Genomic DNA, 72,089 nt, shown 5'->3' with positions numbered 1-72,089 from the left:
CCCTTATCTGTGATCTTGGGAGAACTAATGAAGTTTCCAGTGGAGTTAATGGGGATACAGAATTGTGATGGTGTGAAATGTGTGTAATTATACCCCTATTATCTTATAATTTTGTAAATCAATATTAAATCACTGATAATTTTTTTAAAATTCTCCCTGGATATTGATTACCTTTTTAAAATATGAAGAGAAGATTAAAGAGAAAAAAAAGATAATTAACCAAATCTCAAACTGATTCCTTCTAAGAGCTTATACACTCTCAATTAAGATCCCACACATGGAAGAACCATTATCTGAGAAATGGCACAGTGCCTTCTACATTGTAAATTCTCAATAAATATTAATAAGTAATAGTAATAAAAATTGTGACTAAGGAGATAGCTTAGTAGAGTTCAGGACCCACGTATGATACCTGGCACTACTGCATATGGCAGAAAGATGTTCCAGTCTCTGTCTTTGTTCCTCTTTCCCTAAAGTATGTAAACATTTAAATAATAATAGCAGTAATAACCAGTAAGGAAGGAAATGAAGAAGTTGCTAAATTTTCAGCTCATGACTTATATCAGGAATGACACTAAATTCTCCCAATCACTTTTGGAGATGCATAGATCATCCATAATCTGCAAATAAGAAAATTGAAGTATAGAGATATAAATAACAGAAAGGTATGTTCTCAATGTCCCACTCACTACCTTGTCTATTCAACTACCAGCCTCTGTGCTATCTTCCCATTACTATGGATGAAAATCCATTTCCTCGGGTAAGATAACTCTTTCCTACTCAAGGAAATCACTGTAGCAATGTATTCTTATTTTCCATCACCACCAAATATTTCTCTTATACTGTATCATTTGCAGCACTTTTTGTTATTTGTCTTCATGTACTTATAAGGTACTTTCAACTGATACATACTACTGTAACTACTTCTCATTTTGTGTAACCTTATATAGCACACACCTCATAGGAGTTGTCATAAATCATGGTCTAAATTCCCCTTTATCTTGAATTTGTTCCAATAGGGTGTTTACTGCCACTATACTACCAAACTACTTTTGTCAACTTCACTGACAATCTCCATATTATCATGTCAATCCTCATAATTTCCTGACCTACTAACATCATTTAACACATGTAGTTACTCTTCTTTGCTTTGCTACAGTCTTCAGTAGGATGCCAAAATGTCACTCTTCTCTCTATTTCATTTACTTCCCCTTCTAAGCCTTCCATATTGATAGCACACTTCCTTTAGTTATTTAAAGAGATTGTGCTAAGAAAGATAAGAAGCCCAGAGTCATATGTCAGATAGCACAGGCTAGAGACCTAAAAGTATAACTTAATATAAATGACATTAGGCAAATTACTTGTCTTCCTGTAATATACTACTCTATAAAGTAAGTTTTATTATTTGAACTTGTGAGGTTGTCCTTCATATTAAATGTGTTCATATAGGAGCAGACTCATGGTATATAGTAAGCACTACATGAGCATTAACTGTTTTATTACTCACTTCTTGATATTGAGTGTCTAAAAGACTCAGTCCTTGGAAACTCTTCTTCTCTGGATGACCTCTTTCTCTCACTGCTATTGGTCAAGTCTACATTACAGACTTCTACATGGCAGACCCAATGGCCTAATTAGTATCTTAAATACTCAGCGGGAATTTCAAACTGATAAATCAAAAACCTAGCTCCTGTGAGTCTTAACTGACCCCCCCACAATTTTCTTCATCTCAGTTAATTGTATCCCTCCAGTGACTCAGCTAAAAAAAATGTAATTATTTTTCACTTTTCTTTATTTCATACTTAATATGCCATCTACCAGCAAATCCTGATGGCACTACATTTACTTATTTTTTGGTTTTTATTTAATCATGATTTACAAAATTATAATATAATGGGAGTACATTTCCACACCAATCCCAACATCAAAGTTCTGTGACTACTTTTAAACAATCTACTATCCCTCATTTTCTCCAAAGATAATCATCTGGTCCAAGCCATCATAATTTTTTATGCAGGTCGTCTCGGTGACCTCATTAAGTGTCCTAGAGGCTTTCATCCCTTCCTTCCTAAAATATCTGTGAATGTTCTTTTAAAACTTCCAACCAAGGCTTATTGCTTTTCTGCTCAAAAGTCTCTGACAGTTTCCTGTTGGTATGCTTCTAAATTCTACTTCCAAGACCCCTTCTGTTTCATTGGTTTAATCCCCCCTGCTTAACATTGTGTTCTATTTATATAACCACTGTTAACTAAGCACCACCCTGCCTCCAGGGCATTGGTTTAATCCTCACTGTTTTGCACGCTTTTCCCTTCTCCCCACTCCCTATCCTAAGTACATCCTCTTCGGACCTGACTCTTCTGCCTCAGGATAGATAAGAACAAGACTGTGATTAGAGACAGTTTAGATTGTGCTGCATTCCACATGAATAAAGACTGAACTGCATGCCACTCAGCCATGAGTCCCTGGTCATCTCTCTCTCCCGCTGGCGAAGCTAGCCTGACAGTTTCCCATCTCATTTATATACAAGAAAGTATTGTTTCATTATATTTTACAAGATCCTAAAAGACCCCTCCCTGTTATTTCTTTTTTCTTCCTTTCTTTTCTGTTTCTCTTTCTTTCTTTCTTTTTTTGTCACCAAGGTTATTCCTAGGCCTTGGTTCTGGCAATACAAATTTTCTCTCATTTCCCATTTTTTCTTTTCTACTTTCTAGAGAAATTGAGAGGGAAGGAGGAGATAGAGAAAGAAAAAGACACCTGCAAACCTGTTTCACTGCTCATGAAAATCGTTCTGACAGATGTGTAGCAAGGCCTTGAACTCAGATCCTTGCACATGGTAATGTGTATGTTAAACTAGGTGTGCCACCACCAGCCTCTAAGATCCTTGTTGTTATACCTTAATCAGCTTCAGTCACAGTGATCTAAGTAGTTCTCTTGCTGCTCTTTGAACATACCACGAAGTCTCTAGGAATTTAGAATTTGTCATTCTCTGTGACTGGAGTATGTAACTCTCTGGTTCATTTATTTACTCCTTCAACCTTCTTTCCACTGGTACTTTCTCAGTGGCAACTTCACCAATGATACTACGTAAAGTATCTATCATCCTAACACTACATCGCTCCAGTTGTATTGTTCTCCATGAAATGAATCACCATTTAGTACTCTGTATGTTTATAGTTCATTTCTAATAGAGTCAGAAAAACAAAGAAGAAAATAGAGAGAGGAATGGAGACCACAGCACCAAATTTTCTTTCAGTGCAGTGGAAGCCAGACCCAAACCTGGGCCATGCACATGGTGAAGCATCAAACTATCCAAGCGATCTGTTTTTCCAGCCTTATATTTCCTATTCTGTGTATGTGTGGTTTCTGGCTTAAAATTTCCCCATATGATAATCTAAGTATAATGAAAGGTGTTTACCCTTGTCACATTGGAGCTTCAAACCTATAAGATTCAAGTCTACTCAGTTGGCTTTTGAGAGCTACTCTCTTCCCTAATCCAGCTTTCTAGTCCAATTTCCAGCTATGACACTATCTCCCCAGATAATAACCTGAATCTACCTGCATATTAGATGTCAGGTGCAAGCAAAAACTAGTAAAGTCATGGGCCCCTTGGAATATACTTAAAATAGACCTACTAGCTTTCTCCAAAATGGAGATCCTAAATTTTTATCTGCAATAGTCTTGCCTTTAGATTCATGATTAGTCAAAAATTAGTTCTGCATTATATCTTAACTCTTTTTCAGTCACCAGGTTCCAGATGCTACCATGATGCCATCCTGACTTCCCTGGGCAGATGACCCCACCATGTGTCTTGGAGCCCCACCTCCACAGTCCTTTCTCCACTAGGGAAAGAAAGAGACAGGCTGGGAGTATGGATCGACCTGTCAATGCCCATGTTCAGCAGAGAAGCAATTACAGAAGCCAGATCTTCCACCTTCTGCACCCAGCAATGATCCTGGATCCATACTCCCAGAGGGATAAAGAATAGGGAAGCTATCAAGGGAGGGGATTGGATATGGAGCTCTGGGGTGGGCATTGTGTGGAAATGTACCCCTCTTATCCTATAGTCTTATCAATATTTCAATTTTATGAATAAAATTTAAAATAATAAAGATAGAAACGGAGAGGGAGAAGTAGAGTAAAACAGAGGTAGAGACACCTCACCACTTGCATGATGCTCCCCTCTGGTGCTGGGAGTTTGAATCTCAGTCCTCAAGTTTGATAAAGTGTACACTTTACCAGGTGCACTTTACTATCCTCTGACCCTTTAAAAGAATTTACATTCTTTTCCCTGCTGCTGCTCACAGTGCCTTCTGTAGAATCTGTACCAGGTAAGTATTGATTAAATACTTATTGCATTTGTGGATAAATTAGAGTATAAAATCTATTTTTTCCTCCTCCAGGGTTATCACTCAGGCTCAGTGCCAGCACTATGAATCCACACTGCTGGCAGCCATTTTTCTTTTCAGGTTTTTTTTTTTTTTTTTTAATAGGACAGAGATAAGTTGAGAGTGAAGGGGGGAGATATGGAGGGAGAGAGAAAGATAGACACCTGAAGACCTGTTTCACCACTCATGAAGCATCCCTCCTGCAAGTGGGGAGTGGGGGCTCAAACCTGAATCCTTGCATACTTAACCAGGTGCACCACTGCCCATCCCCTGAGTGTTAAGTCTTTAAAGTTCCAGAGTTAAGGCATAGTGGAGCTGGACTGATGCATATCTTTCTGTTTTCATAGCCCTTATTCTTCCCATCATACACATCTCTACAAAAATGCTATACAAACCATTCTAAACTTCCAGCCCACTAAAGAAGTGTTCTCCTTTTTAGTGAGTAGTGAATCTTATGCTACATTTCTGTGACTTCAGGCTGCATGTCTGTCATTGCTTACAAATATTTCTATCAGCAAAGTACACTGAGCTGCAAGTCTATTTCACCAAGGGGAAGAACAGTCATTTTATCCCTCTGAATAGATTTGTTGAAATGACCATTCTGGCTAAAATGAAAATGTTCCTTATGTCAGATGTCCTTGACTGTCTGTTCAAAGATAAGACGCAGTCTCTACTGCTTTCAGATTTTCTTTGTGCACCACATTATTTGAGAAAAGGTAAACAATACCCTGTAATAATGAATTTTTGAAACATGTTTCATAAGTGGTGGTTGAGTACCATTGGAGACCAAAGTATCTATGAGTTATTTTCAACTATATGTGGGAAAATGTTTATAATTTTTCAATTGTTACCTTGAGGATATCTTAATATAGTTGAATTTATCCATCTCTTAGGACATGCTGCCTTCATGGGGCCTTAATTAGAAAGTCGACATAATAATTTGTTGATTTTCAGTCACTGGGTGACTAGAAGCCAGGACTGATATACAATGTTCAGATAAGGGGTTCATGAGCTAAGATTAGGTCTAGATCTGCCAATGTTACCCTTTCCTTACGCTCACTTGATGCTTGCAAATCCCCTTCCATTTGAACTTCTTTTACTGGAGACTCAATGGTTTATTTCATCAAGGAATCCCGAATGCTACGATGGCTCATGTGGTGGTGGAGATAAAAACCCAAGGCTAGTGTGCAAGTCCTGGATTTTACCACCTCCTTAGTCACTCTAGTTGAGCCTCTTTAGAGCATGGACTTACCTTCAGCTTTATATGCACTATTCCTCGCTCAGATTGTGGTAACCGTAAGTGCCTTCAAAGCCTTGCACAGGTTTCCCATGATAAGCTCCATACAGAGTTTGTGCTTTACCAGTTGCATATGTTCGTTCACCCACTAGCTATCACTGCAGAATGGCAAGGCACCTGTGCAGCAATGATGCTAAGTCACTGTGATGGAACACATCGCCAATGCAGACAGGTAGCATTTATGTGGATACATGATACTAAATCCTAGGCCCTCACATATTTTATGGTGATGAGATAAGCAGAAGCAGTTTCTGTCATTATTAAAGATAGAAATTTCAGGATCCATGTTGGGAGTTTAAAAGTCTTTGTAAACCTTATAAGAATTTTCATAATTTAGAAAAAGAAACATTGCATGACCACTGGTAGGAACACATTATTCATAAAGAATCTACATGTACTGCATAGACTCCCACATTGATACCTCTCAATAGTCTTTGAAGTGAAAATATTCTTTCAGTTAATTACAGTTTCCATAATATATGTCAGATCGCTCACTTTTATTATAGTGCAGTATTATATTGGACCATTTCAGATACTCAGTCTATTTCTGTGGGATAAGTAAAAGCATGCATGAAAGTATGTTTTCATCTCCATGATTAAATAAGGATCATTTTCTCTGTCTCTCTAAGAAAGGGAATCATTAAACAAAGTGGAGACCACTTGCTGATGCATTTGGGGCAGGAGCAGCCCTTAGCTCTCAGGTTTCAGGGCTGCTATGTGGTGCCTCCAATTTCACTAGGATGTCACGTTCTTGGTAATAGCATCCGCTGTGCTTCTCAAGAACACCCAGTGACACAGAGCCTCTGCTTCTCTCAGCGACTGCAAAGAACAGAGGGGCCACAGCTGGGAGAGATAGAACAAGCCCATATTTCATAACAATTACACTGGATTATCTGGAAAGATGGCAAGGAAAACTATTATCAAGTTGGTGGAAAAAGATTTATGGTTTGGCAGCTCAGAGGTGTGACAGGTTTCTCCTCTGATGAAAAATTACTTTTTCAGAGGTGAGAAAAGGTCAGGCACCCTGCTAAGCAGATGGGAATCCATCAGGTTTACTTTGGGACAAGTCTTAGTCTCAATCTGAAAAAATGTGGCCTCAATTCCTAAGACAAATAATTTCTTGTTTTGCAAAGAGAACATCACAGGATTTGCAGAGTTTACCATATTCCCTTCTCCCTCAAAATAAATAAATAAATAAATAAATAAAATACTGCCTCTCTCCTATATATTTGTCCTAGAGTCTTAAATCAGTGGGTTATCTACTTAAAGAAGAGTAAAGAATATGTCATATGTTAAGCTGTACATATTATTTCACAGTCACCCCACTTTTCTCCAGAAAGCAAGCAGATGTAGTGACAAGGTGTTGGAGGCATCACATGAGTTAAAGTTTATGAATTCTTATGCTGGATATTCTGTAGAATTTTGGAACTGAGAACTAAAGACTAATAGTGTGGATTGACATTGCTTCTCTACTAGCTGCTAAACAATAGATATGCCATTCTTTCTGCATGTGTCATTTTATTTAATTTTTATAATGACCCCATAAAAAGAACTTTATCTTTTACTGTATGGAATAGAAAACTGAGACTTGGCTTCCAGAAACTAAAACCAGGACTAGGCCTCAAGTTTCTAGACTCCTTAACTGGTGGCCTTGTACTGATTTCCATATAACTCTCATCAGCATAGTGTATTGTGGGGAATTTGGGCATACATTAAAAAAATGTAGGCAGGGGTTGCTGGGAAGTGGTGCACCTGGTTGAATGCACACTTTACCATGTGCGAAAATCTAGGTTCAAGCCTCCAGTCCATCTGCATGGGGAATGCTTCATGAGTGGTGAAACAGTACTGTGGATTTCTCTCTTGCTCTCTATCCCTCCTCCTTTCAATTGCTTTCTGACATATCAAATGAAAGATAGATAAATAAATATTTTTATATATAGGCAGACTGAAGACAAAAAAGTACCAAAGTAAAATCAATAGAAAGTGTCATAAATATCATTCTGCCAGTAGTTCAACTCCAAATCATTGAGGGTGTTTAACCAAGATGGAGATTAAAATAATTTAGGGAGATTATCAATCAGCAAAGCTATTTCTTCATATCTTTATATTAAAATACCTCTCAAGTGTTGTTTATACTCATTGCTTCCAAATCCTCTCCTATCATCCTTTCTACTACCCTTTCCAGTCTTGTTTTAGTTTCTACAACTCCAGTGAAATGATTATTGTCAATGTCACAAATGACATTCAAATACTGACTGTCAGTCTTCATTTAACTTATCAACAGCTTTAGTGATTGCATAATATTCACTTTCAGGATTTCACTTTGTTTTGTTTCACCTCTTACCTCATGAACCACCCTTTTTTCTCTTTGCTAAATCAATCCCGTTTCTGATCAAATGCTTATATTGGAGTTTTCTAGTTCTCTTTTCACTGTTCATGCCCATGCCTTTGGCAAATCCACTCAATCTTAGACTGTCAAATGCCAACTGAACCCTCTTAAGTGCACTTTTGATATCAGTATAAATGCCTTACATGAATACCAGTCCAAACACTTATCTCCATATAAATGTTGACCATGTGTTTCAACTTAACACAGCTTAAACTCATTGTATGATCCAACCTCATCCCCATTACCAAGCTTACTGCCTTTTGAGTCATCACCAGCCCAAATTTGCCAGATTTACAGTCATTTTAGCCTTCTCATTTCTTTCCTGTCCCACACCTAGTTCATCATTTATAGTGTGAGTCACTTATCTCTACAATATACACTTATTTCGATAGTCCCATCCCTTTTGCTACCTGCAGTGCCACACATGGTCTAAATGCCTTCCTTGTCTCTTGCCTAGATTGTGAACAAGCCTCCTAATTGGGTTCTCTGGTTCTGCTTTAACAGTTATGTAGCATGAGGGAGGTGAATGAGAACCAAAGAAAAGGAAAAGGAAAGGCAGATTGGAACCCTTGGAGAAAAACTGAATGACACTTAGTAGTTTTGCTGAATATATTATCAATAGTCACCCTAAATGTGAATTATCTGAACACACCAATCAGAAGGAGCATTGTCTGTCTATATAATCAGGACACTTGTATTCATATTAAGACAAACAGGATTGTGATGAAAGCCTGAAGTGAGGTATTAAAAGTCAATGACACAGAGAAAAAGAACAGGAACTGCTAAATTGGATAAAGAAGTAGTGGTAGAGCAGAGATGGGGCCATAATGGTCAAAGAAAGAGGACCTGTATTTTCTTCTAGAAGCAACAACAGCAAAGCCATATCAATGCATAGAAATAAATTGAATCTCAAATAAGCTTCCAGGAGAACAAAAGTATTACGATGAGATCTCTTATAATATGGAACTTATCTGGGGATTTCTGGCATATGCAATAACAGGGACTGAATCTGGAACCTTAGACATTCCAGTTCTGTGATTTCTCTCTGAGATATCTCCCTGCCCCCTAATATAGCAATTATTCTAAGCTTTGGGGCTGTCTGATTAAAACTACTCATCTCAGCCATTAAAACTTTAAGTTTTTTATTTATAAAAAGGAGACATTGACAAAACCATAGGATAAGAGGTGTAAAACTTCAAACAATTTCCCCCACCAGAACTCTGTATCCCATCCCCTCCCCTGATAGCTTTCCTATTTTTTAACCCTCTGGGAGTATAAATCCAAGGTCCTTGTGGCATGCAGAAGGTGGAAGGTCTGGCTTCTGTAATTGCTTCCCTGCTGAAAATGGACATTGACAGGTCAATCTATATTCCCATCCTGTCTCTCTCTTTCCCTACTGGGGAAGGGCTCTGGGAATCAGAGCTCCAGGACACATTGGTGGGGTTGTCTGCTCAGGGAAGTCTGGTAGGCATCATGCTAGCATCTGGAACCTGGTGGCTGAAAAGAGAGTTAACATACAAAGCCAAACAAACTGTTGACCAATCATGGACCTAAAGGCTGGAATAGTGCAGATGAATAGTTAGGGGGTCCTCCATTTTGTAGATAACTAGTAGGCATATTTCAGTTAAATTCCAAAAGGCCTGTGGCTATACTAGTTTTTTTTCCCCCTTTTTCTTTTTACCCCTGAGTCTGAAATTTGATATGCTGGTGGATCCAAGTTATTGTCTGGGGATATGATGTCATGGCTGGAAAAAGGACTAGAAAACTGGATCAGGGAAGAGAGTAGCTCCTTAATATGGGAAAGTGGTATAAATATTGTTGACTATAAACTCCACTGATCTGATGTAATCTGGGGCCCATAATCAGCTTAGGAGCCTATGTGACCTCTGCATCCTTCTAGATCTGAGCTCACATTCTGTGGTCATGAGTAGGAGCATTCCATGCTGCCCCAATATTGACCCCCATTTTTCTCAGGTGTAGCATAGAGTATGTTGTCCATCCTCTGAAGGGATGGACACTCTCTACCACTGTTGATCCAAGTTGAGGGCAAGGTCCTATGGGGGTCCACAAAGGGGTTGTTGTGTTGTTCCTGATAGAAATGACCAGTAACAATGGAGAGAGGGATTTATTTGAGGTCTAGGCCCATCAGGTCTGTTTGGGAATCTCAGGATTCCCCGATTAGGGCCTTAACCGATGGAATGGCCTGATAGTGACTAAAGAGTCATTGTAAATGTATGCCAGTCTCTTGCCCTTATTCAGCTTTTGCAGTCCTTGCTTTGATAAAGTTAGCTTAGTTGGTTTGATAAAGAGTGAGTGAGAGACCTGTAATAGGAAGTAGGAAAGGAGGGTATCTAAGTCTAAGTAGATACTACTTCATTATGAACTTGATACTGACTCACTACAGAGTATTGTGTATTTTTGCTTTCAGGTAAATATTTTGCCCTAATTTATGGATACATGGGAACATATGCTCTATCTTACGGGACCTGATCTATATCTAGGTTTTGGGACTTTGTTAGGAAGTGAACCTCCTGGAATGGAATTAGAGAATACCATGAAAGGAAAGGTCTTACCAGAATAATGAGGGTGAAGGGTTGACATTCCATGCCTGACGTCTCAGGACACAGTCTGAAGCATGCTGAGATGGTACTCATTGCATTGATTAGGTTGGGATCGGCAGTTGCAATATCAGCCATTAAAATTTACAAGCGTTCGTAAACTACAAATTAATAGGCATGGCTGTGTTCTCAAGTGTGTCTTGACTCACAAAACAGATTAGGCTAGACTAAGACCACCAGTTCCACCTTGCCAACTCCTACACTGGAAAGCTATGTAGATCCCCAATGTACTTGGTTTTCTATATGGATAAAATGAAAGTTGAGAGGTAAATAATATAGTAAGCAAAACCATAAAAACAAGAAATCCACTCAGTCAATATTTTACTTTGGAAAGCACTGCAGTATTCTTTAGACTGCTGATTTCATTTCCTAATTATGTTTTGCTCATTATCTTTCCTAATTATGGGATTACACTCTGAAAAAAAATCCCACCTGGGGCTCAGGTGGAGGCATGGGTTAATGCTGAGAGCGAAGTGAGTGAAGTTGAAATTGTATTCAAATTAGTTACAGATAAATGAAAAAAAGACTGTCAATAACCTGCCAGGGGGTAATGAGAGCTACCCCAATGACTGGTTGTGCATTTATTAAATTTGAAAATGGCATCTGTTGTCTTAATTTACCTGGCTCTGGAATGCCTGTGTTCAAACATGGAAAACTACAATGTCAGGAAGGCGTCCAATAGTCCTGAGAGGAGGTTTTCTTTGCTAGTAGCTTTGAGAGCAGCAGAACAAGCATTGGTGGAAAGGATTTACATTTACTGAGGATCCTTAACATATTAGGCACATTGTCAGCTGCTTTACAGGTAGCAGTGATTACAGTTAATATTCATCAAGTACTTGTTCATATTGTCTTACAGAATTTTTATCATTTAAGACCCTTAGTGACCCCCACACGTTAAGTACTATTTTATTTTTTTATACAGAGAGAGGGGTTAAGGAACTTTCTCAAATTTATACTCAGTACAGGAAGTCTGACTCAACAATGCACATTTTACAGCAGGTCATTAGATACCACTCCACTGTTGTCTTCTCCTAGGAGGTATTATCAGCTGCTTCTTATCAGAGAGAACACCTGTGAGTCTATTACAGCTGCATAGTTAGGAGTTACCCTTAGACCCTGGTCTGACTTCAAAGTCACTATTTTTTCACTCCATATCCTCTGTCGGTCAGTGGAGATAGAGCTGGTCATCCTATCTTCCTTTCAGGACTGGTAGAAAGCTCAGAGAAAAACCTTATATATGGTTAAATGTACATGGTGTGAAGTTCAAGGACCGGCATAGGGATCAGGGTTCAAGCTCCTGTCTCCCCACTTTCAGAGGGGTTGCTTCACAGGTCTGCAGGTGTCTATCTTTTTCTCACACTCGCTTGTCTTCCCCTCCTCCCTTCATTTCCCTATGCAACAGCAACAACAGCAATAACAACAATAATGATAAACAACAAGGGCAACAAAAGGGGAAAAATAGCCTCCAGGAGCAGTGGATTCATAGTGCTGGCACTGAGCCCCAGCAATAACCCTGGAGGCAAAACAAAACCAACAAACAAAAACCCTTATATACAGAGAAAAGGGGGGAGACTTAAAATGAGAAAAACAAAAACACTATATAAACACATGAACTTTGAATATAATAAATATGAATTCAGGTCATTTGCCGGCCGGGTGACTTTGGGAAAAGTCCCTGAATCTCTCTGAGTCTCTAGGTGGTTTTGCTGTAGAGTTATTCTAGTAAAAACAAAAATATCTGTAATAAAAAATTAAAAAAAATTAATTCAATTGACAACAGAACTAAGGTAATTTGAAAGGAAAACAATAAGGTTGGAGGACAAAGGAAGGGTGTGTATGAAAACAAAAAGTGATGGATTTTGTCCATATAAGTTTAAATGATAAAGAGAAAAAAAAAACCCAAATACTCATGAGTTGATAGAAAAATGAAAGAATAAGTAATAATGATTTATCAAAAAGTGGAAACATTATAGTTTTTATTGTCAAATTTCACTTTTCTTTGAAAATAGGAAGTTATGGCCGTATTCACAAAAGCTTCCAAAGTGCCAGATTTTTATTGCGGTGTTAAACCATCTAGGAAATGTTTGATTCTAATGAAACATCACTTCTAGAAATTGGGCTGAAATTGCTGACATGAAAATAAAGTTATACATATCCAAAATAATAATAATAATAATAGTAATAATAATACCACACCTCCAGTAGACAAACTACTTATTGACCTTGACACTCAGAAGTTAAAATTGCACTAATCCTTTTTAATTTTATGCTTGTTAGAGATGAGAATAATGTAAATTTTTGTGAATAATGGACTAAAGATAATGGATGTCATAAATAAGAATAAAAAAGAATAAAAGCTCAGAGAATGAAAGATATAATAAAGTTCATGCCCCCTGGTTGGGTGGCTCCTTTTTTCTTGGCCAGATGTATCTATAGCATTGATCATAATACGATGTTGGCAGACTCTATCAGAATTGAAAAAAAATTTTTTTCCTGGGCTTTATTAAGCAACCTATTTACATTTACTTAGTATATAACCATAAGGACTTATTATACAGTTTTTGTAGCATGAAGGAGCAAATGACAAACTTGTTTTTCCAATACTAGAAACAAAAGGAGAGACAGGGAATCAGGAGGTAGCGTCAACCCGGCTTTGACCTAGCACAGTTATGATTGGGCCCTCCTCAATCGCTATCGACATGGCCGGGCCCGCTATGTTCCACTGCTGGGGAACCAGAGACCGAACTGCCCCTACGGCTACAGACAGACTATGACCCACATAGTCAACGACTGCCACCTCTCCAGATTCAAAGGAGGTCTCGAAACTTTACATCAGGCTCAACCTGACGCTGTTAACTGGCTAAGGAAGAAGGACAAACGCTAGAAGAAGGAGGAGGTAGCGCAGCGGGTTAAGCACACGTGGTGCAAAGCGCAAGGACCAGTCAGTATCCTGGTTTAAGCCCTCAGCTCCCCACCTACAGGAGAGTCGCTTCACAGGTGGTGAAGCAGGCCTGCAGGTGTCTCTCTGTCTCTCTTCCTCTCTATCTCCCTCTTCTCTCTCAATTTCTCTCTGTCTCTATCCAACAACAAATAAATAAATAAAGTTTAAAAAAAAGGAGACTGTAGACCCAGGTTATCACCTCCTATTCAGCTGAAAGCTTACCCAGACATGAAGGAAAAGACTGGGGATGGCTGCTGATGTTTGCAGTCCTTATTCAAAGTCAGAGACCCTGTCCTGCAGAGACTGTTCATATGTCTCCAGGCAGATCATTTCATTGGAATTTATAGCCCTATTCATTTCTGTGGAAACAAGGTGGTAGTTTGTTTCCCATGCCAGCTCTCACATGACTGAAATTAGGACTAATGCATCATTAGGACTAATGGTAGAATTTCAGCCTTTGTTTCCCTGGGGAATGTAGTTCATAACATGTAGCAGAACAGAATCATGAAGGCCTGGGGAAGAACTGAATCAACAACTGTAGCAATATCAGACACTCAGTGCAGTGCTTTGGGTAAGCAGGAAAATTAGAGGGTTAGAGAGCTCAAGATGATAATTAAGAGAGTGCTTAATAAATGTGAGGTACTTTTATTATTACTGTTTTAATAGCAATGGTGATGAGGACTGTGACTTCAAATTTCCACTGTTATCCAGAGGCTATGTGTCACCCTGTATGTTCTAAGAAAGGAAGAGTGGAGCAGTAACATGGGGTAGTCTTATCCCTCTTGAAGAGTTTGGAATATTTCCCTCTATATAAACCCTTTTCATCATTTTATTTTATTTTCCACTATTTATTTATTTGTATTTTATGGGTTCAAGAGAAACTGAAAAAGAACAGGAGAGAGAAAGGAAGAGATCGGACACCTGTATCACTGCTTTACCACTGGTGAAGCTTCTGCCCTCCAAGTGGGGACTGAGGACTTGAACCTGTATCCTTGTGCACGGTAACGTGTGCACTCAGTTATACCACTGCCTGGTTCCTTAATTCCTTTTTTTTTAGAGCACCATTTTGTAGAAATCAGAACTTTTATTCAATGTAAACTATTAGCACAACTATATTGATGACCTTCACTAAGCACTGACATTATACCAGACTTTGCAATGTGCACTTTTTGTTTTGGTTACTTACAACAACTCTGAAAGGGTAATACTACCACTTCCACTTTACCAGTGAGAAAATTTAAATCACATCAGGTTTGCTATCTGGCCCAAGTAAGGCCTCTTACGTGGTAAACGGTTGAGGCAGCATTGAGCTCTGGTCATTTGATTCCTGTATCTGCCTCTTTTTTTTTTTTTTCTATTACAACACTCTGTTTCCTTAGTCCTTTTATATTATATTTTCTTTTTAGATGAGTCAAGTGGGAGAATCATTTTTTCAGTGCTGAACATAGAAACTGCATAGATGTACTGAAACTTGGTTCTGTCTCTAGCCAATTAGCAGTGTCATCATATGGCCTCTCATACAATATGCTCTGTCAAAGATCTTGAGGAAAGGATTGCAACATGAGTGTGCTTTTTGATAGTCCCTGGTGAAATATGTGGCCTTGGATAGTGTTTCTGGATAATTCTTTAGGCCATTGTTCTATATCCACTTCCTTTACCAGCTGTCAAGGTAGTTCATATCAAATTATTCTTAATGGGAAGATCCATTTCCATCTCCACTTTATACTCCCTCCCTATACACACATGCATGTTTTCACACTGTGGTATTTTATTAATTAGTCCTCAGAGTTCCCCTTATAAAGGTGAAAAAAAAAAAGAACCACACATAGTTAAACAAAAGCAGTTTATAATAAAACTCATGGTTGCATCGCCCCTAGTCTTTGCAAAGTACACTACTTGGTTTTGAAAACTCAGAGTATAACTTAATAAATTGACAAAGTAGATGTCTCATTTTCTCCTATCCCAGAGTCTTGCAGTTGCTAAAATTATTTCCTATATACAAAGAATAGTAGATGTGTTGCGTCTTTTTCTAAAATTATTTCCTATATACAAAGGATAGTAGATATGTTGTGTCTTTTTCTTGCTAAAAACACTTTCATATCCAAGTCTAGTTAAATACCTACTATTCTAGCAGTGCACATATTTATCTTGTTCTTCTGTAGAGAAAGCATGTTTTGTTCAGAGTGATTGCCATCTTAGGTTCAGTTGCTGTAATTCTATTTTTTCCTTTTTTATTTGGGGGATTAATGGTTTACAGTGCATACAGTTATTGGTACCTGTGTATAATTCCTCAGTTTTCTGTAAAACACAGTTACCCCCCCTCTTCCAGGCCGGATCCTCCTTCACTATCATGAGGAACTGAAAGCTCCCCCGACCTTCCCCTCCCCCATCCTCATCCTCAGTCCTTTATTTTGGTGCAATGCACTAAACTTAGTCCAAGTTCTACTTTTTATTTCTCCTTTTTTATTTATCAACTTCTGTGCATAAGTGAGATTATCTTATATTCACCCTTCTCTTTCTTGCTGATCTCATTTAACATGACTCCTTCAAGCTCTATCCAAGATGAGGTGAAGAAGATGAATTCATTATTCTTAATAGTTGAGTAGTGGGGAGTCAGGTTAAGTGCAGCGGGTTAAGCGCAGGTGGCACAAAGCACAAGGACCGGCCTAAGGATCCCGGTTCGAGCCCCTGGCTCCCCACCTGCAGGGGAGTCACTTCACAAGTGGTGAAGCAGGTCTGCAGGTGTCTAACTTTCTCTCCTCCTCTCTGTCTTCCCCTCCTCTCTCCATTTCTCTCTGTCCTATCCAACAACAATGACATCATCAACAACAATAAAAAAGATAGTTGAGTAGTATTCCTTTGTGTATATATAACACAACTTATTCAGCTACTCTTCTGTTGTTGGACATCTGGGTTGCATTCAAGTTTTGGCTATTACAATGGACTACTATGAAAATAGGTATTTTGGGGGTGGGTGTGTTTACTTTTTTAGGCTATATCCCTAGAAGAGGAATGCAGGGTCATAGAGTTGGTCTGTGTCTAGCCTTGATAGTGAAGGAGAATCTGTCCTGGGGAGGATGGGGGTGATAGGGGTTGGACTAATTTACATTCCAGCCAGCAGTACAGGAGGGTTCCTTTTCCCCCACAACCTCTTTAGCATTTGTTCTTGCTACTTTTTCTGATGTATGACATTCTCACATTCCTTGCCTGTTTGCTATAGGAAGAATTTCCAATATTACATAAAATAGTAACAGTGATAGTGGGCATCCCTGTCTAGTATCTGATTTTAGTGGGAATGTTTCTAGTTCATCACAGTTTTGTCCTCATGTGCATTCACCATTTCTGATGAAACATTTTGTTTTATTTTGATACTTATTGTTACAGATGAGCCATCATTACTATATTACTATTGACTGGAAAAATAATTTAGTAGTAAAACTCAGGACTTACATTCAGAAAATTCTCTGTTAAATGCTGGGGCTGCATATGCCAACCTTTGTGGTTTCTCTCTCATAAAAAAAGAAAAATCAGGGAGTTGGGTGGTAGCGCAGCAGGTTAAGCGCATGTGGCGCAATGCTCAAGGACTGCCATAAGAATCCCAGTTCGAGCCCCGAGCTCCCAATCTGCAGGGGAGTCGCTTCACAGGTGTTGAAGCAGGTCTGTAGGTGTCTGTCTTTCTCTCTCCCTCTCTGTCTTCCCCTCCTCTCTGCATTTCTCTCTGTCTTATCCAACAATGACGAAATCAATAACAACAATAACAACAACAACACAAAGTCAACAAGGGCAAAAGAGGGAAAATAAATAAATATTTAAATAAAAGGACAAATCAGAGCAGGTTGTGGTGTACCTGGTATAGCAAACACATTACCATTCTCAGAGACCTAAGTTCAAGCCCTTGATCCCCACCTGCAGAAAAAAATCTTCAAGAGTGTTCAAGCAATGTAGCATGTGTCTCTCTCTTCCCCTCTCTCTCAATTTGTTTCTATCAAAAATAAAGAAAAAAGTCAATACATCTTTAAAATATGGGCTGGCAAGATAGCATAATGGTTATGAAAAAGATTTTAATACCTGAGATTCTGATGTCCCAAGTTCATTCTCCTCACCACCATAAGCCAGAGCTGAGTAGGACACTAGTCTCTCTCTCTTTCTCATTGAAATAAAATTTTAAAAATGTATATTACTATTAACAAAAGTTTGTAATTTACCTTGTAAATCACTATGTTGTGCTTTTAAAAATTCTTTATTATATTAATTTATTTATTGGGTAAATATGGCCAGAAATCAAGAAAGAAGGGGTGATAGAGAGGGAGAGAGACAGGCACCTGCAACACTTCACCACTCCCAAAGCTTTCCCCTGGTAGTACTTTTATTGTGTGAACATTTTAGTTAGGTAAACACTACTAAACTGATGACTTCATTCTATTTTTATATTTACTAAGTGTTGGTAAACAACCTCTTGGTGGTTTTTTCCTGCTAAACGGTGTTCAGATGAGCAGCCTCCCCTCTGCCTTACCATTCAGAAATGAACACTTGATTTTTCTCCCTCCAGTCATGTGGTGATGAACTATTCAGAAACCTTTACATGTCCCAGGTGTAGAAATGTAGGAAGTCATTGTTTCTGTAGCAAAATCAACTAAAAGGAGGACTTAACATCTTTTATAACAAATCCAAGAATCGGCTTTAAGTCCACAAAGCCTCAGGTAAAGAACATATAGTTTACCGAAGATTTGCAGAAAAACAAAGATGAGGTGAGCACTTAACCCCTGCTTGACCTCCTCTCAAAGTTCTCTCACAGCATCTCTAGCTTGGTCTCTTTCCCTGTCCAATATCTCAAACATCTATATCCCTTTTCAAGTGTAAAGTGATCTAGCTCTCTAGACTCCTCAGCTGGTCTCTCCTTCATCTTCTTATTGGACCTGCAAATAAAGGATGCTCTTAATATTATCTCCTCCTTATGTTTGAGTGCCTGTGTTCACATCAGTTGTGGTTTTTGTTAGCTTTATGCTTAAGTTTACATTCTTGTCATGAAATTTTCCTAAAATAGTTATATTTTCATTATTATTATTTTAGGTAGAGTCACAGAGGCAAAGAAAGAGGGCTAATGAAAAGAAAAAGACCACAACACCAAAGTTTTTATTTATTTTTTAAAATTTTATTTATTTCTCCCTTTTGTTGCCCTTGTTATTTTTGTTATTATTGTTGTTGTTGTTCATGTTGTCGTTGCTGGATAGAACAGAGAGAAATGGAGAGAGGAGGGAAAGACAGAGAGAGGGAGAGAAAGATAGATACCTGCAAACTTGCTTCACTGCCTGTGAAATGACTCCCCTGCAGGTGGGGATCCTGGGGCTCAAACTGGAATCCTTAAGCCAGCCCTTGCTCTTTGTGCCACTTGTGCTTAACCCCCTGCACTACCACCTGACTCCCAACACTAAACCTTCTTTCCAAACCTAGCTTGAACACACAGTAAAGCAGTGCACTAATAAAGTGAGCTATTTTCCAATCCACTAAAATATTTTAAATGCAACAACCATACTATTAGATAGAATAATAATACTAAACATATATTTTATTTATGTGTTTTTTTGTTTATATTAACTTATTTTTCCAGAGTAGTGCTAAGGCCCTGCTTATTGTGCTAGGAACTGAACTTGGGACCTCTGAAGGTTGTTTTGCAGAAGGATTATGATATCTCCCCAGCCCTATAACTTTTATTTGTTATTTTGTTCATGCATTAAAATGAATTAGTATAGATTTTCCTTAATCAACCCAATGAGGAGAATACTAATTTCACCCTGTGTGTGATTTCTGTTTATTATATCTTAAACAGCTCTATTACTGTAATTTGCATACAATGTTTTATTTATTCATCAGAAGAACTCTTTGATATAAAATTTGATTCTGCAAGAAGGAAACCTAGGTCTAGATTAATGACAAACCCTGCAGTCTTGGAGTTACTATACCTGAAGGAAGTTATCCTATGGACTCAGCTGATGAGGCTTCCTCATAAAACTAGATCTTCTTCATTATTTACTGGTGAAAAATTTTAAACTAGATAAACCATTCAATAATACAAGGAGTTTTCCATCTCCCTTGATACTAAGTAAGACTAAGAATCACACATGCATTGATTTGAAGATTATAGGTGGGGGGGGGAGGCTGGCAGTGGTGCATCTGGCTTAGCACATACATTACAGTGTACTAGGACCCAGGTTCAAGCCCCTGGTCCCCACCTGCAGGGGGGAAAGCTCTGTGAGTGGTGAAGCAGGTTTGCAGGTGTCTCTCTGTTTCTTTCCCCCTCAATCTCCACCTCCCTACTCAATTTCTATCTAATAAATTAGTTAACTAATTTAATAAAAGATTAAAGGGTATCTTCTCCTTATACCAGTGGGACTTTATTAACCACTGGAAAAAAGATAGGGTTTGTTTTTTTTTTGAGGGGGGTGAGTATTACTATCTCTAGTATCACTTGATATTTAGTATCCTTCAAAAATTCCCTACCAAATATAAATAAAAATAATTTGTTGTGACATCTCAGAACATCCCTCACTATTCTACTTACATCTCACTCATATTCCAAGGAAAGTGAGGCACAGGGAACTGAAACAACTGAGTCACATAAAGGTTTTAACTCTGTTAGTGCTTAAATTTTACCAGAGGTGTTTAAAAAAAATACTGACATCCTCATTATATTTCATGCCAAATACATAAGGATACTTGGAGTGAGGGCTGGACAACAAGATTTTTAAAATATCCCTGGTGGTTAGTGTCCAGCAGAGTGATTAAGATACTAGACTTTAGAATCATCTTTCTACATCCAAATCCCATTTCTTCCGTTTACTAACCAAGCAACATGAGGCAAGTTGCTTCACATCATGTTGTTTTAGCTTTAAAATATAATGATCAGGAACTGGGAAACAACCCACTTGCTAACGTAGACACTTTACCAAGTATTCAAGCCCTGGTACCACATGGAAGCACCATGCACAGTGCTAGAGGAAGCACCACTGAAGGTGGGGTAATGCTGTGGTATCACTTTATCTCTATCTCTCTATCTTTCTCTCTGTGAAAGAAAAAAAAATGAACATGGAACTGGATGGATGCATGAAACCATGCATCTGTGAGGCCCCAGGAATTTGATTAGTATTTACTTAGTAGGACTGTTAGGATTGTGTGGATTAATAATATGGACATATAATGGCAAATAGCTATATAAATAGGAATCATCATTATTATTACTACTGTCATAATCATTAGATTGAAGCCTCCTGATGGTCACCTAAGATTTCATTTATTTATTGTAGCTTGTTGACAGAAATACAACACTTGGGTCTGAAAATTTAATTCTAAATCTTCAGGAAGGCAAGAAAAGAGAGGCAGGCATGAGCAGATCTCCATAATGGGGATGTGGAAAGCAAGGACGTACTTTAGGTAGCAAACCACTTTAGATATTACCAATCTTGCCTTCGGTGGGACAGAAGATTCAGTGAATTGCCCTGAACCTAAGAAGATTCATGAACATCCATCCATGAAATTAGAGTTGCGTCTTGACGGACATCCTAGTACCCTGGAAAGAATATGAAGTTTGGGTCCTTCTGGAGGCAGGGCCATAGAGCAGCAGCCACTGCACATCACTTCCCCGATTAACTAATTAAAAACAATGAAGAAATCACCTGAAAACTCACCAAAGTACAACTGGGACCTCTAAAGAAACTCACATAGTCACAGGTGGGTGTGTGGAAACATGGTCAGTGCATAGAAAAGCAATGAGTGAGACCCTCAGGACTTAGGAAGCTGTTGTTAGTGGCACTACATTGTTAGCAGAAAGAAGGTGGGGGGATTTCTGGGAGCTTAACCTGGGAACTCAGGGCCATCGGAATATTTAACTATCCACAAGGTCCTACCAGTGTTTATGGTAAAAGCCTGACCTAGAACTAAAGTCATGTGGTTTGCTCAGGCCCTGGCAGCTGGCTAGGAAAATAAATACTGCACTTTAAAGTTAGTCACGGTTTCAGAACCTAATTCTGCAGCTTAACTGTATGATGCTACCAAAAGTCTTTAAGTTTCAATTTTGGAGTAGAAAAAGAAAAGTCTGCAATGCAGTATTGCTGCAAGGATAAAATATCATGACTTGTTCAGCACTCCTGGTTGAGAGAAAAATACCAGTCACACCCTAATTTTCTTTTTTAAATGTTTCTCACAACCTCTTCTTCCCCTCCCCCGGCTCTCACTCATTTGTCAGGTACCCTGGGGACTTGAAACCAGTGGAGTTAAAAGCACATCATGTGTGTGGTATGGGAGATGGCTCAGTGGATAAAGCACTGAACTCTCAAGCATGAGGTAAACCTGAGTTGAAGCCCCAGCAGCACATGTAGCAGGGTGATACCAGGTTCTTTCCCTCTCCTCCTATCTTTCTCATTAATAAACAACACATTAGGGGAAAAAAAGTACATCATGTGCCACCAGGTTCCAGATGCCACCAGGTTCCAGATGCTAGCATGATGCCAAACAGACTTTCCTGGACAGCTGACCTCACCACTATGTCCTGGAGCTCTGATTCCCCAGAACCCCACCCCCCTAGGGAAAGAGAGAGGCAGGCTGGGAGTATGGATCGACCTGTCAACACCCATGTTCAGCGGCAAAGCAATTACAGAAGCCGGACCTTCCACCTTCTGCATCCCACAATGACCTTGGATCCATGCTCCCAGAGGGTTAAAGAATATGTTAAGTGAAATAAGTCAGAAACAGAAGGATGAATATGGGATGATCTCACTCTTAGGCAGAAGTTGAAAAAGAAGATTAGAAAAGAAAACACAAGTAGAACCTGAACTGGAATTGGCATATTGCACCAAAGTGAAAAACACTGGGGTGGGTGGGTGGGGAGAATACAGGTCCAAAAAGGATGACAGAGGATCTAGTGGGGGTTGTATTGTTATGTGGAAAACTGAGAAATGTTATGCATGTACAAACTATTGTATTTACTGTCAACTGTAAAACATTAATTCTCCAATAAAGATTTTTTTTTTAAAGCAAAAAAAAAAAAAAAGAATAGGAAAGCTATCAGGGGAGGGGATGGGATACAGAGTTCTGATGGTGGGGATTGTGTGGAGTTGTACCCCTCTTATCCTATGTTTTAGTCAATGTTTCATATATATATATATGCACATCATGTTGGACTAACAAATACACAGAATTGAAGTGGCTGAGGAGAACTGTTTAAGAGATAATTAGACTCTTCTGGATTCTGAGAGGAAAAAAATGATCTAACTCATAAAAACAATTGTCCTTCATAAAAAGAGATAGTATGGGAGCCAGGCGGTAGCGCAGCGGGTTAAGCACAGGTGGCGCTAAGCGCAAGGACCGGCATGAGGATCCCAGTTTGAACCCCGGTTCCCCACCTGCAGGGGAGTCGCTTCACAGGCGGTGAAGCAGATCTGCAGGTGTCTGTCTTTCTCTCCTCCTCTCTGTCTTCCCCTCCTCTCTCCATTTCTCTCTGTCCTATCCAACAACGACGACATCAACTACAACAACAATAAAAAGACAACAAGGGCAACAAAAGGGAAGATAAATAAATTACAAAAAAAAAAAAAGAGATAGTATGCTTTCTTTTTCTTTTCCTTTTTTTTTCTTTTTCTTTCTTTCTTTTTTTTTTTTGCTTATCTCAGCTAGTTATTCCACTACTGATTATCAGCTGGGCTCATGCTGCAATATTGTGGGCTATACTCTGGAGGGAACTGTAAAGAGTTTTGGACTTCTGATCTAGAGTCTAAGCATAAGTCTTAGAAGAGGTCACTACTTTGCATGTTGAACTTGGAACTCAGAGTGTCATAATGACCTTTATGGACAGATTTTAAGGTGAAGAAGAGCCTCCAGCTGTGCTTTATGAAGTTCTATGAATGACCGCAAGTGATTACAATTTGAATACCTAAATCCCTCTGTTCTATCTCAAATATCTTGCTTGATCACCAGCTGTTTCCAGGAATGTAGTCATGATTGTCATATGTTACAGTTGAAGCTACTGAAACACTATAGAATTATGTGCTGGGAGATTGCCAAGTGGCTTCAGATTTAACATTCAGATCAAATATAGTTGGATTTTCTACTCTTCTCTAGTATTCCTATTGCTATTCATGGCAGCTTTTATAGAACAGCGTGAAAATGTGAAAATATTCATACCATTCACAAACATTTTCTAATTTTTCCTTTGACAACAGTAGGTTGTCCTACTTTTCTGGCTCTTGAGGACATAACCATAATTGTGATTTAATTACTTTTTAGTAAAGGAAGCATGAGCAAAGTGACATGTGCAAAATCACTTACTTGCCAGTGATAGACTGTAAACCAGGAGTTGACAAACTATAACTTCAAGGTCAGGTGCAGCCCATTGTGGTGACCCCTAGCAGGAGTTTGGGATTATTAGCATACAAATGAAGTCACCCTGAGGAGGTGCTTCAGAGAAGGGAATGTATAAAAGCAAGGGACTTCGGACATGTGTCTCTTTTTAGCTGCTGCTTCTTCTGATCAGAAGCATCTCGGCGGTGCACCATGGCTACTTCTCCTGGGAAATGAACACGTGTGACTCTGCTAGCTGGTAAACTTTTAAGACCCCTCTATAGCCATGAGCAATCTATACCACAGCTGATAATTGTTTATCTTATGGGACTAAACTTTTGATAACTATATTCAGACTTTATAGATCTAGTGTACGCTTAACCCTTGATGACAAGTGCTTATTTTGCCTTTTACCTGTTTCACCCTAATAAACCTTGTATTGTTTAAACCAGTTCCCAGCTCTCTGCTGTGAATCCTTTTACATGCCTCAGAAGCAGCCCCCAACTTCTAACCCCTTTTTTAAGTAACAACAGGCCATCACTGATTTATCTAAACTACATCTTATTAGAGCAGTCATTTTCATTTTATATACTATGGATGGCTGCTTCATAGTTTATCAACAAAGTTCTATAGTTGCAATAGATATTTCATTGTCTGTGAATGTAAATGTGTTTGAATCTCTGATCCTTTTCTTATTTAATTCTTGTAGCAATATAACTTCATTCATATATAATTTCACCTCTAGGGTCAACTTAAAAAAAAAAAAAAGGAGTCTGGCAGTAGTGCAGCGGGTTAAGTGCACGTGGTGCAAAGCACAAGGACCAGTGTAAGGATCCAGGTTTGAGCCCAGGCTCCACACCTGCAGGGGAGTCCTTTCACAGGTGGTGAAGCCTGTCTCAGGTGTCTATCTTTCTCTCCCTTTCTCTGTCTTCCCCTCCTTTCTCCATTTCTCTCTGTCCTATCCAACAACAATGACATCAATAACTACAACAATAAAAAAATTAAAAACAAACAAACAAACCAAAAAACAGGGAGTCAGGCAGTAGTTCAGCAGGTTAAGCACAGGGGCACAAAGTGCAAAGACCAGCACAAGGATCCCAGTTCGAGCCCCCAACTCCCCACCTACAGGGGAGTCGCTTCGCAAGTGGTAAAGCAGGTCTGCAGGTTTTTCTCTCCCCTTCTGTGTCTTCCCTTCCTCTCTTCATTTCTCTCTGTCCAATCCAACAACAATGACATCAATAACAACAATAATAACTACAACAACAATAAAAAGAAGGGCAACAAAAGGGAATATATAAATAAATAACAAAAACAAAATCAGATAGCCAGAGAGAAGAAGAAAGAGCATAGTACTGGAATTTACCCCTGGCACTTTGGCACTCCCACAAACCCTACCAGGTGAATTATCTTTTGGCCCCTCTTTGATCTTTAAGAAAAAGTTTACTAACCTCTGCCCCAGACCATTCTTCCCTGTTAGACAACTGAATAACTTGAGTGTCTTGAGATAGCTAAGAGATGATGAAACCTTCTTCAAATGGGCTTGCATAACAGCTATATGTGGAGCAGGTGACTTAGAAAGCTATCCAGATCCACTATAGACCTTTGGGATTGGGAAGATGAGCAGTGGAAGTACACCAGACCTGCATCCCTGAGGCCCCTGGTGTCCCAGGATTAATCCCTAGCACCATCATAAGCCAGATCTGAGCAGTGCTTCGGTTTCTGTCTCTATCTTTCATGGTCTCTGTTGTATTAACTACAAAATTTTTGGATTATTTTTTAATTTTAATAAGACACAGTCCAGCCAATCTTGACTGAAATAAAAACTGAGTTAGCAAACGCCAAAAATAAAAGGAAAATACCCTGATTAGAGTCTGTTAGGGTCAGGAAAACGTCGGATATTACATGATGGAAATGGACATGGAAGTGGCGGATGGGTGGTCCTGCTTTTGGGACTGACACATCCTGTGATTTTAAAATAGAAATTTCTGGGCCAGAGATTGGGTCAATGTACATTGTTGACAGTAGCATCAGTTTAAGGTCAAGGAAATTTCCAGGTGTAGCTTAAGTTAGAAATAATCATGTTTCCTTAAAAAAAAAAAACTTAGTAAATCAAATTTCTGTGTAAAGTTTTTGATTGTTGATATATTCAGGGCAGATAGGCTCCCAGTTCTGAGCTACACTACCATGTATCAGCAAGCAGGAATTTTCTGCTTCTCAGCTCTCCTATTTAACCTGTGATAATGGCGGGTGTTCAACAATGAGACAGGTTAGGCAGGGTGTTGTTGAGGCTAATGTATGTTTGTTGGAGGACTGACCCTTCCACATCAGGTTTAGTTGGTATTTGAAAGTGATTCTCACTGCTAGTCCAGCAAAATAAATAAGGGCTGCTTCAGTGGCTTTAAAATCCTGCAAATGTATTTAAAAAAAAAAAAACTCATTCAACAAAGAAATGAGTATCTCCTTGAATCCTTAATCCAACAGATCTCCTACCTAAAGGAACTTCTCTTGGGCTACTAGGAATAGATTTCTACATACTTTGAAGTACACTTAACAATCTGAGGTTTGTGGCTTCCCTAGATGGAGGGAAAACATATATAATAATGTGTTCTGGGGCTAAAGCAATAGCTCAGCATTTTAGAGCATAGAATTTGCATATCTGAGGATCTAGAGACCACAAGTTCAGTCCCCAGCATTGCCTTAAGAAATGAGAAGTGCTCTGGATGCATAAGAAATAAATAAAACAGTAAACCTTTATTATTTATCATTATTTTATCTTTTTAATTAGTGGTTTAATTATGGTCATCGAGATTATGGGATAAGAGGGGTACAACTCCATACAATTCCCAACACCAGAGTTTTGTATCCCATCCCCTCCATTTGAAGCTGCCCTATTCTTTATCTCTCTGGAAGTATGGACCAAAGATCTGTATGGGGTGCAGAAGGTGAGAGGTCTGGCTTCTGTAATTGCTTCTCCCCTGGACATGGGCACTGGCAGGTCCATCCATACCCCCAGCCTATTTCTGTCTTTCCCCATTGAAATAATAAATCTTTGTTTAAAAGTATTATGAACAAATTTGTCTTAAAATACTATAAACACATTATACACATAACATGAAAGGAGATGGTTCACTAAATCGTTTTTACAAAATATTGTTGTCTTTTCTGAATCTTAACAACTGAAAGCAGCAAAGAATCATGTATCCACTTTGTGTCTTCAAAATCTGCTACACACACACACACACACACACACACACACACCTCATAAACATCTTGAAGACATAGAGGAATAGGAATCAGTACACTACCAGTGAACAAAGCTAGAAGCTTCAAATTCATGTCAAGAGAACAATTGAGATACCTTGTAAATATGTTGGCCTTCTTAACGCTCTATTAAGTTCAGTTTGATGTCAACAGAGGACTGCTTTTCTCTGTCTCCAATTAGGGTCATTTTCCTAATTATTATAACACATTAACAAATATTCCCTTTGGGTAAAGAGAACATTTCCCTTACTTCATTACATATATTTCAATCCACTTTCTTCTCTGGTGTCTCATCTATGAATACAAAAATAGTTAATGCATTTTAACCTGGAGATTGCTGGTATCAAATGGTGACTGCTAAAGCCAAGTGAGCCACAACCTTGGGGTGGTGAAATAGGACCAGGAATTTTCACAGCATCCATTCGTTCATCTCATAGTACACAAGAGAATTCTTAAGCTACTTTGATTTGGGAGGGGGTTAGTTCATACGAGATAGAGTATGCACACTTCACTGAATACCTAATTGCATTTGAAAAATAGGAAACCAAACACATAGCAAAGGCCATGAGAGTCAAGAGGAAAGATCTGGTTTCTATGACAACTGGAAGAACACTGGCATCATCACAGTGAGAGGTCTGAAATGGGGCAGGAATGCTGACAGCCCCACCTAAGGCCTTTGTCAGATTTCTCTTACCCTGTGCTGACTTCTTTACTAACCCTCTATCTCCTCTAAAATGTGGGGCAAATGCAGACCATGCACCTTCTTGTTATCATCTTGAGGCTGCCTAGCTGCATGGCCTGTTCTATGCAGAGGGAAACAGAGATAAGAGTTTTCTTTAGTTTTTTTTTTTCCAGTTCATTATTGTCTCTTTTTTATTTTTATGTTCTTTTTAAAAAAATTTTTTTTTATTTAAGAAAGGATTAATTAACAAAACCATAGGGTAGGAGGGTTTTTTTTTAATGCAGGAATCTGGATTAGAATCTTAGGTTATTGTTTCTATAACCCAAGGGATTTCTTTCTTCACTCTCACAGAGAAAGAAAGGAAGACTAGACTAAGAGAGGGAGAGGGAAAGGGAAAAGAAGAGGGAAGGGAGGGAGGTAGGAGAGGAGGGGAGGGGGAGGGCTACTGACTAGGATTTCTGTTTCACTGACTTCCATTTCTTCTGAAGCTCTTCACAGGCTGTACTTCACTCCTGAGAGGGAAAACTTTCCAAAGCTTAGCCTATTACAACATGAAATCATCTTTCTGAAGTCCAATCTATCTTATTTTATTTTTGATACAAACAATGAGAAAGTGAGAGAGAAGAGGAAGCTAGAGAGGGAGAGAGAAAGAGATACACTTGCAGCATTGTTTCACTACTCATGAAGCTTCCCTCTTGAAAGTGTGGAATAGGGACTTAATCCTGCATCCTTGCACATTGTGACATGTGCACTGGACTAGGCATGGCACCACCTAGATCCTAGATTCTTTAAATTTTCAATCCAGGCTGCATATTGAAATTAACTAAATACACTGTTGTTTTTTATTCAATACCCTGATGCCCAGGTTCCACCTAGAGATATTATTAGGAACAGTGCCCAAGTATTCAAGTTTTTCAAAATGTGCTCCCCATGTGGTTGTAAATAATATATATACAAAGTTGAGTATATTGTATGAATTAATTCAGTATCAATTTTATTTCCTGCAGAAATAAAGTCCCTTATATTCACACTTTCACTGCCCCAAGGCATTTTTTTTTTAAGTTTAGCTAGAGATAGATATGGTGGGATATGGGAGGTGCATTAAAGTACCTCTGTTGCCATTTTACCTCCCATGTGGTGCATAAACTAGAACCTGGACTGTTTGTGTGCATGGAAATACAGGCTCTTTACCTAGTGAGTTATCTCTCTAGCCCAGCATAAATTTTACATCACATTTGTGCTCTGAGTGTTGGTCTGAGTATATCAGCTATCTGAAGGCAAATAGGCACAGAGATCACCTGTCTATCTGTAAGAGATAGGTATTTAGTATAGGAAGAGCGGTACTGGGGCTGGGTGGTTATGCCCCTGGTTGAATGCACATGTTATAATGCATAAGGACCCAGGTTCAAGTCCCTGGTCCCCATTTGCTGGGGGGAGGCTTCATGAGTGGTGAAGCAGGTCTGCATGTGTCTCTCTGTCTCTCTCCCTCTCTATCATCCCCTTCCCTCTCAGTTTCTGACAGTCTCTATCCAATAAATAAATAAAGAAATAAAATGAATAAATAAAAGAGTGGTACTGATTTTATGTGGGTCTGTATTAGTGAAGTATAGATTTATAAGTGGTTAATTCCATATATGGAAGGTCAAAGAAAAACCTGATTGAAGAGATGATGTTGCTAGACATCAATATTAAAACATGGTAGATGCTTTATGGATAGGTAATGCTAGAGGGGAACTTCCAGAGGCATGGCTATGGAGTAGCAGCAACCATACTTTGCTCTCCCAGATCAATGAGGAAAATCAAAGAAAATTACCTAAAAAGTCAACAAAATACAACCAGGAGCTCTTCTAAAATTCACCAAAACACGGGTGAGTACAACCATGTGTGGCTTGTGAATAGAAAGGGGGCAAGAGAGCTATTCCTGGGCCATTCAGGGATGGCTGGCACCACATTGGGAGTTTGACAGTGAGGCTCACCACTTCTGGATTCAAGTTAAAGAAACAACAGTGTAAGAAAGAAAGAAAGAAAGAAAGAAAGAAAGAAAGAAAGAAAGAAAGAAAGAAAGAGGAAATCACCTAAGCCACAGGTGACTACAGACACATGTGGCCTGAGGATGGAAGAGCTGGGTGATTGATTTACAGGACTAAAAACTGGTTCTTAGACATAGAAGTCTCCAAATTTAATTGGCAGCTGAGATACACCATTTCTGGGTCCCAGTTTTAGCAACAAAGACTGTTAAAAAATTTAATAAAATCTAAAAACTCACCAATTTACAACTATGACTTTTCAAGTCTCCATCACTGTTGCCCAACAGGGGCTGCAAGAGCAACAGGAAGACCTTATATTGACATCAAGATCACAGAACTGGCCCAGTGACTTGGAATAAAATTTCCCCTCCTCCACCAAGGAATATAAACAAGGAGATCAAATATCTTAGTCACAGCACCTCCTACCAGCACAACAATGAAATCCACACTAAATGAAGAAACTGAAATATAGAAACAGCAGTGACAGAAACCTCAAATGACCAGACAGACACAAATCTAGAAAAAATTATGGAGATAGAATTCTGAAAACTCATTATGAAATCAAAAGTGATCATTTTACCAAAGAATTACAAAGTACATAAAAAAAAAACAACCTCCAAACAGACCTTAAGCATCTAAAGGACAGTTTGAATGCAGTTCATATTGAGGTAAGAGGCCTGGGAAGCAGTCTTAGCAGATGGAGTAGAGAACATCAGTACTAGAAGACATAACTACCCCACTGTAAATTTAAAACTCTTGGAGAGGAAAGGTTTAGCAAAAATGAAGCACTTTCAACAAAACATCAGAATCCATTAGAAAGACAAACATCAGTGTTATTGAGATCCCTGTGGAAAAAAAGAGATAAAAAGAAGAATAGAGAACATATTTAAAGAAATTTTAACAGAGAATTTTCCATACCTGAACAATGTTAAAAAATATAGAAATCCAAGAATGTGAATACACCCCTAAATCATTGAATCCAAAATGACACACACTAAGACACATCATTGTAAAATTATCCAAAACCAAGGACAAGGAAAAAATAGTGCTGACTGCTAGGGAAAGGAAGAAAGCCACATACAAAGGCAAAGCCATCAGGCTTTTATCAAATTTCTCATTACAAACCCTAGAGGCAAGGAAGGTACTGAATGTCATGTGACTCCAACAGGAGTTTGGGACTATTAGCATATGAATGACATTAGTCTGAGGTGGGGCAGAGAGAAGGGAATGTACAAAGCACAGACTTACAACAGGTCACTCTCTTTGGCTGCTGCTTAATCTTGGTGGAGGTGCTCCAGTTATCTGCCATGGCTACTTTTCCTGAGAACTGAACACATGTGATTCTGCTAACCGGTAAACTCTTTATGACTCCTCCAGCTATGAGCAACCTATACCTCAGCTGATAATTGTTTATCTTATGGGACTGAACTTTTGATAGCTATATTCATACTTTATGGATCTAGTGTACTCTTAACCCTGATGACAATTGCTTATTTTGTGTATCTAAAATATATGTCCCATAATTTTGTACTGCCCTTATAAACCTCTCTTTTGCTCTACCTTAAATTAAGCCGCTTATTTGCAGTACTTAGATAAATGTTTGTCTTTTACCTTGTTCACCCACATAAAATTGTTTAAACCCATTCCCAGTTCCCCGCTATGAATCCTTTTATGCACTGAAGGCCTAAAGCTAAACCCCTTCCCAGTTAAAGTTTCAACAATGCCATAGTCAATAATTGCTAGCCACAAATTCTGTATCCTGCTAAATTATCCTTCACATAAAAGAGAATAATATTTTTAAACATTCAGAAACTGAAGAAATTTGCCACTACCAACCCTCCCTTCTAAGAATTTCTGAGAGAAGTCCAACTTAAAAAGAGGAAGCAAAGGAATCCCAAGTTTTAATGTGATGATTAGTATTAGAATAGAGCCAGGAAAACAACAACAAAACCAGACACAGGAAAAAGGGAGAACAAAATAGAGTGACACAGCCTAATGCTGGTGATTCAAGATTAATTTGAAAAAAGACTCTTATAGTTAGATCTACAAAAGAAGAAAAAGTAACCCAATAAAAAAGTGGGCCAAATAACTAAACACAGTTTTCTAAAGAAGATATACACAAGTCTCACAGACACAGGAAGAAATTCTCCACTTCACTTATCACTGAAGAAAAGCTAGATTCCACCTCACACCTGAGAGAATGGCCTACATCAACAAACCAGGAAATAGCAGGTGCTGGAGAGGTTGTGGATAAAAGGCAACTATGCTTCACTGCTGGTGGGAATGCAAACAAGTACAGTCCCTTTGGAAGACTGTATGGAGAGTTCTTAAATAAATAAAAATAGAATTACCTAATCGAGTAATACCACCCTTAGGCATTTATCCAGTGGACACTTAAGCACTAATTTGAAGGGACTTATGCACCCCTTTGTTCACAACTGCATTATTCACAATTGCCAAAGAGTGGAAGCAGCCTAAATACCCATCAACAGATGACTGGCTAAAGAAAGTATAGGATACATATTCCATGGAATACTACTCTGCCATCAAAAAAATGATAGTATGTCATTTGGGACAAAATGGATGGAATTGGAGGTCACTATGCTTAGCAAAATAAGTAAAGAGATGAAAACAGCTATCAGATGCTTTCACTCATATGTGGAATCCAGAAATCTTATTTACAATAACTTTCAAAAAAAAAATCCAAACAAAATGGAAGCAAGCAAACTAAGACTTATGAGAACTATGGTGATTATCTTTGTGCACTGGAAGGGTGGGGATACAAAACTGGTGGTGGGTGTGGTGTGGAACTATACATTGTAATCTTTTAATCTTGTGACAAACTATTAATAACAAAAGATTTGTGATGTGAAAAAAGATAAAGACAAATTAAAAGGTAATTAAAATTAAAAGGTAATTCTAGTTAGAGAGAGGCACAGTGGACATGATATTGGAACTAAAATAGGTCGGTATCTCTGGCACAGAGGTTTGAGGGGTATTTTGTAGTGAGAGATGAAAACCTAGGCTAACTAATAGTACTGGGTATTGTTAGCTCTGTCAAAAATAGTGAAGTATTTTGACCCAAAAGGAACAATAAAAAAGTTAAGTCTCAGGATTATGTAGTCATAGACATATACACATTGCAAGAAAACAAATGTCTAACACTAGCCATCATTTCTACAAAGAAAATAACAAAGTCCTTCAGAGAGAAGGAAATTTGTTTGAGATGCACAGAAATTTAAAAAGAAAAAAACAATGTAAAAGGCAAATGTGGGAGAAAAATATGTTGAACAATAGTAACATATGACATTTTAAACACACAGAGTCAAAACACCTTGTAACAAAAGTATATACATTGGAAGAGACTAGATAGGGTGGACCAGGATAGTTGAAGCCTCTGTATTATCTGCTTTATATTATATACTGTTAACTCAAGTCTATATTCCATAATCCTGAAGGAAAAATAATGAAGGAAGAAATAGCTTGCCAGGTAAAGAATAAAGATTGGGGAGGTGGCTCAGATTGGGTAGAGTTGATGCTCGAACTTCATTATCACATAGTTACATGCTGTGTCCCAATGATCTCTCTCTCTCTCTCTCTCTCTCTCTCTCTGTCTCTCAGAAAGTAAATAAATAAGCAAATAAATAAATCCTAAAGAAAAATAAAGTGAAGAACAGATGGATAAAAGTAAAATATAAAGCTATGAATAGCCTACAATGTGGTGCAGAGGGTAAAGTATTGGATTTACATGCATGAGATCTTGAGCTCAATCCCTAGCACAGAATATGCCAGAATAATGATCTTTTCTCAATAATAAATAAATATTTAATATAAAAACAAGTCTATGAATAGGTACCTCAAAGGAGGTGGATAACAAATAAAATGATACATTTAAATTAAACATACCTGTAAGTACATTATCATGAGCTAAGATTTACAATTAAAAGGCAAATGTAAAAGTATAATCAGATTGCATAAAAATGCAGAACTGTTTTTATGTGAATTATGAGATAACCTTAAATAGAAAGATTTGAAAGGAAAAGAAAAAAAAACTTCTGGGTATTTATCTAACAAATGAAAATGCGTTTTCATAAAACTTTGCATAAGAATGTCCACAGGTGCTTTGTTCATCATAGCTCTAAACTGGAAAATGTTGAGATGTTCATCAATCAAATAATTAATAAAAGATTTTCTGTATACAATGGCATCCTACTCGGCAATTAAAAGGTACAAATTATTGGTATATGTAACAAAAAACAAAAATCAAGTCTATAAAACATTATAAGTCAGACTAAAAAGTAATGGAAAATGGAGATATAAAAATTTCACTAGATTTGAAGACACTGAAAAGTCAGTATCCATTCATGATAAACTTTTTGCAAGGTAGGAACAAAGGGAAACTTCTTTAATCTGATTAAAAATATGCAATAATTTATAACCTACTGTATACTTATTGAAAACTCTGTGTGTTCATGCGCACATATGAGTTCCTTATACATTTTACTGATTGCTTGGTAACTTTTTCAAAGAGAGGGAGCAGAGAAACTTTCCACAATACTAGAGCTTTCTCTTGAGTCATAGCACTTCTCAAAATGCACCTCAAATCAAGGCCAGATGCATAGCAAGGCAATGTTATATCTTGTGAATTATCTCTCAATTTTAGAGTTGAGATAAAATGAAGGGAACAGTGACCCAAGAAGGAGGCGTGCAGTGGATAAAATAATTGTACTCTCAAGCATGGGGTCCCAGGGTTGATACCCAGCACTGCAAGTACCAGAGTGATACTGTTTGTCTCTACTATCTATTATCTGTCTATCTATCTATCTATCTATCTATCTATCTATCTATCTATCTATCTATCTCTCATCTATCTCTCATCTATCTATATATCCTCTGTCTATATCGATCATATACCTATCTAGTCTACTGTCTATCTTTCTCTTCTCCTCCTCCACTTTCTTCTTCTGTCCCCATCTCATAAATAAAATCTTAAGGAATAAAGAATAAAGAGAAATGAAGGAGATATACACAGTTCTTATGACATCAGTTCTACACAGCTTCATCTAGATTTAGTGCATTATCAGTTGAAATCTTAAGAAGTTGTGTTGTTTGCTTGCTTTTGACAGGTTGATCCTAAATAAATTCATGAAAATTGAAGAATCCAAAAATATCCAGAAAAATATTTTTGTGGCAATTTACAAGATGTTTATTACTTAATTTATTTTATTAGTGACTTAATATTTTTAAAAATATTTTATTTATTTATGAGAAAGATAGTAGAGAGAGAAAGAACCAGACATCACTCTAGTACATGTGCTGCTGGGGACTGAACTCAGGACCTCATGCTTGAGAGTCCAATGCTTTATCCACTGTTCCACCTCCAAGACCATGTGACTTAGTATTGATCCACAAAATTATAAGATCTACAAATTATGATCCACAAAATTATGAGATAACAGAGGTACAATTCCACATGATTTCCATCATATGTATCCCTGCTCCCTCCACTGGAAACTACAGCAGTTCTCTGAATGTTGAAGATATGGGTTGACTATTATTTCTATATTATTTCTATTTTTCTATATTTCTGTCTATGTTTTATCTTTATGTCAGTTTTATATTTGCCCATTTTTCCCTATGGTCCTGTCTTCCTTTTCTAAGTCACACTTATTACTACTTTCAACCCTGGCGATCAATGGGGTGGCAGATGTCGCAGCCAGATCACCCTCACATCCTTATTACTACTTTCAAATGTCCTTCCTTTTTTAACTTTTCTTTCTCTGGATTTTGATGCAATTAGAGTTCAGAGATCTCTGATCATTTCCCCCTATCATTTCTCTCCCTCTGTGAGTATAGACCAAAATTATTTTTAATTTTTTTATATTTATTTTTTCCTTTTTGTTACCCTTGTTTTTCATTGTTGCTGTAGTTATTATTATTGTTATTGATATCATCATTGTTAGATATGATAGAGAGAAATGGAGAGAGGAGGGGAAGACAGAGAGGAAGAGAGAAAGATAGATACCTGAAGACCTGCTTCACTGCCTGTGAAGCAACTTCCTGCAGGTGGGGAGCCTGGGGCTCCAACAGGGCTAAGCTGGTCCTTGCATTTTGCACCATGTGCACTTAACCTGCTGCACTACCACCTGACTCCCACACCAAAATTATTTTTGAGTTGAAGAAGGTGGAAGGTCTGGCATCTGTAATTGCTTCTCCACTGGACATAGGCATTGGCAGGTTGATAGACACCAGCAACCTATTTATATTTTTCCTGAGTGGGGTAAAATTCTGGGACACATTGGTGAGGCTGTCTGCCCAGGGAAGTCAGAATAGAATCCTAACAGCATCTGCAACTTAGTGGCTGAAAGGTGTTGAGATATAAAGAAGGACAAAATGATAAATGAACAGGAACTGAAAAGTAGGACTAGAGCAGATGAGAATAGGGACCTTAGGGTGGAAAGAACCTTGGAAGTCTAATTTATATATTTTCCTCTGGACCCATGGACATGGGCAAAAATATTATCTAAGAAGATGGTATTGGAATTGATAATAGGAGAAACAGAGTTATATTAGGGCAAAGAGCAGCTTCCAAACTTGAAAAAAATCAATAAATAAAATTAACTATTTGCCCCATCAACCTGACCCAGGGTCTGTGTTACCCTATATGTCTCTCTATATAACTATATCTATCTACCTATATTATATACATATATGTATTATTGGAGTTGTTATTATTAGTAGAAGTAGTAGTAATATTACCAAAACTCTTCTCAGCTCTGGTTCATGGCAATGTGGGAATGAACCTGGGGCACTGGAGCCTCAGACACGAGCATTTCTATGCATATATATATAAATATATATATGCTAAATATTCATATTTGACACAGAAGCCCATGTAACCTCTGAATCCCTGTCAGTCTGGGCTCACAGTTCATGATCACGGCTGAGAACATTCTTGCACTTGTTATAGGACCAGTCTTTTACTAGTGACAGGGAAGGATGACCCAGCTTCCCTTTCGAGAGTGGGCAAGCCCCTATCATGGCTGCTTTATGTGAGAACAAGTTGCTGCAGTGGCCCATGGGATGGTTTATGATGTTGTTCCTGATGAAAGTGACCAGTGATGGTGGAGAGAGGGATTGATGAGATGTCTAAGCCCATCATATTTATGTAGGAATCCAAGGATTCCTTGACTAGAGTACCAGATGATGGGGTGACCTGGTAGTGATCAAAGAGGCCATCATTAAGTGAGCCAGAAGATGATTAATTTTTGTGTGGAAACTCAAAGGACCAAGATTAGCTACAAAAGTCTTGGAAAAGAATAAGAAAATATGGATATATATATATATATATATATATATATATATATATATATATATATATAACAATCAGGAAGCCTTTTATTAGTGCAAGGAATAGAAAGTAGACCAGTGGAACAACATGAAGTATCCACAAATAGAACCACACATATTTGATTTATGACTTTAGAAAATAATAAGAAATAACAATGGAGACAGTGGTAGCTTTAAAATAAATAACGTATCAAATAGGAGGGGAAAATAAATTTTTCCTTATATACATACAAAAAAGAGTCTAGATGAATTGCAGATCTAATTATACAATGTAAAAAAGGAAGTTTTTTTTTTTTTTTGCCTCCAGGGTTATTGCTGGGGCTCATTGGCAGCGCTATGAAACCAGTACTCCTGGCAGCTATTTAGTCTATTTTATTGGACAGAACAGAAAGAAATTGAGAGGGGAGGGAGAGGCAGAGAGGGCGAAAGATAGACACCTGAAGACCTTTTTCACCACTTGTGAAACATCCCTCATCTAGGTGGGGAGCCAAGGTCTCAAACTTGGGTCATTGTGTGGGTATTATGTGTGTTTAACCTGATGCACCACAGCCCAGCCCCAGAAAAGTAAGGATTATACAGAAGAAAACTGGAATGTTTCATGATCCTGGAAAATAATTGGTTTCTAAAAACTGACATTGAACTTTTGTTAAAATTATGAATGTCATTGTTATTGAGTATATCACAGGTAAGATTAAAAAAAAAAGTGAACCAAGTGAAAAAAATATCTACTTTGCTGGGAGACAGCATAATGGTTATACAAAAGACTTTCATGCATAAGCCTTCAAGTTTCCAGGTTCAATCCCCAGCTCCACCATAAACCAAAGCTGAGCAATGATATGGCCTTTTTTGTGTGTCTCTCTCCCTCTCATTAAAATACAGCAAATAAAATATTTTACAAAAGAAAGAAAACATATATACAACCTTGCATTATTATTTTCAGTTTACACATACAAATTATTTTGGTTTTATAATAACATGTGAGCTATAAACCCAATGATTATAATAGGTCTGTAGTGGGACTCAAGAATTTATATTTCTAATAAATTCTTGTGTGCTATGGTAGTACGGTAGCCATTATTTGAGAACTACTCTCATTAAACTACCAAATAATCTTTGTTTTATTTACCCCAGGAACATCTTGCGAACTGATTTCTTTCTAAACTCCCAAATTTTAAATGGTCCTACCTTTCCCCCGGCATCTACACCCACATACCCTTCTTCTCCCTAATCTGTCTCTTCTCACAGTCTTCTAAGCGTTAGTCAAGATTGTGTGTGTGTGTGTGTGTGTGTGTGTGTGTGTGTGTGTGTGTGTGTGTGTGTGTGTGTGTGTGTGTTTCCCTTTGTTTCTAAAGTACTGGTTAAGCAAAGGAAACTGGCCTTTGGCTTTTCCCTTTTTACTCCTGTATCATATCCTCCTTTCTCACTCCAAACTTACAAGGAAGTATTAATTGCAGATGATTTTCTAGGAAGAGAGATGAGTTCATGACAAGGAACACATCAGTATTCTAAAACTTTCTACTTATTTAAATGGTAAAAGTCATTTAAGGTGATACTGTGGAGATCTTTGATAATTATTTTCCTTTTAAATGTTTGTGAACAATAGTCAAGTTGGAAAAGAAAACATGATAGAATAAGAAGTCTACTGGAATGCATAGGAGCTAACTGAAATGTGGACTGATCAGGAAAAAACGACTCCATCTCCATAGGGAAAGGGTTGATATTTCAGGCTGAATCCAAATGGTAGCTGAGCAGATACTATTCTGGGCCAAAGAGCACTAGGAGTCCAAAGAGATCTTCTTCCTATGGAGAGGTTATAGGAAAATGCATGGTGCTTGTGGACCTTGCAGTAGAGGTGCCAGGTAGCAGCAGATCTGCCTCACAGAGTATTCAGATGGGGTTGGTACTGATACCACTGGTCCATTCTGACTCATTGTCTTCTGTGGAAAAAGGCAGAACAAATCCAGCTATGGAAGGGCGGCATTGCAGACAGCTACAGTGAAACTAAAATGAGAGGGAAGAGTGCTATGGGAAGTAGAGGGTCAAGAATTGATGTCACCTCTCCCCTCTGGCATTCTCAACAAGGGAGAGAAAGTATAAACTCACATGTTTCCTTCATAGCTGCAGGAAAGAGACAGATCCTTGCTCCCTCCCTGCTGTGATCATCATATGATGTGGCTGTTACACCTTTCCTCATTGATTTTACAGGGTGTGGTTCAAATCCAAATACCACACAAGCTAAAACCTCTATTAACTACCATACAAATGCATGGTGTGAGATACAGTAGAGGATCCTGTTTACGCTGTGTGCCAGCTTTAATCCCTTGGTGCAAATAAATCCGAAAACAGAAAAATCAGAGCTTTTAAGCTTTTCAACCAAATCCTACATCAGTGCCTCCAGTGAAGCCTCCCACAGTCCTGCATTCAGCTTTCTCTTGAATCAAATCTATCTCAAATGATTTCCTCTTTTCACACAAGAGAACAAGTTAAAAATAATGTTTTGGATTTAGGCACAGAAATCTTCTCATACACAGTGTCTAGAGAAGGAGGGACAACAAAATTTTCCAGACTTTCGGTTCTCATATTAATAATGGTGCTGAGATGGACTGATGGTTAGCCGGGAAAGGAAAGATTTGTGGATAGTTACTGGGTTGTAATGCTGGTATCACTCTCTGAGCTGATATGTTCCTGTCCAAGAGAGAGGGAGGGACATGCAAATACAGTGCCTGGTGTTTAGACTTGTCTCCAAGTCTCAGACTCGGGCAGGTCACTCCATTCACTGTACTACTAGAGACCAACAAAAGGAACTTTTTGCTATTCTCTAAAAATATTCTGGCTTTAAAATCCTATTTCTGCACCTGATGCTCATCTTTCTTCCTGTTTATGTCTGGCTCTTGACCTTTTGACTCTATTTCTTTTCTGATTTCTGTACACATTTCTTGAGCTTGACAGCACATACACTTCACAGACGAATTTAGTCCTTGCTACTCTCCTTCTGGCTTTGTGTATGCTTTAAGCTCTTGACACCTGGGAGCCAGCCAGGGAATTCACCTGCTTAGTGCTTGTTACACGAGGATTATCTCAGGCTTTCTATCCAGAAGACTCATTTAATTTGGGATTAAAATGAATCAATATAAGTGATAAAACAAATATTGCCAACATATCATAGAAAAACCAGCAACTGTGGCAGAGAAAGTTATATTTATGCATTTTGTCCAGTGTTTACATTTTAAACATGTTCAATCTTATAGCACTTCACCAGCTCATATACTTTTTTAATGTATTTTATCAAAACATATTGATTAGCTCTGGCTTATGGTGGTACAGAGGACTGAATCTGGGACTTTAGAGCCACAGGTAAGAGAGTCTCTTTGCATAACCATTATACTATCTATCCCCACACCAGCTCACAAACCATGGAGAATTATTTCTAGCCTGTGTCCTCCATGGAACTGAAGGAATTCCAGGAAAGATCAATATTCAAGATTTTTAAAATCTTAATAGTAATTGAATTAAAATTTTTTGATTTTAATAGAAAAGTGTTAACTACTGCTGATGGGTAGTGATAGGGTTAACAAAATGGAAAGAAGAGATCACTCATACTTAAATTTGTATTTGCTAGTCAAGTGTTTGAAAATATAATACTATGTCAATTATGGTGAGAAATCCTTTGGATAAAAAGACAATAATTCACTAGCAAAGTCTCAATAGTTGGGTCTCTTATAAATGGTTGTCAGAGTACTTTGATTTCTTATGTGATCAATGGCTAAAAAACTCTTTAGTTTAGAGTGAGGGCCCTGGGTAGTGGCGAACTGGGTTGAGCATACACATTACATTGCACAAAGACCCAAGTTCAATCCCCTAGGTCCCCACTTGCAGGAGAAAACTTTGCAAGTGATGAAGCAGTACTACAGTTGTCTCTTTGCTTTCCCTCTCTGTCGACCCTCCCCTCTCAATTTCTGTTTATCCTATCAAATTAAAAAAACAAAAAGAAAGAAGGAATAATTGGTCACAGGATATGCTGGACTCATCATGTAGGCACTGAGCCTTACTGATAACTCTATGCTGGACTCATCATGTAGGCACTGAGCCTTACTGATAACTCTGTTGATAATAAATAAATAAATAAATTTAGGTGATATTCTGATTAGCAGTGGTCAAAATGGTAGATGAGTCTTTTGTGAATTCTACCAACAGCTTATTGGGTGACCATGTTAGAAATGTAAACTAAAATTCTTGTTAAATGCTAAAAAAAAAGAAATGTACTAAGAAAACTCTTTCCAAGCAGCAGAGTTGATTGTTAAACGATCAATAAAGTTGTTCCTAATTTAACTGTCATTCCTTCACAGTTCTAAATAACTATAAATCTATAATTCCTTGTAGTAAACACTAGTGTTTACTAATGTATAAGATCTCTTTACCTAAATGGTTTTATTTGCGATCATTATTGCATGGTAGGGAAATTTCATCAGGCCTATTATGAGGAAAATAAGAATTTTGCATTTGCAAGTAACAAAGTGACTGGTTGTCCTGAGTAGGTGCTTAACTATTTCCTATTAAGCATGAGCCAATTTTAGTTTAAGAGCACAGTGGACTTTTGCTCTTGAAAATAAATCTGGTCACTTCAGAATGATTTTTAAACTCTCATGAGCTTGTTGAGGTAGTTAGAAAGATAGTTACTACATGTGACTCAATCCAATAAACAAAGCAAGTATAGAAAACTTCTAAGTACCCAAGTAATTTTCAAAAGAGGCAAAGTTTTAAACCAGCATTTTCTAAACAAAGGTTTTCTAAGTTATTTTAATAGGATTCTAGGAAAGGAAAAAGAATATTTAGGTAGAGAAAAATTAAAAACATGAGTTACCAGGTTTTTTTTCCATGTCTTTTTCAGTAAAGATTAATTCATTAAAAGTTAGGAACACTTCTGTCAAAATAACAGAAAGTTCACTCAACATTGTTTATTGATACTTCCCAAACTTCCTTAACTTTGGAAAGTCTCTTTATGCTTAAATTCTTATTGTAAAAATGTGGTATTTATGTGTTCTAGTATAACAGTTGAGTATACTTGGAGATTCAAAAGAAAAGTGGAGATTTAAATGTATACAAAAGAACAGGATGTATAGCTATTTGGCAAACTGATAGCATTACTATCTCTAAATGAGCATTTCTATATTGTAGTTATTTCACTAGATGGGGGCCTAGCCACACTGAAGAAGTTAATCTGAAGATTTTCTTCCTGTCTAATTTTGTTCAAGATCTTCAAGATCACCCCTAAATTGACAGTTCACTAGGGGAACTTCACTGGACTCAGCATGTGATCTCATTAGATTAGCAAAGATTTACTACTGTGAACAGATTCAAAACAGAAGCAGCAAAAGGAAACATGCATGTGGCAAATTTCAGGAAAAATAAACAAACAACAACCAATAAAAACACAACTCTAAGAGCCCTCTCCTGATGGAATTATTAAGGACACACTTAAGTCCCTTCAATGATGAATTATGACAATACCTGTTTATGCTGTCTACCAGGGAAGTTCATTAGAGACTTGATGCCCAGAGTTTTTATTGGAGGCTGATCCCGTATGCTTTCTACTTAACATGGGTCAAATTCGAGACAGTTACAAGAAAAGCATATGTTCTATATAAGCTGCATTGCTTGTGTACATATTTTTAGATACAGAAAACCACTTTCATCAGTTCTAAGAATGGTGGATAGTCACTAGACACCAATCAAAAAACCAATTTTGCAAACAAGACTTAGCAAAGTGTGACATTACCAGACTTGCTATAACTCTTCTACATAATTAAGTGTTAACTATAACATTATTTTTCATCCCTGGTGTTTCACTGTTCTGGATATATATGTAGATGATAGATAGATAGATATTATAGAAAGATAAACTGACCACAGCTTCCATCAATGTCATAAGATCTAAACTTGAACTTTTCATAGCAAAGCAGGTGATTTCTCAATGAGTTATTTTGTTGGTCCCAAAACATATTTTAAAGTGCATTATGGATCTAAAACTGAAGGAATCTATAGGAACAAATGCCAAATAAGAGTAGGAATCTAGAAGGCAAGAAAGAAAGAAAAAAAAAGACAGATATGTTAACTCTTTTTTTAGCCACCAGGTTCTGTATGCTACCATGATGCCAACTAGACTTCCCTGGACAGATGACCCCGCCAGTGTGTCTTGGAGCCCTGCTTCCCCAAAACTGCCCTACTAGGGAAAGAGAGGCTGGGAATATGGACCAACCTGCCAATGCCCACATTTAGCAAGGAAGCAATTACAGAAGCCAGACCTTCTGCACCCCATAATGACCCTGGCTCCATACTCCCAGAAGGATCAAGAATAGGCAAGCTATCAGGGGAAGGGAGGGGATACGGAGTTCTGGTGGTGTGAATTGTGGAGTTGTGTCCCTCTTATCCTATGATTTTGTCAGTGTTTACTTTTTATAAATAAAAATTAAAAAAATAAAGACAGGTGATGTCTTTTTTATTTATAATTAGTGATTTACAAAATTACAAAATAACAGGGGTACATTTCTACACTGTTCCCACCACCAGAGTTTTGTGTCTTTATCCCCTCTATTGGAAACTACATTGGTTTTCCCAAGGTCACAGATATGGGTCGACAGTTTTTTTCTATAACTCTCTAACTATCTAAGGTCTTATCTTCTCTTTTTAAGTCACACCTACACCTATTACTACTTACAAATGCCTTTCCTTTTCTTCCTCTTCTCTGACAGACTTTGTCTTAAAGGCTTCTGCTGAATATGTGTGTTTATTTTGACAACTGTTCTGAGCAGAAGGAACAGGAAATAAAATCCAGGGCCTACTTCAGATGAATAGCCTCTTAGAACACTCTCCACTATTCCAAGCTTTGGGTCCATGATTGCTCAACAATGTGTTTGGCTTTGCATGTTAACTCTCTTTTCAGTCACCAGGCTCCAGATGCCATCAGGATGCTGGCCAGGCTTCCCTGGACTGAAGACCCCACCAATGTGCCCTGGAGCTCCGCTTCCCCAGAGACCCACCCTACTAGGGAAAGAGAGAGGCAGACTGGGAGTATGGATCAACCAGTCAACGCCCATGTTCAGCAGGGAAGCAATTACAGAAGCTAGACCTTCCACCTTCTACAACCCACAATGACCCTGGGTCCATGCTCCCAAAGGGATAGAGAATGGGAAAGCTATCAGGGGAGGGCGTGGGATATGAAGATTGGGGGGTGGGAATTGTGTGGAGTTGTACCCCTCATACCCTATGGATTTGTTAATTTATCCTTTCTTAAATAAAAAATAAATTTAAAAAAAAGAACATTGTTATTTTAAAAAGTCTTACCAGGCCATGGGTGGGACCTAGATTCAAGTCCAGTACCTACCACATTGAAGGTAATCTTTGTGCTATGATATCTCTCTTTCTCTCTGTTTCTATCTATCTAAAACAATAATAATGATTTTAAATGAATTAGCACTTGAAAGACTTCTTTGGTAAGTGAGAATAATGCATAAGAGAACTAGAAGGTAAATCACTGGTTTCTACCTTAGTATTGAATAAAAGAGGAAAAATCTCTATTTGAATTTGAAATCACAATTAAGGATTCATAGACATTTTTAGTCCAAATTAAAGTTATGTGTGGTATGTATAAAACTCAAGTGTTTAATTGTATTTTTTAAATTGCCACTATGGTTATCACTGGGTCTTTAGTGGTGGCTACATCATGAATCCACTGTTCCTGGTGACCATATTTTTCTTTTTTTCTTTTTATTCCTTTTATTTGATAGGACACAGAGAAATTGAGAGGGGAAAGGAGGTAGAGAGGAAGAGAGAAAAAGAGACACCTGCAGACCTGCTTCTTTGCTCATGAAACAACCCACTCTGCCTGGTACTCTAATTGTATTTTAAATTGATACAGGTTAATAAAATGTTTCTAGGCAAGTAAGTAAAAACATACATACAAACTTCCTCTAGAGAAACACAATTTCAATTTAGCCTTAAATGAAATACACTCAGACAAGTTCCAAGGGATATGCACAAATCTGGGTAAAATAAAACTGAAAAGAAACATTGTGTCAATATCAACAGATAAAATAATAGTTGAATCAGAATTATCAGACATATTGTAGTATTTCTATTTCAATATTTAAATAATTAAAAGAAAAACATTAAATATGAAAAAATGAAAAGACAAATATGACTAAACGGAAGCCAGGCAATCACTTATCTCATACAGCATGCCTGTTACCACATGCAAGGCCCTAAGTTCAAGCTCCTGGTTTCCACCTGCAGGAAGGGAAGCTTTCTGAGTAATGAAGTAAAGGTCTAGGTGTTGCTCTGTCTCACCTCCTCTTGACATCCCCCTTCCCTCTCAATTTCTCTCTGCCTCTGTCCAATAAATAAAATATTTAAAAAAAATCAAATACTGCTGTGGATGTTTTGTTATTGTCATTTGCATATTCAAAGACTGTTTGGCCTCAAGACCCAGTCAGTATTCATTTGCACTTTAACAATGGTACACATAGAGGAACTAGAACTACCAACTATCTGTATTATTGCTGAGAATATCTTTTCCATCAGTAGCTTCCTTCAGTAGCAGTTTTTTTTTTGTCAGGTTTCGTAACTGACCATTTTCAATTGATAAGTATGGTCATCTTTAAGATGATGACACACCTATAGTCAGAAATATTATACATTTTACTGTTTTACTCTCAGAAAGGCACAGTTTGTTCTAACCGTTTGGAAATTGTTTCTCTAAGGAGTGGCACGGCATTATTTATAATCAAAAGTACAGAGACTTAATGTGTAATTGTAAGGGCATGGCCACCTTGCTATACTATTGTACACTTACTTAAAGTTACCATAGAAACTTTACAAACAGATGTTTTTATTAAATGTCTAATTTTTAAGAAAATGACAGTGCACAAATGCATATACCTGGTGAAAATTATTAGACAGGCTTTAGAATTAGAATTACATATGAACAAGGAAGAAAATGAAAGGTTTTATATTGAGATTTATTAGTATGGCATAAAATGAATTTTGCTATTTCTGCATTCAAGACATTAAAAAACTGTTTTCTTCTAATATACTGCTTCATTTGGTGATCAAACAGCTGCTTTTCTGAATTTCAAAGGCGTAAAACAAAACAAGGTTTCAAACTATTATAAATTTCTAGAAACTAGGTTTTTACAGATATTCCTTCCTTTGGCCATTTATTTATTAAATATTTTTTTCTTTTTTCTTCTTGGGGGATTATGGACTGCCATTTTTTTTTAAGCTTTATATTTATTTATTTATGAGAAAGATAGGAAGAGAGACTGAAAGAACCAGACATCACTCTGGTACATGTACTGCTTGAGCTTGAACTCAGAACCTCATGCTTGAGAGTCCAGTGCTTTATCCGTTGTGCCACCTCCCATAACACCCTTTATTTTCATTCTAGTTCACCTCTACACTTAATACTATTTCCAAGTGCCTTTCCTTTTTCTTTTCTTTCTTTCTTTTTTTTTTTTTCTCTCCCAGATAAGTGAAACTGTGCCTGGCTTCCTCTGGTGTTTTCCAGATTCAATTCCCTTTCATTGATGGTATAAAAATAGGATTCCTGGTGACCAATGCTTTGGGTCCTGGTGGAATGGGGGTATAGAGAGTTTGCTGTTTGTTTCCCCCCCGTCGCTTACCCGTTTGGGAGTATGGACCAAAATTCATTATGGGGTGCAGAAGGTGGGAGTTCTGGATTTTTTTTCTTTTAAATTTTTAAATTATCTTTATTGGATAGAGACAGTCAGAAATCGAGAGTACATGGGGAGATAGAGAAGGAGAAAGAGAGACACCTGGAGACCTGCTTCACTGCTTGTGAAGCTTTCCCCCTACAGGTGGGGACCCCGGGCTCAAACCTGGGTCCTTGAGCACTGTAACATGTGTGCTCAACCAGGTGTGCCACCACCTGATTTCCTGAATTCTGTCTTCTGTAATTGCTTCTCCACTGGTCATGGACATTGGCAGTTTGATCCATACCCCCAGCCCGTTTCTATCTTTCCCTATTAAATAATTTTTAGTAAGATCCACTATGGATCCAGTGCAGTTTCAGGCTTAACCTTTTGCAGGTGAAAGAGAAATCTACTTAAAAGAAATGGGAAGATTTATTCTGTCCCAGAAGTAACTAACTAGGGCAGATAAAAAATTGCCAGAGGTGAGGAAATAAGATAAAGGATTTTGAAATGTGGCCATCAAGTGGTTAAAGTTAATCATTGCATCAGAGGGTATAAATAAATGTCTTTTTTTTTTTAAGCAGGAATTAAAAGACAACCCAAGCTCCCAAAACCAAAGTTAAAATTGTAATTCAATATAATATCTCCAAAATTTTGGATATTGTGTATTGTGATCAAATACAAAACACCTGAACTAAAAATGTCATTTTGTTAATACAAGCCTTATAATTACATAAACTTCATTTTTAAATATATGTTAGCCTTCACTAACAGTGAATGAAAAATTGTGGAGATCTCATTCAGGTTATTAAGATAAACCATGACTGATTCTAAACGTCTACTTCTCTAAACCCAAATCTCATCAATCATAGCTTAATGGGTCTAGTTTCTTGGGTACTTCTAAAATCTGGTTTTAACACTTCACATGGCCACCATCACCTTTTTACCTGAACTTCCTTCTAGACCTAGTGATTAGAATAAGTCTTCTAAAATACATCCGTGTTCTTTATACCTTTAGGACAACTATGGCTTACTTGGCCCCTTCTGAACTGGCCCCAACCTATTCTACTTGTGGCTTTTCTATGATCATTCTTATTTTGTTTTGTTTGTTTGTTTTGTTTTTATGTATCATTTTGTTTGTCATTACCAGAGAGCTGCAACACTTTGAGCTGCTTATTTATTTATTTATTTATTTATTTATTTATTTATTTATTTTGACAAGAGACAGAGAAGGAAAAGACACAATAACATGGAAGCTGTGTGGCGAGAGTCAGGCTTGAAATTGGATCACAAACAATGGCAAAGCAGGTTCATAATCCAAGTGAGCTATTTTGCCTGCCTTGGCATTCTTATTCTTTCCTATGGGTCTTTGCATCTATTCTTTACTTGTCTGGTACACTTGTCTATAGTTTCTCAGTTTCCTTTAGGTTTTGTATCACAACTGATATGAATATGTTAATGTTCCCTTCTCTTTCATCTTCTTCTAGAACATAATGATCTGGACCATTTTCAGAAACATACACCCTTTATATCAATGCTTTATCTCCCACATACAAGGAATTCAATAAAATATTTGTTGAATTAATGAATAAAATGATACACTACAATGTTTCTCTGGAAGAAAAGAAAAAAAAAACTACTATTTCCTATATATTTTGTTCTATGTCTCATACCAGGGATTTCATGGATGTGATTTTTATTAATTCTAAATAATATACTGTGAACTGAAGGTATTATTCACCATTTATCAAAAACACAGTCCAACAAAAACCTCAACTGCCTTCATCTGAGAAGACAAATTTGGAATGTTTAAAGGGCCCCTTTGCATGCACACAAAGTTGTTTAAAATCACAAAGTCAGATTCTCTCACTGTTTCCACATCACTTCCCTGGTCCCCACGGTAACGGTGTCATGACTGGATCTTTTTATCTGTCTCTTTGACTCTTCAGAATGGCAGCTGTCTCTTATAGTATTCGGCTCTGAAACTGCTTTATTTTGACAGAAGCCTGCTCTCTGAAGAAAATTAAGCTAAAAGGGCCCTGAAAAAACAGTTAAACCAACACCTTCAGGACAGATGGGAGAACAAGGAAGTTCCTAAAAGTGAACTGATTTTTGATAAGTCTCAGAATTGCTTCTTAGCTGATTAAAGATGGTTTTTCCTACCTATTGCTGTTCTTTGCCAGAAGTACATGTTTAAACTTTCAATAACAATGATATTGGTAGCTAACATTTTCACAGTCTCCAATTTTCAATTTCATGAAACTTTACATAAGGTGGTTATGAAAAATATGGACACTGATCACATAGTTTGAAGATATGGCTTATAGATGTGCAGGGGGTTGAACCTGGCACCCTGGAGCCTCAAGAATGAGATTCTCTGCATAACCATTATGCATGCTCACTAAACAAAAGTTTTAACATCTCATCCAGTGTAGTGTGTTCATTTGGGCTGATTTTGTTTCTAGGGCTACAACTCACCCAAGAAGAGCTTTCAGTAGTACTGCTGAGGGCTCTGCTGTGGAGGTCTGCATAAAGCCTCTCAGCCAAGTTTCAAGCAGGTCTCAGGGGTTAAGAGTTCTGACAGATAGAAGCAAGAGCTCTCTTGCTGTAGATGGGTCTGGCTTGGACAAAAACAGATGCAGGGGAGCTAGGTGGTGGTATACCCAGCTGAGCACACATGTTTCCAAAGACCTGGGTTCAAGCCCCCTGCGGGAGGGAAGCTTCATATGTGGTGAAGCCAGGCTGCAGGTTCCCCCCCTTCCCTCTCAATTTCTGTCATATCAAAGGGAAAATAAAAAGGAAAAAAAAATGACTGCTGGGAGCAGTGTATTTTTTAGGTAGGTACCCAGCTCCAGTGATAAACCTGTGGCAATAAAAAAAGAAAGCAAACAAAAACAAATGCTTCCAGTTTCATGGGTAGATGATGCTGAATGAGGGTGACAAGGAAGCAGGTGAGTAGCAGAGGCTTCTAAGAACCTGAAATAAAGCTGGTTAAGGAAGACTAGGGTTTAGAGTTCAAGGTGGAACAATATATAAAATGAGAATGACTAAGATTTGGTTTCATTCAAACCCATGGTGTACGTGCAAGAGATGGAGAGAAAAAGAGTGTATAGACTGGGCATCCATCCCTATGTGTCTCTAATATCTGTTGCAGGCTTGGGCTACACTAGATGGCTCACGTGTGACACTATCCTTCAGGAATGCAAAAAAGTTCTGTGCACATGCCAGACCTAGAACTGATTCACTGTGATCCATTCCTTTGGGTTTCTTTGTATTTAGTAATAGCAGCAGCAGGAGGAGTTACTAACAGATGGGAGTCAAGAGCTAGGAAGAGAGACAGAACCAGCATCAGAGGCACACAGAGAGAAAAATCAGCAGATGGCCTATTTGAAAATGTGTTCTCTCTCTTCTAAGCATGCAAGACCAGCAACAGAAAACCTTTTCTAAACAACCTCAGTTGAAGGACCTGGTAAATTTTGGAGATGCACTGGAGCTTCTCATCTTCTGTTGGGTAAAACAGAAGGTAATTCCTTCCTAGAAATGCTAGTATTCCCTGTCAAATCATCTCTGTATTCAGCATCCAGGTCCAGGTAACAAACACTGCATCCTCAGGCCCCTCAGGAGGGAAACAGCTATAAATAACCTGGTGGCAGAAAGTGTACACCCTCTCTCCTTTCCTTTCCTTTCCTTTCCTTTCCTTTCCTTTCCTTTCCTTTCCTTTCCTTTCCTTTCCTTTCCTTTCCTTTCCTTTCCTTTCCTTTCCTTTCTCCTTTCCTTCCCTTCCCTTCCCTCCCCTCCCCTCCCCTCCCCTCCCCTACCCTCCCCTTCCCTGCCTTGTCCTTCCCTTCCCTTCCCCTTTCCTTTCCTTCCGTCCCCTTCTCTTTCTTTTCCTTCCCTTTCACTTGTCATTTTGGGGACAGATTAGGGGGATAGAAATCTTCTAGGTGGCTTCTTGGTTCATGATCTTTTGCTTTGAGGAAACAGCACAGCACCTAAAGAGGCAGCTTTTTGACATTCTGATACCCATAATACTTCCTGCTCCTCCTCTGGGTTTCCTCTTAATCCATGTTCTGCAGGTATTCATCACCTATCTGTGGTACTTACAGAACAAAAATCTGATGCTTCTTCGGGTGGGTGGGATACAGTTTATAAAACATCAAGATGCTATTAAAGACAGGAGGAAGACAGAGGGAATGAGGTTGGACGAAGTAAGAAATGCAATGTCTGGACTTTGATAGCCCTGTCAGTGACTTTAGATTAGCTGGAAGTTTTCTGAGGGTAGGGACCCAAGTGTCAGTCATTCTAGCTCCAGAATTTTCTGGATACTCAATTAATTTTTGTTGAAATAAAACTTATTGAGGAAGATGAAATGTCAGGGGGAAAAACACATCCTGATGATTTCATTTCTCCCTATAATAAATAACACTAATTGCTTCTTCTTCTTCTAGCATTTGCCCTTCTTCCGTAGCCAGTCAACAGTGTCAGGTTGAGCCTGATGTAAAGTTTCGAGACCTCTTTTGAATCTGGAGAGGTGGCAGTCATTGACTATGTGAGTCATAGTCTGTCTGTAGCCGCAGGGGCAGTTTGGGTTGTCTCTGGCTCCCCAGCGATGGAACATAGCGGCGCACCGGCCATGGCCTGTTCGATAGCGATTGAGGAGAGCCCAATCATAATGTGCTAGGTCAAAGCCGGGTTGATGCTTACAGGGGTCTGTGATGAGGTGTTTGTTCTTTACCTCAGCTGACTGCCAACTCTGTTTCCAAGAGTCTGGAACAGAGAAGTTCAGTGTAGGCGTAGGGGACTAGATTGGGTGATGAGATGTCAAGCGTTGGACAGGGTGGGTGAAGATATCCGCTTATATTGGCAGGTCCGGTCGAGCGTAGACGTGGGAAATGAACTTAGATGATGCCGCATCCCGACGAATATCTGGCGGGGTGATGTTGCTAAGAACTGGCAGCCATGGAACCGGGGTGGAACGGATGGTTCCAGAAATTATCCTCATAGAGGAATATAATTTGGAATCGACCAAGTGGACATGAGGGCTACGGAACCATACTGGGGCACAGTATTCTGCAGTGGAATAGCATAATGCCAGAGATGATGATCGTAGTGTGGAAACGCTCACGCCCCATGAGGAGCTGGCCAGTCTTGCAATGATGTTATTCCTCGCGCCCACCTTTGCTGCAGTTTTTATGAGATGTTCGTGAAATGACAGAGTGCGATTGAGAGTAACGCCAAGATAGACTGGCTGGGCTTCATGCCGGATTCTCATATCGCCAAGCTGCACATTAAGCTCGCGTGAGGCCGAGGCATAGTGTAGATAGAAAACAGATGATAGGGGGAGACAGGGAAGATGGCTGACTAAGAAGCCACTAACAGCGTGTTCTCTAATCACATCGTCTAGAAATGGTAGGATTTTCTGCCTTTAGCAGGCCTGTCAATAAGGGGTGACACCAAAGAGGTGATTATAATTTAATTTGGGTTAAGAATTAGAGTAAAGGTGACACGGACTAGCAGGGCTCCAGACTTCCCAGGTGGCGCCAGGTAAGGCAAGTGCGCCGGGCATTGTCCTCCGCCCGGGAAGGCGGCTCCTCCGCCGGTTGCAGAGTGCTGCTGGGCGGCGGGCAGAGGACCTGGCGGCGGGCAGAGGACCTAGCTCGGGGGCTTTCTCTTGGGAGTCTCCAGGGACCACCGCGACCCTGAGGGCGGATCCAAAGACTTCTTGAGTATAGCTCTCATTGGATCAAAGGACTTGGAGCTAGTTTTCATTTTTGAGAAATCCTTTAAAAAAATCTGAAGGGGGGGGTTTCCCGGAAGATGGCGGATGGAGAAGCTGCTAGCCGCTGAGCTCCGAACACACTCCCCTGGAAACAATAGGATTTTCTGCCGTTAGCAGGCCAGCCAATAAGGTGTCCTTAGACACCAAGGAGGTGACTATAACTTAATTTGGGTTAAGAATTAGAGTAGGGAAAAAAAACTTTTTTCTTCCTTTTAATTTTCAAGTATACATCCTTCCTGCCCCCCCCCCCCCATAAGCAGTCCCTGGGGACCAGCTCCTAGCAGGATACCCCATACCACCAAACAGGGTGTTTTTTTTTTAATTCACTGATACACATTTGGGAAGTTCCTTGCACTGCTCTTTAATTACAACTCTTTTTCTTATCTTCTCCATTTTCTCTCTCTTGTCTATCTCTCTCTCTCTCTCTTTTTTTTAAAATCTTGTCATACACTTCTTCTTTCTTCTTTGCCTTTCTGAATTTGTGAATTACTTTGGGGAAGAAATCTGACTCAGAGTGGACTCTCTATGTGTGTATCTCTCCTCTAGTTCCCTTTCCCCTCTTGTTACCCCTAGAATATACACTGGATAGTAGATTTGCATAACTGTCTATTTTTGCTATCCTCTCTTTCTTTTCTCTTTCTTCACTGGGATTTGGTTACTAATTTTTCACGGAATGGAGAAATTGTTTGGCTAACTGGTGACGATTAAACTACTTCAATACTTACTTCAGTTGCTACTGTAATTCCGGAGGTTGGTGAGTGCAATTGCCATAAAGGTATTTAGTACAGTGTTACTTGTACTCAAGACACAACAACTGAGGAACAACAGAGCATAAAAAAAAGAGAGAAACACATAAATAAAAAAATGGGTAGATTAAAAACAAATAAAACTGCTACTCCAATGAATGAAGACAAGAGCCCAGAAGAAACTACAAATCAGTCAGAAGTAACCATAGATAAGGAAAGTATGCAAGCAATAATAAACTTATTAATCACAGAAATGAAAACAACATTGGAGGAAAGGAATGGCAGTATTAGGGAAACAACAGTTGAGACCCCCAAGGAAAATACTGATTATCTTGAGGCAATTAGAGAACTGAAAGCTGAAATAGCTGTAATGAAGAAAGAAGCTGAGGCAAGGGAAAGCAGACTAACAGAAGCAGAAAACAGAATTAGTCAGACAGAGGATGAGTTAGAGAAAACTAAGAAAGAGGTGAAAGAGCTTAAAAAGAGATTGAGAGACACTGAAAACAACAACAGAGACATATGGGATGATCTCAAAAGAAGTAACATTAGTATAATTGGCCTGCCAGAGGAAAAAAGAGAGGAAGGGGAAGCAAACATTCTAGAGGAAATAATACAAGAAAATTTCCCAGACCTGAATAACAGAAAGGATATCAAGGTTCAAGAGGCCCAGAGAGTACCAAACAGAATCAACCCAGACCTGAAGACACCAAAACACATCATAGTCACAATGAGAAGAAGTAAGGATAAAGAAAGGATCCTAAAGGCCGCAAGAGAGAAACAAAAAGTCACATACAAGGGAAAACCCATAAGATTATCTGCAGATTTCTCCACTCAAACTCTAAAAGCCAGAAGGGAGTGGCAAGACATCTATCGAGCCCTGAATGAAAAAGGGTTTCAACCAAGGATAATATATCCTGCTAGACTTTCATTCAAGCTATATGGAGAGATCAAAACCTTCTTAGACAAACAACAGTTAAAGGAGGCAACCATCACCAAACCAGCCCTGAAAGAGGTACTAAAAGACCTCTTATAAACAAGAACATCACTATAATACTTGTAATATATCAGAGTAAACAAATTGTTTTTTAGAACAATGGCACTACAATACATTAAATCCATAGTATCAATAAATGTCAATGGCTTAAACTCACCCATCAAAAGGCACAGGTTGGGGGGATGGATCAGAAAACATAACCCAACCATATGCTGCTTGCAGGAATCCCATCTGTCACAACAAGATCAACACAGACTTAAAGTGAAAGGATGGAAAATTATCATACAGGCTAACGGTCCACAAAAAAGGGCAGGAACAGCCATTCTCATCTCAGACACGATAGATTTTAAATTAAATAAAGTAATAAAAGATAGGCAAGGACATTACATAATGATTAGAGGATCAATCAGCCAAGAAGACTTAACAATTATTAACATCTATGCACCCAACAAGGGACCATCTAAATACATTAAGCATCTACTGAAAGAATTTCAAAAATACATCAATAGTAATACAATAATAGTGGGAGACTTCAATACCCCACTCTCACACTTAGACAGATCAACAAAGCAGAGAACCAATAAAGATACAAGAGAATTGAATGAAGAGATTGACAGACTAGACCTCTTGGACATTTTCAGACTCCTCCACCCCAAAAAACTGGAATACAACTTCTTTTCAAAAACACATGACACATACTCAAGGATAGACCACATGTTAGGCCACAAAGACAGCATCAATAAATTCAAGAGCATTGAAATCATCCCAAGTATCTTCTCAGACCACAGTGGAGTAAAACTAACTTTTAACAACAAACGGAAAATTATTAAAAGACACAGAATTTGGAAACTAAACAACATGCTCCTTAAGAACCACTGGGTCAGAGACTCACTCAAACAGGAAATTCAAATGTTCCTGGAAACTAATGAAAATGAAGACACAACCTATCAAAATATTTGGGACACAGCGAAAGCAGTACTGAGAGGGAAACTTATAGCCATACAATCACATATTAAACACCAAGAAGAAGCTCAAATGAACGACCTTACCGCACACCTCAAGGACTTAAAGGAAGAGGAACAAAGGAACCCTAAAGCAACCAGAAGGACAGAAATCACTAAAGTTAGAGCAGAAATAAACAACATCGAAAATAAAAGAACCATACAAAAGATCAATGAAGCCAAATGTTGGTTCTTTGAAAGATTAAACAAAATTGACAAACCCCTAGCCAGACTCACCAAACAAAAAAGAGAGAAGACTCAAATTAATAGAATTGTAAACGATGCAGGAGATATCACAACTGACTCCACAGAAATCCAGAGAATCCTGCGAAACTTCTATAAAGAACTATATGCCACCAAGATAGAGAATCTGGAAGAAATGGAACAATTCCTAGAAACCTATGCACTTCCAAAACTGAACCAAGAAGAACTACAAAATCTAAATGCACCAATCACAGACAAAGAAATTGAAACCGTTATTAAGAATCTCCCCAACAACAGATTGGAAGGGAAGAAGTCAAGCTCTCACTATTTGCAGATGATATGATAGTATACATAGAAAGACCTAAAGAATCCAGTAGAAAATGACTGGAAGTTATTAGGCAATATAGCAAGGTATCAGGCTACAAAATCAATGTACAAAAATCAGTGGCATTTCTTTATGCAAACACTAAATCTGAAGAAGAAGACATCCAGAAATCACTCCCATTTACTGTTTCAGCAAAATCAATCAAATACCTAGGAATAAAGTTGACCAAAGAAGTGAAAGACTTGTATACTGAAAACTATGAGTCGCTACTCAAGGAAATAGAAACTGATACCAAGAAATGGAAATATATCCCATGCTCATGAATTGGAAGAATAAATATCATCAAAATGAATATTCTCCCCAGAGCCATATACAAATTTGACTCAAATACCCATCAAAGTTCCACCAAGCTTCTTTAAGAGAATAGAACAAACACTACAATCATTTATCTGGAACATGAAAACACCTAGAATTGCCAAAACCATCTTAAGGAAAAGAAACAGAAATGGAGGCATCACACTCCCAGACCTTAAACAATATTATAAAGCCATCATCATCAAAACAGCATGGTACTGGAACAAAAATAGGCACACAGACCAGTGGAACAGAATTGAAAGCCCAGAAGTAAATCCCAACACCTATGGGCATCAAATATATGATAAGGGGGCCCAAAGGATTAAATGGAAAAAGGAGGCTCTCTTCAATAAATGGTGCTGGGAAAACTGGGTTGTAACATGCAGAAGAATGGAATTGAACCACTTTATCTCACCAGAAACAAAAAAACAACTCCAACTGGATCAAAGACCTAGATGTCAGACCAGAAACAATCAAATACTTAGAGGAAAACATTGGTAAAACACTTTCCCACCTACACCTCAAGGACATCTTTGATGAATCAAACCCAATTGCAAGGAAGACTAAAGCAGAAATAAACCATTGGGACTACATCAAATTGAAAAGCTTCTGAACATCCAAAGAAACTATTAAACAAACAGAGAGACCCTTCACAGAATGGGAGAAGATCTTCACATGCCAGACATCAGACAAGAAACTCATCACCAAAATATATAAGGAGCTCAGCAAACTTAGCACCAAAAAAGCAAATGACCCCATCCAAAAATGGTCAGAGGAAATGAACAAAACATTCACCACAGAGGAGATCCAAAAGGCTAACAAACATATGAAAACTGCTCTAGGTCACTGATTGTCAGAGAAATGCAAATTAAGATAACACTAAGATACCACCTCACTCCTGTAAGAATGACATACATCAAAAAGGACAGCAGCAACAAATGCTGGAGAGGATGTGGGGACAGAGGAACCCTTTTGCATTGCTGGTCGGAATGTAAATTGGTACAGCCTCTGTGGAGAGCAGTCTGGAAAACTCTCAGAAGGCTAGACATGGACCTTCCATATGACCCAATAATTCCTCTCCTGGGCTTATACCCCAAGGACTCCATAACACCCAACCAAAAAGAGGTGTGTACTCCTATGTTCATAGCAGCACAATTCATAATAGCTAAAACCTGGAAGCAACCCAGGTGCCCAACAACAGATGAGTGGCTGAGAAAGCTGTGGTATATATACACAATGGAATATTATGCAGCTATCAAAAACAATGAACCCACCTTCTCTGACCCATCTTGGACAGAGCTAGAAGGAACTATGTTAAGTGAACTAAGTCAGAAAGATAAAGATGAGTATGGGATGATCCCACTCATCAACAGAAGCTTACTAAGAAGATCTGAAAGGGAAACTAAAAGCAGGACCTGATCAAATTGTAAGTACGGCACCAAAGTAAAAACCCTGTGTTGAGGGGTAGACATGCAGCTTCCTGGGCCAGTGGGGGGTGGGAGTGGGCAGGAGGTATGGGTCACAGTCCTTTGTTGGTGGGAATGGTGTTTATGTACACTCCTAGCAAAATGTAGACATATAAATCAGTAGTTAATCAATATGAGAGGGGGGAAATCAATTTTATGTCTCAAAGTTTCTCAAAAGACAAACTGAATCTTTTTAATATATAGGCTATGTATTTGATATGCGGACTCTCTCAAAAGCCTAGACCAAGTAGATTAGAAGCATCCAATAGCACAGCTATATACAAGATACTGGATACTGTACAGCAAACCATAACAAAGGGACTTTTCAAAGTTAACCCAATTAACAAATAATGTGATGATAATATTAACTATCAATTGTCTTTTTGAACCCTAAGACAGCAGGAACCTCACATCTTCACTATAGTGCCCCTACTTCCCCCAGTCCTGGAACCCTTGGATAGGGCCCACTTTCCCGTATGCATCTCCCAATCCAAACCAAGTGATATTGCATCTGCCGATCACAACCTAACCAAAGCAACGATTGCCACCTCAACATGCTTCACCTCAGACTGTATCCAGAGACTTCACGTGTGGAATGACAACCCTTCAGCTTCATTACTCGGGTGAGACCTTTCCTTTTATAGTACACTCTAATTTCATCTCAGGTAGTTCACTTTCTAACAAAGTCCCATAACCTAGATATACACCAGTTTCTGTGAGAGAGAGCTTATGTGCACACGTATCCATAAACTACTGCAAAATATATACCTGAAAGCAGAAGTACACTAGAGTTTGCAGTGAGTACCTCCCTAACACTTCCTCTCCACTATTCCAAGCTTGGGATCCATGATTGCTCAACAAATTGTTTGGCTTCATATGTTAACTCTCTTTTCAATCACCAGGTTCCAGATGCCACCAGGATGCTGGCTAGGCTTCCCTGTATTAAAGACCCCACCAATGTGTCCTGGAGCTCAGCTTCCCCAGAGACACACCTTACTAGGGAAAGAGAGAGGCAGACTGGGAGTATGGACCGACCAGTCAACGCCCATGTTCAGCGGGGAAGCAATTACAGAAGCCAGACCTTCTACCTTCTGCATCCCTCAACGACCCTGGGTTCATGCTCCCAGAGGGCTAGAGAATGGGAAAGCTATCATGGGAGGGGGTGGGTAATGGGGATTGGGTGGTGGGAATTGTGTGGAGTTGTATCCTCCTACCTTATGTTTTTGTTCATTAATCCTTTCTTAAATAAAAAATTTTAAAAAAAATAAAGAGAATATCACTTTAAAAAAAAAAAAGAAAACAGATGATACCGTTTTTGCAGTGCTAGGGATTAGTCGCCATAAAGACCTGAGAATCAAAGCCATGCCAGGCACTGTACTAGTCTCTCATAGTCCTTCTCATTGTTCACAAGAGATCTTGAATCAGAAACTAGCAGCCTGACATCAGAGTCCTCTAGTCACAAGTACTGCATGGGATAATTCCAATCATATCACAGGACACCATGGCTTAATTCTTTTATTTAAGAATTTATTTATTTATTCATGAGAAAGACAGGCAGAGAGCAAGAAAGAACCACACATCACTCTGGTATGTGTGCTGCCAGGGATTGAACTCAGGAACTCATGGTTGAGAATCCAATGCTTTATCCACTGCACCACCTCCTGGACCACATGGCTTAATTCTTAATAGGAGATATACAAATTCAAATACTGTCCCATTTAAGAAGATCTCTGTGAGCTGGGAGTATGGATTGACCTGCCAATATCCACATCCAGAAGAGAAGTCAGACCTTCCATCTTCTGCACTCCATAATGATCCTGGGCTCATTCTCCCAGAGGGATAAAGAATCGAACATCTAGGGAGTCGGGCTGTAGCACAGCGGGTTAAGCGCAGGTGGCGCTAAGCTCAAGGACCGGCGTCAGGATCCCGGTTTGACCCCCGGCTCCCCACCTGCAGGCAGGTGCCTTCACAGGCGGTGAAGCAGGTCTGCAGGTGTCTGTCTTTCTCTCCCCCTCTCTGTCTTCCCCTCCTCTCTCCATTTCTCTCTGTCCTATCCAACAACACCGACATCAATAATAACTACAGCAATAAAACAATAAGGGCAACAAAAGGGAATAAATAGATAAAATAAAATAATTTAAAAAAAAGAATAGAACATCTTTCAATAGAGGGGATGGGATACAGAACTCTGGTGTGGGGAATTGTGTGGAACTGTACGCCTCTTATCCCATGGTCTTGTCAATATTTTTATTTTATAAATTTAAAAAAAAAAGATCTCTTTGTGAGTCAATGTGTTGTTTCTCAAAACTTTTCTTGTATCTTCTCCTTCAAAAAATATTTTTTCTGTAAAATTATTATTGGAATAATAGTCTGAATTCACACATAAGATTGAGAAGCTAGAATATATATATATATATATATATATATATATATATATATATATTTAGGACAAGGCAGGAAAGAAGGCCACTACAGCTGGATCTATGTCTAAGAGAAAACCATAAAGTCACGTGGGAACTTTCAACTTTGACAAACAAATGAGGGGACATGTCAAGCCTCATGTATGGCTTACAGTTATATAAATACAATCTTTCATCTGCCACAGAAGGTATAGCTTTAAAGCTAGCTGTCCTATCAGTGTTGCCCCGAAAAGACAAGATTGCCCTTCTCTCTGATCTTTCTTTGCATCAGTGAGAGAAGGGACAAGGTCAAAGATGATTTTTGTATGCAAGAAGTGCTTATACACAAAATACCTCGATTGCAATTGCCCTCTCCTCTCTCCACAACCTTCCCAGAGTTTGTGTTGTTTCTATCATATTGATTTGAACTCATGAAAGAACAAGTGAGATCAGGAGGCAGGGTTCAGAAGCTCAGCCTGAAAGACTTCAGAGCTGTCGGTGGAAGGGGACGAACTGCCCTAAATGTAGCTCTTGGAAAATCAACTTCACACATCTCTTATTTTCCAGGAGAGCTGGGGAATCAAAATGAGAAAAACCTTGAAACTTCCTGATGATTACTTACTCTTACTCCAGGTAGAAGGAAAGAAAATGTTCTGCGTATCACAGCAAATAGGCCATCTATTTATGAATTTGATGTGAGATTTTTCTGGGGGAGGGATACTAAGTGATAAAAAATTCCTGTCCTTGTTCTTCCAAGTTGGAACTTGCCCAGTGGCAGGTGGGAGGTATCTAGGTAGTACAACGCAGGGCTTATATACTGGTTGTCCCAAGTTTTCTGCCTAACACTTCATATGACAGAATTTCTCTTTCTTAGTGGATAAATGATAACCAAAAGTATAATTCAAATAAAATAAGTTATTTATAAGTAGCCTGTTGCATCTTCAGTGGAACATGGCGCTACTTTTTGTCAGGGTATGTGGAACTTAGTGAAGAGTGAATTTGCTTGGATCAAGTCAAATTTAGATTCTTCTTAGTATCTTCAGGTGGACTTTGGGGTGATTATTTGGGAGAATCTACTTTCCCTGAAGAGATGCTCAAACCAACAGACTTCTATTAAAGCATTAGATGGTTTTTACTGCCTTCAGCTTGGGCCCAGGAATGGGGAGGTCCTGCCTCTAAGTCATCTCATGTTATTTTTTTACAAATATTTTATTTATTTATTCCCTTTTGTTGCCTTTGTTGTTTTATTGTTGTTGTAGTTATTATTATTGTCATCGTTGTTGGATAGGACAGAGAGAAATGAAGAGAGGAGGGTAACACAGAGAGGGGGAGAGAAAGAGAGACACCTGCAGATCTGCTTCACCGCTTGTGAAGTGACTGCCCTGCAGGTGGGGAGCCTGGGGCTCGAACCGGGATCCTTACACTGGTCCTTGTGCTTTGCGCCAGCTGCGCTTAACCCTCTGCACTACCGCCCGACTCCCTTGTGTTTTATACCACAATTCTTTTCCCTGACTTCTTTAGGATTTACCGATATAAGCCTTTTTATTAATAGTATTTCACATAATTTCATGCCATCATATTCAGGGCATATTTGTCCCTCTCTGTGGAGAACAGACATTCCCAATTCCCATCCCAATTCTGCTAACATCTAACCGTGTACCCCTGTAAATATTCAGAGGCTCGTTGCAGGTTCTCATATAGCAGCTTAGACTTTCATTTGCAGTCTCCCCAGACTTTTTATTTGCAGCCTTCTCCAGAGCTGTGATCTCATATTTGGTTATATAATAATTCTTCTGCAAGCTCCATGAAAAAAATGGTGTATCTACTTTGCCGCTACTCCACTTTCTTTTCTAGAATTTAGCAGAACTTAACCAAATATTACTGGCTGAACCATTAAGTGGTTTTTATTATTATTATTTAACCTTGATTTTCTTCTGATTAAAACTGCAACATTAATATCTGACTTACAGAGTTTTACCAAGATTAAATGTGGTAATGTATATTAAAGTATCCACAATGCCTAACATAGTCACTTTTCAAAACCGATTTCAACATCAAAACCGATTTCAACATCATTGCTCAAAACCGATTTCAAAAACCGATTTCAACATCATTGCTCTAGTAAACCTGACCTTTCAAATGTCAGCCTTGATCTGTGACAGGTAAATCCAAAAGCTACCCCTTTGTCTTTGTAGCAGAGATAACAGCACTTACCAAATTCAATACCCGTTGTGTCCCCTACATTTCTTGGTTTCCTAGTAAGTGGACATTTGTATATACAGCTGACAATAAAGTGTGTGCCAAGTAATTGTGTGTTTCTTACAGACTGAAGCAATGTGAAACCCATCTGTGGGCTCCTGCCTCCCTCTTTTACTTTGGTGTACAGAAATGCTGCATATTCACATTTAGCAGCTATAAAATGGGGTCCTCAGAATTACAGAAGCCAGAATTCTTTCCTCTGCACCCTTCAAAAAAGTTTGGTCTGTACTCCCAGAGGGAGGGAAACATTAGAGGAAGAAGACTAGAGGGCTCTGAAAGTCAATTCCACTAGGACCCAGAGAGAGAAGAGAAAAAAAAAAAGGAAAAATATTCAAAAGTAGTAATGAGTTTGGGTATGACTTAGAAAGGAAGAGAAGGCAGGGCCACAGGGAAAAATGGACAAAAACATAGATAGAAGATAGATGATAAGATGATAGATAGATAGATAGATAGATAGGTAGATAGATAGATTATATGTCTATCATAGATAGATAGATTATATGTCTATCATAGATAGATAGATAGATAGATAGATAGATAGATAGATAGATAGATGATAGACAGACAGGTAGTTATAGAAAATAATATCCCCGGAGGGAGAGGAAGATGGCGGCCTGAGAAGTTGCTGACAGCGAGCGCTCTGACCGCATCGTCGGCAACGGTAGGATTTTCTGCCTTTAGCAGGCCAGTTAATAAGGGGTGACACCAAAGAGTGGGTACAATTTAATTTGGGTTAAGAATTAGAGTAAAGGTGACATGGACTAGTGGGGCTCCACAATTCCCAGGGCGCCGGGCAAGGAGAGTGCGCCGGGCATTGTCCTCCGCCCGCCCAGGAAGGCGGCTCCTACGCCGGTTGCAGAGCGCGGCGAGCAGAGGACCCGGAGAGAGCACTTTAGCTCGGGGGCTTCCTCTTGGGAGAATCCAGGGTCCACCGCGACCCTGAGAGCAGATCCAAAGACTTCTTGAGTATAGCTCTCATTGGATCAAAGGATTTGGAGCTAGTTTTCATTTTTGAGAAATCCTTTAAAAAAGTCTGGAGGGGGGGGTTTCCCGGAAGATGGCGGACTACGGAGAAGCGGCTAGCCTTTGAGCTCTGGACACATCTCATGTAAACAATAGGATTTTCTGCCTTTAGCAGGCCAGCCAATAAGGGGCCACAGCGGTCATACCAAGGTGTCTATAACTTAATTTGGGTTAAGAATTAGAGTAGGGGAAAAAAATTCTTTTTTCTTCCTTTTAATTTTCAAGCATACATCCTTCCCGCCGCTCCCCCCGCCCCACCATAAACAGTGCCTGGGCCCAGCTACTAGCAGGATACCCCATACCACCAAACAGGGTTTTTTTTTTTTTTTTTAAACTCACTGATACACATTTGGGAAGTTCCTCGCACTGCTCTTTAATTACAACCCTTCTTCTTATATTCTCCCTTTTCTCTCTCTTATCTCTCTCTATCTCTTTTTTTATTTTTTATTATTACTATTTTTTTTTATCCTGTCATACACTTCTTTCTTCTTTGCCTTTCTGAATTTGTGAATTACTTTGGGGAAGATACCTGACCCAGAGTGGACTTTCTATGTGTGTATCTCTGCTCTAGTTCCCTTTACACTCTTGTTACCCCTAGAATATACACTGGATAGTAGATTTGCATAACTGTCTATTCTTGCTATCCTCTCTTTCTTTTCTCTTTCTTCACTGGGATTTGGTTACTATTTTTTCACGGACTGGAGAAATTTTTTGGCTAACTGGTAATGATTAAACTCCTTCAATACTTACTTCAGTTGCTACTGTAATTCCGGAGGTTGGTGAGTGCAATTGTCATAAAGGTATTTAGTACAGTGCTACTTGTGCTCACAACACAACAACTGAGGAACAACAGAGCATTAAAAAAAAAAGAGAGAGAGAGAAACACATAAATAAAAAAAAATATGGGTAGATTAAAAACAAATAAAACTGCTACCCCAGTGAATGAAGACAAGAGCCCAGAAGAAACCATAAATCAAACAGAAGTAACCATAGATAAGAAAAGCATGCAAGCAATAATAAACTTATTAATCACAGAAATGAAAGCAACATTGGAGGAAAGGAATGGCAGTATTAGGGAAACAACAGTTGAGACCCCCAAGGAAAATACTGATTATCTTGAGGCAATTAGAGAACTGAAAGCTGAAATAGCTGTAATGAAGAAAGAAGCTGAGGCAAGGGAAAGCAGACTAACAGAAGCAGAAAACAGAATTAGTCAGACAGAGGATGAGTTAGAGAAAACTAAGAAAGAGGTGAAAGAGCTTAAAAAGAGATTGAGAGACACTGAAAACAACAACAGAGACATATGGAACGATCTCAAAAGAAGTAACATTCGTATAATTGGCCTGCCAGAGGAAGAAAGAGAGGAAGGGGAAGCAAACATTCTAGAGGAAATAATACAAGAAGATTTCCCAGACCTGAATAACAGAAAGGATATCAAGGTGCAAGAGGCCCAGAGAGTACCAAGCAGAATCAACCCAGACCTGAAAACACCAAGACACATCATAGTCACAATGAGAAGAAGTAAGGATAAAGAAAGGATCCTAAAGGCTGCAAGAGAGAAACAAAAAGTCACATACAGGGGAAAACCCATAAGACTTTCTGCAGATTTCTCCACTCAAACTCTAAAAGCCAGAAGGGAGTGGCAAGATATCTATCGAGCCCTGAATGAAAAAGGGTTTCAACCAAGGATAATATATCCTGTTAGACTTTCATTCAAGCTAGATGGAGGGATCAAAACCTTCTTAGACAAACAACAGTTAAAGGAGGCAACTATCACCAAACCAGCCCTGAAAGAGGTACTAAAAGACCTCTTATAAACAAGAACATCACTATAATACTTGTAATATATCAGAGTAAACAAATCGTTTTTTAGAACAATGGCACTACAATACATTAAATCCATAATATCAATAAATGTCAATGGCTTAAACTCACCCATCAAAAGGCACAGGGTGGGGGGATGGATCAGAAAACATAACCCAACCATATGCTGCTTGCAAGAATCCCATCTGTCACAACAAGATAAACACAGACTTAAAGTGAAAGGATGGAAAACTATCATACAGGCTAACGGTCCACAAAAAAGGGCAGGAACAGCCATTCTCATCTCAGACACGATAGATTTTAAATTAAATAAAGTAATAAAAGATAGGCAAGGACATTACATAATGATTAGAGGATCAATCAGCCAAGAAGACTTAACAATTATTAACATCTATGCACCCAACGAGGGACCATCTAAATACATTAAACACCTACTGAAAGAATTTCAAAAATACATAAATAGTAATACAATAATAGTGGGAGACTTCAATACCCCACTCTCACACTTAGACAGATCAACAAAGCAGAGAACCAATAAAGATACAAGAGAATTGAATGAAGAGATTGACAGACTAGACCTCTTGGACATTTTCAGACTCCTCCACCCCAAAAAACTGGAATACACCTTCTTTTCAAATCCACATAACACATACTCAAGGATAGACCACATGTTAGGCCACAAAGACAGCATCAATAAATTCAAGAGCATTGAAATCATCCCAAGTATCTTCTCAGACCACAGTGGAGTAAAACTAACTTTTAACAGCAAACGGAAAATTATTAAAAGACATAGAATTTGGAAACTAAACAACATGCTCCTTAAGAACCACTGGGTCAGAGACTCACTCAAACAGGAAATTCAAATGTTCCTGGAAACTAATGAAAATGAAGACACAACCTATCAAAATATTTGGGACACAACGAAAGCAGTACTGAGAGGGAAACTTATAGTCATACAATCACATATTAAACACCAAGAAGAAGCCCAAATGAACGACCTTACTAGACACCTCAAGGACTTAGAGGAAGAGGAACAAAGGAACCCTAAAGCAACCAGTAGGACAGTTATCACTAAAGTTAGAGCAGAAATAAACAACATCGAAAATAAAAGAACCATACAAAAGATCAATGAAGCCAAATGTTGGTTCTTTGAAAGATTAAACAAAATTGACAAACCCCTAGCCAGACTCACCAAACAAAAAAGAGAGAAGACTCAAATTAATAGAATTGTAAACGATGCAGGAGATATCACAACTGACACCACAGAAATCCAGAGAATTCTGCGAAACTTCTATAAAGAACTATATGCCACCAAGCTAGAGAATCTGGAAGAAATAGAACAATTCCTAGAAACCTATGCACTTCCAAAACTGAACCAAGAAGAACTACAAAATCTAAATGCACCAATCACAGACAAAGAAATTGAAACCGTTATTAAGAATCTCCCCAACAACAAAAGTCCTGGACCAGATGGCTTCACAAATGAATTCTACAAAACTTTCAGGAAACAGTTAATACCCATACTTCTTAAGCTATTCCATAAGATTGAAGAAACAGGAATACTCCCTTCCACCTTTTATGAAGCCAACATCACCCTGATACCAAAAGCTGATAGGGACAGAACAAAAAAGGAAAACTACAGACCAATATCTCTGATGAACATAGATGCCAAAATATTAAACAAGATCTTGGCCAACCGGATACAGCAACACATCAAAAAGATTGTTCATCATGACCAAGTGGGATTCATCCCAGGAATGCAAGGCTGGTTCAACATTCGTAAATCAATCAATGTCATTCATCACATCAATAAAAGCAAAGCCAAAAACCACATGATTATCTCAATAGATGCAGAGAAAGCCTTTGACAAAATCCAACACCCATTCATGCTCAAAACTCTACAGAAAATGGGAATAGATGGGAAATTCCTCAATATAGTGGAGTCTATATATAGCAAACCTACAGCCAACATCATACTCAATGGAGAGAAGCTGAAAGCATTCCCCCTCAGATCGGGGACTAGACAGGGCTGTCCACTGTCACCGTTACTCTTCAACATAGTATTGGAAGTTCTTGCCATAGCAACCAGGCAAGAGAAAGAAATCAAAGGGATACAGATTGGAAGGGAAGAAGTCAAGCTCTCACTATTTGCAGATGATATGATAGTATACATAGAAAGACCTAAAGAATCCAGTAGAAAATTACTGGAAGTTGTTAGGCAATATAGCAAGGTATCAGGCTACAAAATCAATGTACAATAATCAGTGGCATTTCTTTATGCAAACACTAAATCTGAAGAAGAAGACATCCAGAAATCACTCCCATTTACTGTTTCAGCAAAATCAATCAAATACCTAGGAATAAAGTTGACCAGAGAAGTGAAAGACTTGTATACTGAAAACTATGAGTCGCTACTCAAGGAGATAGAAACTGATACCAAGAAATGGAAAGATATCCCATGCTCATGGATTGGAAGAATAAATATCATCAAAATGAATATTCTCCCCAGAGCCATATACAAATTTAATGCAATACCCATCAAAGTTCCACCAGGCTTCTTTAAGAGAATATAACAAATGCTACAATCATTTATCTGGAACCTGAAAACACCTAGAATTGCCAAAACCATCTTATGGAAAAGAAACAGAAATGGAGGCATCACACTCCCAGACCTTAAACTATATTATAAAGCCATCATCATCAAAACAGCATGGTACTTGAACAAAAATAGGCATACAGACCAGTGGAACAGAATTGAAAGCCCAGAAGTAAATCCCAACACCTATGGGCATCTAATCTTTGATAAGGGGGCCCAAAGGATTAAATGGAAAAAGGAGGCTCTCTTCAATAAATGGTGCTGGAAAAACTGGGTTGAAACATGCAGAAGAATGAAATTGAACCACTTTATATCACCAGAAACAAAAATCAACTCCAAATGGATCAAAGACCTAGATGTCAGACCAGAAACAATCAAATACTTAGAGGAAAACATTGGTAAAACACTTTCCCACATACACCTCAAGGACATCTTTGATGAATCAAACCCAATTGCAAGGAAGACCAAAGCAGAACCAAACCAATGGGACTACATCAAATTGAAAAGCTTCTGCACATCCAAAGAAACTATTAAACAAACAGAGAGACCCCTCACAGAATGGGAGAAGATCTTCACATGCCAGACATCAGACAAGAAACTAATCACCAAAATATATAAAGAGCTCAGCAAACTTAGCCGCAAAAAAGCAAATGACCCCATCCAAAAATGGGCAGAGGAAATGAACAAAACATTCACCACAGAGGAGATCCAAAAGGCTAACAAACATATGAAAAACTGCTCTAGGTCACTGATTATCAGAGAAATGCAAATCAAGACAACACTAAGATACCACCTCACTCCTGTAAGAATGGCATACATCAAAAAGGACAGCAGCAACAAATGCTGGAGAGGATGTGGGGACAGAGGAACCCTTTTACATTGCTGGTGGGAATGTAAATTGGTACAGCCTCTGTGGAGAGCAGTCTGGAAAACTCTCAGAAGGCTAGACATGGACCTTCCATATGACCCAATAATTCCTCTCCTGGGGTTATACCCCAAGGACTCCATAACACCCAACCAAAAAGAGGTGTGTACTCCTATGTTCATAGCAGCACAATTCATAATAGCTAAAACCTGGAAGCAACCCAGGTGCCCAACAACAGATGAGTGGCTGAGAAAGCTGTGGTATATATACACAATGGAATACTATGCAGCTATCAAGAACAATGAACCCACCTTCTCTGACCCATCTTGGACAGAGCTAGAAGGAATTATGTTAAGTGAACTAAGTCAGAAAGATAAAGATGAGTATGGGATGATCCCACTCATCAACAGAAGCTGACTAAGAAGATCTGAAAGGGAAACTAAAAGCAGGACCTGATCAAATTGTAAGTAGGGCACCAAAGTAAAAACCCAGTGGTGAGGGCTAGGCATGTAGCTTCCTGGGCCATTGGGGGGTGGGAGTGGGCGGGAGGGATGGGTCACAGTCCTTTGGTGGTGGGAATGGTGTTTATGTACACTCCTAGCAAAATGTAGACATATAAATCAGTAGCTAATTAATATGAGAGGGGGAAATCAATTGTAAGTCTCAAAGTTTCTCAAAAGACAAACTGAATCTTTTTAATATATAGGCTATGTATTTGATATGCGGACTCTCTCAAAAGCCTAGACCAAGTAGATTAGAAGCTTCCAATAGCACAGCTATATACAAGATACTGGATACTGTACAGCAAACCATAACAAAGGGACTTTTCAAAGTTAACCCAATTAACAAATAATGTGATGATAATATTAACTATTGAGTGTCTTTTTGAACCCTAAGACAGCAGGAACCTCACATCTTCACTATAGAGCCCCTACTTCCCCCAGTCCTGGAACCCTTGGATAGGGCCCACTTTCCCGTATGCATCTCCCAATCCAAACCAAATAACATTGCATCTGCCGATCACAACCTAACCAAAGCAACGATTGCTACCTCAACATGCTTCACCTCAGAATGTATCCAGAGACTTCACGTGTGGAATGACAACCCTTCAGCTTCATTACTCGGGTGAGACCTTTCCTTTAATAGTACACTCTAATTTCATCTCAGGTAGTTCACTTTCTAACAAAGTCCCATAACCTAGATATACACCAGTTTCTGTGAGAGAGAGCTTATGTGCACACGTATCCATAAACTACTGCAAAATATATACCTGAAAGCAGAACTACACTAGAGTTTGCAGTGAGTACCTCCCTAACACTTCCTCTCCACTATTCCAAGCTTGGGATCCATGATTGCTCAACAAATTGTTTGGCTTCATATGTTAACTCTCTTTTCAATCACCAGGTTCCAGATGCCACCAGGATGTTGGCTAGGCTTCCCTGGATTGAAGACCCCACCAATGTGTCCTGGAGCTCAGCTTCCCCAGAGTCACACCCTACTAGGGAAAGAGAGAGGCAGACTGGGAGTATGGACCGACCAGTCAACGCCCATGTTCAGCGGGGAAGCAATTACAGAAGCCAGACCTTCTACCTTCTGCATCCCTCAAAGACCCTGGGTCCATGCTCCCAGAGGGATAGAGAATGGGAAAGCTATCAGGGGAGGGGGTGGGTTATGGGGATTGGGTGTTGGGAATTGTGTGGAGTTGTACCCCTCCTACCTTATGCTTTTGTTCACTAATCCTTTCTTAAATAAAAAATTAAAAAGGAAAAAAAAAAAAAAAAAAAGAAAATAATATCCCCATAGGACCTTGCACTCAATTTGGATCAACAATGGTAGAGAATATTCCATCCTCCAAAGAAAGGTTGGACAATACTCTATGCTACACCTGAGTAAGATGAGTCCTGATATTGGGGCAGTTTGGAATGTTACTACTCATGACTACAGAATGAGAGTTTAGATCTACAGGGATGCAGAGGTTACATAGGCTTCTAGGCTGAATATGGGCCCCAGATCACATCAACTCGATGAGGTTTACAATATTTATATACTATTTACAATAGTCAACAATATTTATACAGCTTTCCTATATTTGGGAGTTACTCTCTTCCCTGATCCAGCTTTCTGGTCCTTTTTCCAGCCATGACATCATCTCGCCAGACAATAACTTGGATCCACGTGTATATCAGATGTCAGGTTCAGGGAAAAAAAAAAAAAACTAGTATAGCCACAGACCCTTTGGAATATAATTAAAATATGCCTACTAGATATCTACAAAACTGAAACACCCCCCCCCCAACTCTTCCTCTGCACTATTCAAGCCTTTAAGTTCATGATTACTCAACAATTTGTTTGGCTTTATATGTTAACTCTCTTTACGGCCACCAGGTTCCAGATGCTACCATGATGCCGACCAGACTTCCCTGAACAGACAACCCCACCAATGTGTCCTGGAGCTCCGATTCCCCAGAACCCCACCCCAGTAGGGAAAGAGAGAAGCGGGCTGAGAGTATGGATCGACCTAACAATGCCCATGTTCAGTGGGGAAGCAATTACAGAAGCCAGACCTTCCACCTTCTGTATCCCACAATGACTTTGGGTCCATGCTCCCAGAGGGTTAAAGAACAGGAATGCTATCAGGGGAAGGGAGGGGATAGGGGGTTCTGGTGGTGGGAACTGTGTGGAGTTGTACCCCTCTTATCCTATGGTTTTTTCAGTGTTTCCTTTTTGTAAATAAAATAAAAAAGAAATAATAGTCAACCCATATTTGTGACCTTAGGAGAGCCAGTTTCCAATGAAGGAAAAGGGGACACAGAACCCTGATGGTGTGAACTGTGTGGAATTGTATCCTTGTTATTTTGTAATTTTGTAAACCAATGTTAAAATACTAGTAAAAAATAAAATAAACCATTGTGTTTCTGAGTTTTTTTATTTCTATTTTCCATAGACAGATTCATTGATGATTAATTTTGGGAATTTTCCTCTAGATAAAATGGAAATGTGTTTTAGATTAAGACACTTTATCTCCCTGAAATAAGATAAACAAAGGCCATGGGTCAAAGCTTCATGTTTGTTGAGCAATTCTGGAATAATTATTTTGTTTTGATTTACATTTACCACACAAATTCGTACCTCTCATCTCCACTGCTGGAAAAAGATGCAGAAGAAGGAGGGGGAACCTAAGAGATGGCATAGTGGATAAAACCAAACATGACATCCCAAATTCAATCCCTGGTATTCCATATGTCACAGTTATGCTCTGGTGTTCTCT

Source organism: Erinaceus europaeus, chromosome 12 (assembly GCF_950295315.1).
Source record: "Erinaceus europaeus chromosome 12, mEriEur2.1, whole genome shotgun sequence".
NCBI classification, from domain to species: domain Eukaryota; kingdom Metazoa; phylum Chordata; class Mammalia; order Eulipotyphla; family Erinaceidae; genus Erinaceus; species Erinaceus europaeus.
The sequence above is the reverse complement of the archived record's forward strand: the minus strand, read 5'-3'. Positions refer to the sequence as shown.